This window comes from Engraulis encrasicolus, chromosome 14, assembly GCF_034702125.1.
Source record: "Engraulis encrasicolus isolate BLACKSEA-1 chromosome 14, IST_EnEncr_1.0, whole genome shotgun sequence".
Classification (NCBI taxonomy): Eukaryota; Metazoa; Chordata; class Actinopteri; order Clupeiformes; family Engraulidae; genus Engraulis; species Engraulis encrasicolus.
In genome coordinates, this window is record NC_085870.1 from 30,335,940 (window position 1) to 30,407,546 (window position 71,607).

Below are 71,607 nucleotides of genomic sequence, written 5' to 3' on the forward strand. Positions count from 1 at the left end.
TCAAAGCCATACACCCCTCTCCCTCTCTCCCTCCCTCCACCCCCTTTCTCCCCCTCCCTCCTCACCCCAACTCAACCCAGCACGGCTCTGAGGCGAGGGTGGCTCCCATGTCAGAAGAAGCCTGTCTCCTGCAGACGAATGAACGTTTCATCTCACATCTCATCTGAACAGCTAACAGACCGACTCCATTGTGGCACGAACCTTAATGAGCCGTCTTTGGGGCTTTTCCGTTTTGTTTGTTTCTGTTTTTGCTCGCGAGACTGTTTGCTTGCCTTTCTGCTGTGCATTGCCAAGTCTGACTGTCGCATGGCTCTTCTTCTATGGGTGCGTTTGTTTGTGTGGTGTGGCACATGAAACGGCATATGGCTGTGAGTCTAGAGAGAGGGCTGTCAGAGCGACAGGTTACTGAGGGAAAAGGTGGCATCTTTAAACAAACAGACCATCAGAGAAAAGAATGGGTTGGCTTCCAGTTGACTCTGTCGATTCTGATTTTTGTTTTGCTTATTTACTCTTGGGGTAGTTCTACTTGCAGTGTTGGGCCTAGTTGATGGTGTGAACTGTAAATAGGTGGAAAATAGTGAATACTCTACATTCCAATCCAGGAGGGGACCTGCAAATGCAATGTATAGTGGCTCAGATTTGCGTTGGATATGGAAATGGGTTTTAAAGTTTGTTTTAACCGTATATTCACTGTGTGGACAGACGTTGTTAGTGTAGACCTGAAACCTGCGTTTTGTCTAAATTTATTCACCATTGCTGTGACACTGACCAGCTACATGTAGGCCTACAGAACATTCCGTCCTGGTGTCAGTTTGCATAGGCCCTATGTACCCAAGCATCTTTTCAAGGGCTATTCCCAAGACAGAGGAGTTGAATTGTTTACAACAAACCTAAATATGTTTACTGCATTGTCCATAACCATGACCATTTGTGTGATATTTAAGTGCTATAGAGTGAATTCTTACAATTGTTTTTCCCAGGTTGTTTGCTGAGGTCAGTGAAGACTGGGCGTTTTCTGTCTTTGTCATGATTATTGTTATGGAAAGCATATACAGTAACACTGCCATGGCATTCCCAGTGCCACGTCCATTGTAATCACGAGTCATCCATGAGTATATTTCATCAGTGAGCTTGGTTTTTCGACCCTGTGTCTGTCTGACATTTGGCAAAATGGCAAATGGGAGTTTTCTTCATGACCCAATGGAACAGGGTGTGTCTCTTCTTAGCAAATATGCAGGCTTTTGATTGCATTAGTCCTTTTGTAAATACGATCCAGCTTTGTCAAAAATGTGAATTCTGTTTGCTTTCAACTATGCAACAGAGCAACCCAATTAGACTTACATTGGTTTTCCATTTCTCTGTACAGATTTCTTTTGCTCTTCTCCCCTCTTGTTTCTTCACTCTGTCTACACGTGCTTGTTCTTCCACCTGACTCGCAATTTTATTACTTTGTACAAATCTTTTTTGTGTATTATGTATGTGTGTATGCATGGGTGTATGTGAGTGTATGTATGCGTGTGTATGCGTGTGATGTGCACATATTCGAAATTTATTTACACTTTTTTTGTAAAATATGATCATGTGGAATGCCTTGTCCTTTCTGTCCTGTCAAGACAAATGATAATCAAGCAATTGAAGTAAAGTTATGATATACACAATATATACAAATCTATATGAATATAATAAAGCCATTAGGATTTTAAATACATTGATCTTGGAGTGTTTCCTTTTTTAAAGGTTTGTATCTGTACTGAAATATAATGTAGCAGTTAGATAACCGTGTTGATATATATGTATGAAAAATATGAAATGAATTATTCACAAACTAGGGCCGATCACATCATTTTAAAGTAAAATGCCTCAATCAAAAGGATGAATAATGCGGACGCACTATTTGAAGCTCCAGCGTAGCATATGGCTGCGGTGAAGTGCAGAGACGAGGAGCTGACCACGCTTTATGGCATCTGCATATTCAGTGTGTATCTTCTCCACTGTAGCTCCTGCTGAAGTGAGTGGGCTCATTAGTGTGTCTTCATAATGCTGCATTAACACACCCTAATAAGCATCGCTGACTGGCTTACTCAACATCCTATTATTTCAAATTAGCACATCCTTTGCAAGGGACCAAATTACCCAATAATACAAGACACGGTAAAGTGTATCTTAATTAACTTAATTCACTAAGATGTGCCTAGATATGCATATCATATTTTCAATTGTATCCAGGGGAAAACAAACAGCTGCTCAACATTACCTTCTTGTGGTTGAAAACAAAACTGCAAGATGTTAAGGAATAAGGAGAGAGAGAGAGAGAGAGAGAGAGAGAGAGAGAGAGAGAGAGAGAGAGAGAGAGAGAGAGATGGTTGGCAATATTATATCTTAGTATACACAGTTCATATTGTTAGGAGAAGAAATATTTTCCATTTAAGCAGGGCTGTGTGTAATGGTCTTGGAGCATCAAACTGAAACAGGGCTTCAGTGCCTTGGAGATGCAAGAGTGCCCTACTTTGTACTTTGGTATAAGGTTATTTTATTTAGACCATATGAAAGATGTAGACTATTTATGAGTAGAATATTACAGAAGCAGATGCAACAATATAACTGTTTCGGCTGAGGCAACAGTACAAATGACAATGAAAAGTGCATTTGGCATTCTTATCACACCTTCCAGTATCACTTCACCGTCCCCGAACGAAATCGCAAAAAGTGCAATTAGTCATTACATAACAGGCTTGGGAGCATCTTCTCACCAATGAGTCACTTTTCCATATTCATAAGTCCCCCTCAGGTATTTTTAGCATGCACCCACCCCGCAGGCCCAGGGTTGGTCAATGTCAGTGTTGTATCCAGTGTAGGGCAGCGTGCAGGTCAGACATATAAAAAAGTGGACTGTGTGCCATCTGCTGCCCCTCCCGTACATCTGTGGGTGTACTGCACGAGGTCTCATTCACCAGACCTTGACAGCACCACAGGGTTGATTAATACAGCCGGATTGGCCTGGCTCTACTGAAAGTAGCCTAACACATAGAGGTTTTCTTCAGACTAACAAAATAGTGTGTCCAAAGTCATTTCTGTGGTTCATCAACATGTTTATTGAGGTAAAAGGCACCTCTAAATTCATGTTTAGGGCCTCCATGAACTATAATCATACAAGTGCAGAAATCATACTGGTTCCTCCTGTACTTTCCTGTTGCTTGTGGCTTCATCATGAAGCCAGTCTTGATGCCATTTTATGTTCAAAGTTTTATTCAATATCTCACAAAAGCACACTTTAAACGTCATGATCTCATTTGCAATTAGGATGTTGAATGCATGGGGACAAGCCCACCAAAAGTTGCACTGCCAAGGTTGAGAGACAGCAGAGAAAATTACTTTTACCCTGAGCCACTTCGTAGGACGCACCACCGAAAAATACTTCTGGCAGAACCCTCAGTGCTAGGACAAAAACCTCCACTAGAGGGAGTCTGGCATTGAATTGTGTAAGTGCCAATGATGAATCACCATTTTGACTTGTGGAGCTGAATTACTTTGGCACCATCCTCTCTCAAGTTGTGTACCTAACCGACAATTTCTCAGGGGTTGCATTTTTGTTGTACTCTAGTGCCAAACTGACACCAAAAAAAAGAGTCTATATACATTTACAAAACTGCAGATCTTCCAAACATGCATTTATGCATATGGACAGTTCAGGAACATAAATGTATGCCCCCCCCCTCTTTGAACAACTACATTTACATATTTAATATGTCTATTATTTGGAAATACAGCACTGTTGCCAAGTATATTTGATATCAGTCAACTGTGGAGCATGAAGTAGGCCTGCTGCTGTTACTGAAATAATGAAACATGTCAAGTTTTGTAATGTTTGTTTAGTGACCTTGATTATTTACTGATTGCTGATAATGATTATACCAATTCAAGGGCAAAACAACCAGAGAGAAATAAGTCAAAAGTCTGGGTAACATTTCCTCCTGAACACACAACTTTGAACGCTTTTTAGCAGTGATTCCCAAACTATGGCCAGGGGCTCTGAAGGTATTCCTAACCGGCCATGGAATCATTTTATAAAATGCGAAATAATATTTATTCGTGATTGCGTGTATTGCTGTTGACTATTTATTTGAATTTGTATTGTTCACGGGGTTAGAGGTGGGCTATGGCGCGAACATTTGCGAAAATTTCAAGTGGGGCCCCAAGTTGGAAAGGGTTGGGAACCCCTCCGCTAGAGAAAAAAAAAAAAAACAAGAACAGGACATCAAAATGACATTTGATTTTTACCTCCAGACCCACGCCTTATGGCATTCTCCTCCAGCAACAAATGGAATTGATTGTCATTAATCATAGGTAGCAAGTCAAGCAAACTGTTCAATGCTGGATAATGAGTAATTTGTCACAACACAAACAAACAAACAAACACCATGTCAATGACACTGATGAAGCATGTTAATGCTTAGCTGGTCTGATGTTGTCAAGACACTGAATGGATTAACGGCCATGTTGGCCAAGAGATCTTCAGGGAAGGGGGAGAAAGCACATTACCATTGAAATTTAGTGTGAGCAAATGTCTTATTCAAATATTTAAGTTATACCACACTAATGTTCAGGTGAGAGGTTGGTGTGGAGATACTGTGGCTAATTGCGAAAATGACTGTCCTTTAGGTAGACTAAGGATGCCAGCGCACTGGGCTTTGTCACTGTCTTGGCTACATTCCCAGCCAAACACTGATATAATTAGCTTATTGACTCATTCTCTCACCCTCCGACTCAAGCTGGTGTGTGTGTGTGTGTGTGTGTGTGTGTGTGTGTGTGTGTGTGTGTGTGTGTGTGTGTGTGTGTGTGTGTGTGTGTGTGTGTGTGTGTGTGTGTGTGTGTGTGTGTGCGTGCGTGCCTGCGTGCGTGGCGTGCGTGTGTGTGTGTGTGTGTCTATGTGTGTGTGTGTGTGTGTGTAAGAGAGAGAGAGAGAGAGGCAGAGAGAGAGAGAGAGAGAGAGAGAGAGAGAGAGAGAGAAAGAGAGAGAGAGAGAAAGAGAGAGAGAGCGCACAATGCATGCAGGTGCGTGAGGTGACAAAACCTACCCCAGTATCTACCTTCAGCAGTCTGTAATTCCAGTCCTCTCAAGGTAGTATACTTGGCTGCAGGAAAGTAACAGGTATTACCCTAGAAGCTATTTGTAGGACGAGGAATGAAACTGATGAGGAAAAGTGGGGTGCTCTAAGAATAGAATGATACTTCAGGGGAGATGACTGAACCAGCTGAAGTCTAAACCCTTGCAAACTCTCCAATTCTCAAGACTGAACCAACTAGAATGCATAACATCATAACATGATTTTTGGGTGCTCTGTAATGTTTACTAATGTTAATTGTGGAGCATATGCCCCTGCAAGGAAGAAAAACCACTATGGATTACAAAGAGACGGATTGAAGATAGGGAGAAAGACTGTGTGGATGATGCAGATATAGGACAGGGAGAGAAACAATATTTAGAAATTGTGTTTTTGCTATTCAGCAATATCCAGACATAACAGTCATATATTGACTTTTTTCCTGGTCCAACTTTTTGAAGTGGAAATCTTCAAACATTTCACACTGCAGGATCCACCTATTGTAGGTCAGTGGGCGTGACCTACAACTTTTTTTAGTCCCACCTCTTCTCGTCCTTCTCCCTTTTTCTTGTAGTTTCAGAGAGGAGACTGACACGCTACACAATATCACAATGTTTCAATTTGGGTCGAAGTTATTACTTGTATTTCTGCTGGCATTTCCATGCGGCCTCGTGTCCATTGGTAAGTTTTTGAACGCATTTAGGTTTTTTCGCTCTTTTCCTAGTTGATTAGTGGGAGTGCTTGCAGAGTCCAGTTGTCTGACTGGCGGTAGACTTTATATTGACGTGGCATAAGTTCCAAGTCTTCATTCATTTGTGTCGCATGCCATTTCCAGATGTTATCCTGAAATATCACATCGCGATTGTTTAACCTTGTTCGCTACGATTTTAAACATGTATCTTAACTGAAACTTTACCTTTTAACAGCAACGTGCTTCATCTTCACTCACATACTGTGGTGACGTGTCCTAAACTATGTAGCCGCTATGTATTGCTACTCATAACTTCTGATACTGTTGCACTGTTCGTCGGCAGTTCTGATCTGTCACACAATAGCGCTGAGAGAGCGGGAAACAGTAACATTGTTTTTCATTTCAGTAAACATTTGGCTGTCTATTCAGTATGGTTCTCATTCATGATGGTTGCCTATGAACTTGATTGTGTGCCTGCCAGACCTCTTTTCAGAAGAAGGCCCACCGTAGTTCTTTAAGAAGTAGGCCTACAGTAGAATATTCACAATTTAAATTAAAAACTGTAACATTAGGCTACTCTTTATGACAAAGTTGCCAAAGCCAATTCTGTTGTCTACCTACATGTTGCTGTAGGCCTAACATTTTAGCTTTAGGCTATACTGTTTTGGCAGAATGCGTGCACACTTTGACAGCCTACATCCAGCTCTTCATGTCTGCATATGCTATAGCCTGTAATACCGCCTCTGGAGTATTGACCCCTCCTGTACTCTTCACTTCTAGGCCATGTATCTGCAGAGGATGAGCTAGAGGACGAGGTGATTGCTGATGCTGCAGTTGAAGAAGAGGAAGAGGACGAGGAGGAAGAGGAAGCAGTTGTGGAAGACCCTCAAGCTTCAGATACAGTGAGTGCTCGTATAAATCAGAACAACGCTGTTGGTGTGGTGGTTGCTCCCTCAGATATAGTGCTATTTAACCAGCTATTTTCCGATGTTTTGATGTCTCCAACCTCAACTCAATCTGGAATACCAAAGCTGTTGCATGGAATGGCACACAATAATTGGAGAAAATAAATAAATATTGTGTGTTGGACTGTAAAATATTCTCCTTGATTGCTGTAGGAAACGGAGGATGAATTAGACGAAGACGCCCCAGCTACAGATGTGACCTCGCACCCTGATGCAGACACCACCATCATCTTCGTTACAGGAGAAGGTGAGCCTTTGCTTTTCATTTTAGCTTCATCATTCAAAATAAAAGTCAAAGTGGACTTCATAGTCAGTTGCTCCATGTATCCAACATTACACAGTGCAATCACATATGTTCCCAGACTCAAAAAAGTGCACCATCTTTTTCATAAATGCATTTGCCACACAATCCATATAGCAACACGAAGCACCCAGCAATTAATTTCCTTACCATGTACCTACATGCACACACTAATTCATACTGATGGCAGAAGGCTACTATGCAAGGTGCCACCCACCACACTGGGAGAGGTGTACAGAACAGTTCAGTGTTTAGCTGAAGGACACAAGTACAAGTGCCCAGTTGGAGCTGGAACCAAGCCAGTGACCCCTCCGACTGCTGGTCATTTGCATTCAGTGCAACTGAGGGCCATACTTTACCCTCTTCCTTTATAACATTACATGACACTTAGCTAACACTTTTGCAGGTGTTGCAAGGTATGGTTATTGGTTTCAGTCCCTGGAGCGACATGAGGTTGGGTGTCATAATTAAGGGAACAAGGGCATGGTGCATGGGCATGGTAGGAGGTGTAGGGAGTGGGATTCGAACCTGCAACCATCTGATCCAAAGACCATCTCTGAAGCATTACTCTATGGCCCCCTCTTCTTCCTTTTCTTCTTCCTCCTCCTCCCCAACCTTATTTTCCTTATCCTACATGAAATCGGTTTGAAGTGTCTTCCACTGAACATTCTCTCATAATGTGTCTCTACAGAGTTCCCAGCCAATGAGATTGTGAAGTTCCTGGTGGGTTTCACCAACAAGGGCAGCGCTGATTTCACCGTCAAGTCTCTGGAAGCCTCTTTCCGTTACCCCCAGGACTTCCAGTTCTACATCCAGAATGTAAGTCTGTTGCATATTGAGGCATGTAGGGTTTTCAGTCTACAACATGTCTAATACCCAACAGGATCTCTCCTCGGCTCGCAATGTATCATAGTCTTTCAGTTTTTATTGCAGTCAGGTTCTCTGACTCCGTTTTGGATAGCACTTGAAGTTAAGGTGAAAGTTGGAGTTATTGCAAAATAGCCCAGGGGCAGGTATATTGCTGCTTACAACAGCTTTGCCACACAGAAGCCAATAAACTCTGAAGAAAATAAATTTGACCTGCTTTCTTTTAAGAGTCCTTCAGGGGTGAAAGAATAGTTGAAGAATATGTTAGAATCCCAGGTTCAACATTGTGATGCTGTAGCTGGACAGCGTTGGGCCAGGAAAATGTACAAATTTTGGAATTTAATCTATGCAACGTTCACCAAATGTTAACAGCTTCTTCTGTTGTCTTGCGGAAAACTCCATTAGGTGTGAAAGAATCGATTGAGCTCAATATAAGCGTTTATTTCTGTACAGAGACACTGTTGCAAAAAAGTGTGTGCGTGTCTGTGCATGCATGCGTGTGTGCTTTTGACAGAAAGTCCATGTTCTATAGACTTTCAAAGCATTCCATATTTTTCAAACTGAAGATAAGCATGTAATAATGTGTATGTGTATGTCTTTCTGTGCGCGTGCATGTATGTTTTGTGTGCGTCTTTGCCAGTTCACAGCCTTGTCCCTTAGCACCGTGGTGCCACCGGAGAAGCAGGCCTCTTTCGAGTACTCCTTCATCCCCGCACAGCCCATGGCTGGCCGCCCCTTCGGCCTGGTCATCCTGCTCAACTACCTAGACGGCCAGGTGAGACCATCAGCCTTGTCTTAATTAGTGTTCAGGTCACACTGCAGGCCGTTAGTGTCTCGCTGAAGCATAAACGCTTTTGGATGGTGCTCCGTGTTTATTTGTGATGACTTAATGGTGCGTTTCGCTGTTGCGGCGACAGGGCAATGCTTTCCAGAGTGCCATTTACAACCAGACCGTCACCATCGTAGAGCTGGATGAGGGACTGGATGGAGAGACGTAAGTCCAGCTTAATAGTCTAGCTTTTTTTTAGTACTGTGTTTTTGGTTGTTGTTGAAGTGTTGTTGTGTTTTTTATGTTGTTTAATGGCTCCATTAGGCCAGCACCTGTTATTTGTGCTGACATATGCCTCTTTTCCTCTGCCGTTTTTCTGGTAGGCCTACAGCTTGCCACAGCACGACTCTGCCACCACTTCTTTCTTTTCGATTGAGCTTTGTCGTGCCCAATCGAAAAGCAAAAAGTAGTGGCCGAATTGCGCTGTGTCGAGCTGTAGGCCTATCAGAAACTGAGAGTGGAAAAGAGGCAATAAAGTACCAAATGCTGCACCAAAGGCTTCTAAAATTATCGCTTTTGCATTTGGAAGGAAATGTGTTTTGAACTCCCCTTTCTCTCTAATGCAGAATGTTCATGTACGTCTTCCTCACTGGACTGGTTGTTCTGATGGCCTTCGGATTGTACCAGGTCTTGGAGTCCCGCACGGTAAGAACTTAAGTGACTATTCAACATCATGAAACGATGATGGGGACGTCCAATCTTCAGTAGCCAAAATTCAGTGCCACATACACGTATAACATTTAGTCCACCTATCCATTAAATCAGATTATTTGATTTTTTGCAAATCATCTAGTCAAGTTGCAAAGTGAATTGGGGAAATCCCCTCTGTTAAGCACATGTGCACACATGATGGAACCAGGTGAAATGGAATGCGTGTTGTTGAATTGTGGCTTTTGTACCCAACAGTGCAACATTGATTAGTAGACAAACTGTAGCAGAGATGAAAATCTGTTTTACAGCAGCTGTTGCACGAGTGCATGTACAGCAAAAACAGACCAGTAGTATGACTGAATTATACATGGGGAAGAATTGTAGGCCTACATGGGGATAAATCAATATTGAAGGTAACAAACGGCATTGAATTAACTTAAAACCCCAAATCTGCTTTTGGACTCATGTCCTCCACTGAAACATATGTCCATTTTTTACATAAAATTCTCAAATGGCATGCGATCGTAATATTCTGCATATACCAAAACAAAAAAAAACATTTTCTTGCTTGTAGGAGATTTCTGTGATGCACCGTGGTGAGAGGTTTTCTTCAGCTTGCTGTACCTGTGTTGAATGAGTGGTCATCTTAACACTGGTGTTCTTTGTTGCATTGCAGAGGAAGAGGCTGGCAGTGAAGGTGGAGACGGGTACCGGTGGCATGGATGATGTGGACATCAGCTGGATCCCGCAGGAGACTCTCAACGTCATGACTCAGAGTAAGTAGAGCATTAAAGCAGAGTCCCTGTGCACAACCACTGTCCAAGTGCTGGTGATGTGCTGTAAAAAATAATCCAAAAAGGGAGATTAAATCACTGCACATTGGTCTTCTTTGCTGGTAATTTATTTGGTAAACGACGCACGCGTTTTGCTGTTGATTCATCAGGGGCCTATTAAAGCTGGTTCAGGAGTAAACCAGGTTAAGAGGTAAATCTTCTAATGCCTGGGGCCTCATTTATCATCAGTTCGTAGAATGTCTTCTAAATTGTGTCTTATGAGTGAAATATAGAATGTTCGCAAGTACCAAAAAATCGGGATTAATCAAACGTGCGATCTATGCACACTTCTGCATGATACTGTAAATCTCACACCTTTCAAATCACTGTGCACGCGCGCATTCGGGGTAATTAGCATCCCGAAACGCCTCCAAGTAACCGTATATGGTATTAAAATATATTCAAATGCCATGTTAATTCGAAGGCGCCACCCTGTTCGACACACACGAATACACGCGGACACACGGGGCAGTCGAAGCGCTGGCGGGAAGTGCGGAGATAGAACCATTTCTGTGGCAGAAGTGGAGGTGCTCTCGACAGGAGGAGGACCGTGTTTCAAAATAAGTAAAAGAAGGAGACACACATGAACGAAAACACTGTAAAATAGCACACTGTCATACTCCATTGTCATTCAATGCAAACTGTAGCTTGCACGGTCAATATTATTTGCAATTTCGTGTTTCTTCCACTCACACGCATGGTCTGAGGTGTGAGGCACATTTCTACGTTCAAGTACATGTTCATAAATCCCACACTTTGCTCAGGAATGATCGCACGCACGCTTTACGCACAGATCTGTGCCTAAGAACGCTTGATAAATGAGGCCCCTGGAGTCTTCATTTTCTTACTCTAGGTTCTTCAATTAGATGATTTGCCTCTTAACTTTACCTGGTTTACACCTGAACCAGCTTTGTAGTACAGGCCCCAGGTTCTCTGATGAACAACATGTTGTTCACCAAATAAACTACCAGCAAAGAAGACCAGTTTGCGGTGATTTTATCCTCCCTTTACTCTACGTAGAGCATTACTTGCATGTCCTAACTACAACTGACTTGACCAAATGTGTGCGAGAGAGTCCACTCCATTCCCTTATTTATTCTCTATTGTGGACTGTCCAAACTGAACACGAATAATAGCAAAGCAACAAGTCTCCTCTCTGTGACTCCTAGGTTATTTTGTCTCGCTGTGTGCTTCTTAAAAGTCACTCAGTTGACATTGACAGCCGATGTACTCGTGATTAGCATGCATGGCATAAAAAGGCTAGGCTCTACGGATTGAATGTGGACATCAGCTGTTCAGTGTTGGCCGCCCAGACAGTCGCTTGCAGTTAATACACGGTGTTATAGTGGGGAGATTAACATGTCTTAGCCTGTCGGAGCTCATTCCAGCGCATTGTTTTCCGGTCATTGTCTCCGGTGTGGAATGACGTCTGAATTTCAAGTCGTATGTGAGGATTTTCTAGTTTACAACTAAGCCACTTGACAGACAAACATGGTAGTAAAAGCGACAGCATGAAATGTGCCATCACCGCCTCTCATGAATAAACACACTCATCTTGTGCCATTCCGCTCCCTCTTTTTCTCCCCCTCTCTATTCCTTTCTTTCTGACCCCATCTTTTCTATCCATCTCTCTATCCATCCTTTTTTCTCCCTCATTCTCCATCTTTTCCCCGTTTCTCTCTGTTCCTTTCTCAGGCAAAGCCTCACCGAAAGCCTCTCCAAGGAAGCGCGCCAAGCGAACAGCTGGCACCACAGACCAGTAAACCACTCGCATGTGCCTCATCGTCTTCATCTCCATGTACAAGTGCTCAAGGCCCCACATGCTGTGTACGCTCCATCCTCCCCCTACAACGACACAACTCTCAACAGGACTGTCACTGTCAGACAAATATCAGTCAACCCAACAGCCGCCCATTAACAACCAATCGCACCACCCCTTTCCCGCCCTGTACGCACTCAGGACTTCTCCATCGCAGCCATAGCACCTCTGAGCTAAGAGATGAGGCACGATGCTCATGGGGAGTCGCTCATATATCCACAGAGGAAATTAGAAGTTTTAACAGATCGTGACTGTTGGGACTGAGCCGTTTTAATCAGTGTGTGTGACCGGTGGCACTGGAGGACTGATGTGAGCCGAGGCTGGGTGATTTCGTCGATCCGTTTGCCAAAAACCAAAGACAGAGGAGGTGTTACAATAATGCCAAATGAATAAAAAGGAAAAAAAGAGGAAAAAAATGTTTGGAATGAATAATTACAACAGCACACTACAGTTCATGTGATTGTTTGAAAGGAAGGTTTCCTTGAATGATGTAATGGCCAATGATGTGGTACAGTACATGTACTTTCCGGCAACTTGTTTTTAAGCTGTTTTCTTGACAATCACAGTCTGATGTAATTTCAAAATGTGTTAAGGTAAGCGGACCAAGGAAGACCTGAGCCATTCCCTTTGTTCATTTATGGACTGATTCCACTCTGTCTCAAGTAAACCCAGTCCGGGCTTATTTATAGGGGTATAATTTTGAAATGTGGGACAATGTTTGATAAAATTCTTCTGAGTGTTTTTTATGACTGTGATGCTGGTTGTGTTTTCCTCATAACATCTACAAGCAGTATTTTTTATGCATAAGAATGTGTCGACATGGGAAATAAGTTCCATTGAAATGGGAAATAAAATGTTGCACTTATGCATTTTCACAAGTGGCCCAGCAGTCTCATCTCTTTGCAAGTGGTTGTGTGCACACGTATACCTCTGAAAATATAATCCTTCTCCAGTCAGGCAATATTTATTCACCAAGGGATATTGTTCTGTAGCCATTTCATTTGTCTCTGATGTGGAGATATAGCAGACAAGGTGATACAGTCAGCACTATGATAAACCCACCGTTCCATCTTCCACACCCGGACGGCGGTGATGTACGCCTGAATAAGTGGTCAGCTTTACGATGAAGGACCATTGATAAACGCTTGACCGGGGGACGGCAACGATGTTATTGGTGCATACCGTAATGAATGGAGCATCCTCCTCCTCAGCGGAAGCGCACGACGGGGCAGCTACTGGGGGGTTGGCACTGAAGGTGTGAACTGAAGCCGCGGTGTGTGAAATGGAGCGGTTTGTGGACAAGGAAACTTCGTTTTGCTGACACAGCGTGATCGCGGGAAAAACACTTGTATTATTGACTATAAGGTCTAATCCGAATTAGCACTCGACTTCTCATCTTTCCACTGATGGCTTGTCTTGCCCTGGGTCGGGTTTGATATGGGATTTATGTCTGCTCCGGCTAGATTTAGTGCCGTAGTTGCAGTAGGTAAGACGCTTCTTTACTGTATGTGCATGCAGTCATTGTCTAGCCCATTTGTGCTTCGTATCAGTATGTGTATGAAATATGCTCATTACGCATGCAATGCAATTTTCAAAGAGAGTGTTGAAATATTTTATTTACTCGGGTTTTTTGTTTTCGTCGTTGGTCAAAGTGTTGCTGTTCATAGAGTGAATGTTACAATTCCAATTGATATTTCCAGAGATAGTGAAATCTCTGTTCTCACGAGCAGGAGACTAAAAATAGTTTGGGTGGGACCTGAGATCCAGCGTCTTAGAGGAAGATCAGGAGACGTATTACGCATGCAATTAATATTTTATTCGCATGCCTTCTTACAGTAATTTCTAGCGCGCCGTCAGGGGCACAAAAAAAAGTAAATTCACGCGCCCACGGCTGATCATTTTCTGCGTATCAGCGCAGCATCTTTTGTTTGATGGGTCACTGACTGACTGCAAAGGTATCAAATTACAGCGAGTCCAGTAAGCTCATACAGCCTACCTTCCACGCAGGGTTCTGTGCGCTCGCCGAACACTTATCTATAACTGTACTCCACCTTTGAACCATCCCGGCGTAGAGCTGACGCGCGGGATTTATCGGATCGCAACAGATACCACATCTCAACTAGGGGAGCTGACAGAAGATCGATGGGATGCAGGGACAAAGATGCGGGCTGAAAGAGGAGGAGGGGGGAGTTAAAGCATTTTACTCCAGCACTCGAATCCTCTCAAGCATGCTGATAGAGATGATACCAGTCTTTGGGGGATTCCTCATCAACTGGGAAGTGAATGGAGAGGTTAACACATGGGCACATGAGATGGGGTGATGTCATGAGGTAAAACAATGGGTGTCAGTTTGTCCTAACTGCAGCATCTCTCCAGCAGCAGTAGCAGCAGCATCTGCAACAGCATCCCTACTATCAAGATGGGCGACTGACCTACTTTTGCCATCTTCTCATTTGTCTTTGAACTCCCCATCTCTTAGACATGTCTACCCCCCTTTGTGTACCCACTGAGTTACTCACTCTGCCTCTCTCTCCCTCTCTCCCTCTCACTGTCTGCATCTGCTGCTCTTGCTTCAGTCCTGTTGGCTGTGGCGCAGGTGTCTGCAAATGCCAAGTGTGAGAACATCTACAAGGACTTCTCGGACTGTGTCCTAGAGCTGGGGGACAGCATGGACAACCAGGACGAGAATGTGACCAGTACCAAAGGCGTGGAGGCTGTCTGCAGGTACCTGACAACTGCTACTTTAGTGAGATAGCCCAGAGTGGGAGGTGTTTTCAGGTATACTACAATGTAGGCAGCATGGAGACATGTTTGCAGGTTGGGCACTTGAGTGTGGTAGGATGGAGGCAGCTAGCAGGTGGCATACAACTAGCTACAGCTGGCCAAAAGTGTGGAGACGGTGTGGAGTCGGTTTACTTTAGAAGCTGTTTACACGTATATGGATCTTTTTTGAAAACGCATTGGTTTTGGCCTTCCTTAGTTTTAAAATCCGAATAGGCCTATCAAAAATCCAGATTTAAAAATATTCCATTTAGTGGGCTAAAACGCACCTGTTACAATGGAATTTTAATTTTTATCCACATACATTACGTTTACACCTAAACATGATAAAAAATATCCACATCTTAAAATATCTGAATACGTGTAAACAGCACCTTAGATAGGTTGGAGGTTGTATGCCACAGTTGGCTTTGGTTAGGAGTTTAGGAGGGGGAAAGCTGAGGCCATAGAACAGTGTTTGCCAACCTTTTTGTATTATGTAACCCTTACCCCTTTTTGTCCTACTCATGCTCTTTACTGTATCTCTTCCTGTATCCCAAAGTGATTATGCTCCATACATTTGCAATTATTAAAATTTTCCATACACTGTACCCTTGGTTGGGAATCTCTGTTCTAGAACATTGGAGGTGTTTAGGCCTAATTGTCCCCTTTGCATGCAAATGCATTAAAGAAACAAAAAAAACCCACAAAACATTAAAATGCCAAAAACGAGCTCGGATTGAACTGTAGAAAAAAACATTTATCTATTTTCTTCCATGATAACAAGGCTAAACCTTTTCTATGAGGCAAAACATTGCAACTGAAACACTTGCAGAGGCAAACGGTAGCCTAGTCCAGAAAATGTGCACAGCACATTAGAACCTCTTTGTGAGAAATCACAGCACAGCCATGTTATCTCTGTGAGACACTTTATGTATAAGGGCGTTCTATGGTACTGTACTCTCAGTGCCTGACGTAGAGAAGGAAAAAAATCAATAAGATTATTAAACGCCGGCTTACATCGAAGGGCAGTGGGAACAAAAAGGGTGAGGTTGAGATCTCGCAGGGACATGGCAGAAATGAACCAAGCTGAGACTGAGTCTTCTAACTGAATAATTTATGACTCCAGCGGATACTGCTACAGTAATGAAATTCAGGGGCCATCTTGTTTTTTTTCTCCGTGTCATTGTAACTGAAATCATTCCAGCAGAGCTAGATTGGAAGATTCACTGGCTTGGCTTTCCTTGTACGGTACACAAAGGCATGAGGCCTACCTATACACCCGCTGACATGATAGGCTACTACTCATGCTGATTCAACCTGAACGGATTTTGTCTTATGAAGATGTTTCTGTCTTGCCGTAAGGTAGTACATGCACGATTAATTCTAATAGCTGGAGATCGGCGGGACATGGCCAATAAAACCTCTCCCCGCGGATGAGGAGGCATAAAGATACAGGTTAAAGGATGATAGAAATAGAGGCAAAAAAGACAGGCCGTTAAACTAAAACAAATGGTGAAACCCAATGGACGCCCACAGTGTACATGGTTAATTTACCAGGGAGATGAATTTGACAATGAGAGGGGGAGAGGGATGAATTGATAGAGGAAGGGAGGGTTGGTGGAAGGGGGCAGGGGAGAGAGAGAGAGAGAGAGAGAGAGAGAGAGAGAGAGAGAGAGAGAGAGAGAGAGAGAGAGAGAGAGAGAGAGGGAGAGAGAGAGAAGGATAGAGTGAATGAATAGGGGATGGAGACAGGATGGAAGGTGGGAGGGCAGGAATAGAGTGAAGAAAGGAGGGATGGAATGAGGGAAGGAGGGAGGGGAGAACGGGAGGAATGGATTGAACAAACGAGGGAGGGGAGTGAAGAAATAATAGGAGGAATAGAGTAAGGGAGGGAGGGAATGAAGGAAGGAAAGGAGAGCCAACAAGGCTCTCGTGCTGTGTAGTAAACTGCTGCTGCTCTGTCCCCAGCCACTGGGAGGCCTTCCACTCCTGCGCGCTTACCGCCCTGTCAGAGTGCCAGGAGGAGGTGGGGCCCATATGGGAGACGTTACGGGCGGACTCCAGGAAGCTCCGCTTCCAAGGCAGCCTGTTCGACCTGTGCAGCCCCAACGCCGCTGCACCCAGCCTGGGCTTGGCCGGGCTCCGCGTGCCCCTGCTGCTACTGCTGCTTCCCCTGGTGGTCCAACTGCTGTCAGGGCTGGGGCCCTGCTCCATCTGGCTGCCCCTATAGACACACACACACACACACACACACACACACACACACACACACACACACACACACACACACACACACACACACACACACACACACACACACACACACACACACACCCAAGCCTACGCCCACACCCATGCCCACACACCCTCGGCATATAGACATACTGCTCTCCTCCGCACCCACGCCATCCATGCACGCTCTATCTATCTATCTATCTATCTATCTATCTATCTATCTATCTATCTATCTATCTATCTATCTATCTATCTATCTATCTATCTATCTATCTATCTATCTATCTATCTATCTATCTATCTATCTATCCCGCCCACCCACCGGGGTGCTTGCTCTCCTCAGCATGGTTTATACATGAGGATGATCTACGCTGGATGAGACACAAGGCGTCGACTATAACTCACAGGAGAAGGAATACTGCGTGAGCAAATTTGTCTTGGGAGCCGTGCCTCGATGTTAAGGATATACAGTATATAAAAAAGAAACAAAATGAAACAAAAAATTGGAGTCGAATGCCTTGGCATTTTTCTGCGTGTTTTTAAAGCTGACGACGAAAAGGTGTTTTAGAGAATGACCCTGTACTGTGACAATCAATGAGTTCTCCCGGTCAAGCACAGCCCCTATTTTCCTCTGAAAGCACACTGATGATGGGATTGGAGTACTTTTAGCTGCTATGACAAGACACCAAAAAGAATTATTTGCATTGTAGAGTTGTATTGTTATATCTATATATAGTGCTAGTATTACCATCCCATGCACTTGAGTAATAACACTTGATGCATTACATCACATGATGACAAAAAACACATTGTTTCCCATTGCATAATATAATTACAAATCAATAAGATAAGTACAAAACATATGCAATTAATACCCTTACAAAAAAAAAATATTAATGTACAGCCTACAATACTTTGTCTCAAGATGACATTCAGCTGCACTCACTGACGTTGAACGTAAAGATCTATACACTCAGCAATATGCAAATTCAGTCTATAATTGAAAGCAAACATTTTGGCAAAGGACATTATGGGGTCACGAGGGACTCTTCGAATTCTACTGAGCATGTGTGCTTTTCACTGTGTGCACAAGTTTTTAATTTCGTGTGATATCCAGATATTGTAGAATCAAAGTCAACCTTTTTAATGCTGTTAGTTGTGGCATGTCCAGCAGTAACTTTACCTGCACCTACTGTACTTGTATCTGACGAAAGCCTGACATTTTAGAAGAAAAAAAAAGTGTGGATGTGTGGGTGCAGGTAAATGGAGTCATTGTTTGAGGAATGCAAAAATTGTGTTATGTTTCTTTGTTTGTTCATCTATGGATTTGTTGTCAGTTAAAAGATCGAGCTACTCTCAGTGTATCTGATGTAAAGGTATCTAGTGACCAAATGTCTTAATTACATTGTATGAATTTAAATGTCTAAATTTGAACTCAAGTGCTTTATCATCAGATAAAATCTGTAAAGAACCATGCTATTAATTTGACTGTTCTTAAAAAAAAATGAAACAGTGACCAACAGTTTAAGGCACGTTGATACATATAGACATTAAAAAAAAGAGATTTATATATTTAAGTGTATTTTATGCTTGTCAAAATAAAGATTGTATGTGCCCAAAGGTTTGTCGTCTATGCGTAACGTTTATCCAGAACTGGGACAATGTAAAGGAAGTCTGCGACACAGCGTGGCTGTCATGTTTGTACACGGGAGTGAGGCGCTCATGTGTGACAGCTGGTGGATCTCAGTGTGACTAAGTGTATGCGTGTTGGTGCTTGCTCTCTAGAATCCATCTTTCAGGCTGTTCAGCGACGGTATTGGGTTTGCTGACAGAAATGCCTGCACAGCAGGGCCAGCTGGTACATAGGTCCTCCTGCAATACTGCCATTGCACATTATTAATTTATATTTTAATTCAGGTCTAAATCTGTATCGACCCCAGCTGAGCCGTTGCAGAAATGATATTATTACTGCAGTTGCTTGTGCACCGTAGTGCAAGGATGAAATTGTCCACCCATTTCATCCTGGTGTTTTTGCTGTAGCAAGTGCAATCTCAGCTGTGTCCAGGGGGTTACTTTAGTAGGAGAATGTGATATTACTCCTATTTGTTTAGGTTGGGAGGCGAGGTGCGAAAACAACCTGACCTACTGCATAATAACCTTCAGGCTTCAACCTTATTGTGATGATGAGAATGTTCTGCTGAAGGAGTTATGTTCTTGTTTCAATGGCAATGCTGCTGTAATGTTGCAGAGACAGATACGGAATGGAATAGAATGTAATTTGAGGAACGATTGAACAAGAACAGGAAGCAACAGATCAGCAAAGACAGGGAGCAACAGAAAATGACTGTAGGCCTATTTTCAGTACAGCGCAGGCAGCACCCATACCAGAGACGGTCTATTATGAATTCAAATAATCTTTGCCCATACCTTACATCTTAGGCTACCTACAGTGAGTGTACATGGGGTCCAAAAAGCGGATATTAGGCAAAGTAGCTCTCTCTCATTGCTATGGGATCCCATTGCACTGCTGCATTTTGAAATGGGGGTGGGTAGTCAGAAACGCACATTTTCATTAATCACATCCACACCCCCCACCCACCTCTCTAGACGGGGTTGGGGTGGGGCGCTAGCTAGCCTCAGGTGCACACAGGGAGTACAAGGCGGCAGTAAATGGCAGACTCCCTGATTCCCTTAATTAGGATTTCATACTGTGTGAAACAGCTGCCCATCAGTCTTTAATTAAAGCGCTTCCATCTGCTGAAAGGCTGTTCATTATAGTGGGGTTGGTGGCGGTGTGGAGCGCGTGCGTTCCTCTTCAGAGGGGGTAAAAGGGGAAGGTTGTAGTCAGAGCAATACCCTTTAGAGGCAATCAAATATTCATGCTTCTATACTGGAGGCCTGTGTCGCTTTCCCCACCACCACTACCCCCATGGCTGCCATCTTCTTGGGTAAATATTAAATAAGGATGCTGGATCTCAAATGGTGCACTTCAGTGTTCATGTTTTAGTGCGTATGGCGTATTACTTACGCACTGAAACATAGTGCCCGAAGTGCACAAGCACACCATTTGAGATCCAGCAGGAGACTCATCCAGCCGGGTGCGTAGGTTATGTGTGGAGGCACCACTTTACCCCTCCTCTCTTAGCAGGGCCGCTGCTAAGGTTCATAATTAAATAATAATAATACATTTTTAGTCAATCTCAGTTTAGCAGGCCCCGATTTTGGGGGCTAAGCGGTTGAGGCCCTAAGCGCTCTTCTTACTTTGCCTATACCTAGCGGCGACCCTGTCTCCTAGCTGAGTCCAGCCAAGTGACTATGATCAGAGGGTGTAGGCTACGGCTCTTCTCCTTCTGCCAGCTCTTGCACTGGATGTGGCTCCCAGAGCAGCGGGGGCAGGCACATCACATCTCTGCTCCTCTGCACTGGAGCACTCAGGACGGCATGAGACCCAGATCCGTGGCAGATCATTACTGTACACGCATGCGTACTGTACAGACAAGCACCAGACACATGGCACACACGCAGCTCTCTAACGAGACAGGGATTAAATTAAGCACTGTTCTTGTCAGTTGAGGGAAAGGATACATGTCCGTGTAACCAATGCAAAGGATGGGTAATTAAATGAACTGCCTGGAGTCATGGTAGGAGAAACATATGGCAAGTGGACACAATACAGTTTGATTCCGGCATATGTGAATAATTTGTAGAATTAGATGCATGCTCCTTGATGAGTTTGTGGCTACCATTGGGATGCACTTTATGCTTTCTAAAAATAGTCCTCAGTGTCTAAAATGGTACCATAAAAATACCCTTTAAAAGAATTTAAAACAGCTGAGCTGATCATCTATACCTCTAAAATATGTCTATACATTTGTTCCATATAATACATTTGCTAGGTCAAACTGGTACACTTTGCATTAATGTTAAGCAATTATACACAAAATAGACATTTAACCCATTCACAAAACTGCACATATGAATTAATTTTATTTACAAAATTGAGGTCACCCAAGTATTTATGACTTTCTGCTCAATTAAATACTTTTCTTACCTATCAAAACAATTCACAAAGGATGGAGAATCAAACAGCCACAAAACTGTGTACCAGGTGAACAACCAAATGCTCTCAGTTTACAATCCCCTTGCAGGTATTCAGCCGAGGCTGTGAGCTCGGCTTGACCGATAGCATCCAATACTTTTCAGTTGTATCCTTTTGTGGCCAAAACGTAAGCTCTCAATTCTTTATGTTTGACATTGTAACCACTCATTATAGCAAATGAAGCACACTCATAAAGAAGTATGAATGATGAGGCAAACAAAATAAATGTAAAAGTCAGGGTCAAGCATCCTTGCCTACAACTTGGTTACTTAATAGGGTTCAACACAAACAGCAGAACCTGGTCCAAGAATAACCGTGTTGGTGTGAAACTCATAGAGCCTCGAAATGATACAAGCTTAAAGAAAACTTTGAATGAAAGCACAGATCCCTCAAACATGACAGTTTTGTTCTAATTGAAGTCAAAATTAGGGGGGGGGGGGATCCATAACCGTCACATTACACAACGTTAACATTTCAGCCACCTCATAATGTGAGTGAAAAATAAATAAAACACAACAGAATCCATAAATCACTGATTTCGTGTGCATTCTTTGCTCTCTGACGTAACGTTTCAATCTGACAGAACAGAAGGGACCTTTGCTCCAGGTCCATCCCAGTCAATTCAGTCAAGTGCAGTCCATGATAGTGCAGCAACAGACAAGACTGATAACTGCAACCGGCTCCCAGCTCCCAGCTCCCCCTCCAGTCCAAGCAGAGAATGCAGCTAATGATTCCCTCAGAGGTTTGACTTGGGACCTGTGTTAACGGGAATAGCCCGCATCTCAGTCCGCATGCACAGGTATTCCCCAATGACGGCCATTAGGGCCATGCAGGCCACGTTGACCAGCCACCAGGCCAGAGAGGCAGGCAGGTGAGCGTTGTACACCCAACAGCCAATCATGTGGAAGAAATGGACAGTCACGGTGAAGTCCAGACACTGCTTGCCGCGCCGAATGAAGAACCAAAGGCCGAGAGCGCTACAGAGGGAAGACACAACACCATGGTTTATTGAAAATGTATTTAAGGCAGCCGATGTTAGATGTAAGCTCATATAAGCCATAAATTGAAGGTTACATTGCCTTCCCAGCAAGACATTCATTTAAGCTATAATAATTTGTTTCAACCATAAAGTAATGTTTGCAAAATCGTTAGTTTAATAGTTTTTAAGAATTGCAGCATGGCACCCAATTAAAAGGGTGCAAAGGAAATTTTCACTTAAGAGAAAGCAAAAGGCTATTGCATGACAAATTGTTTTAAATATTATATGATATGACATGGCCTTCAAAAGGTGCCATCTAAAGGAAATAGATAAAAATGCAATATTGACACCAAATCCTAAAACTCGCGCAACATAGCTCACTCCAAAATGCCAAGGGACATCACAATTTCCAAACCCAGCATTGGATAAGGCCAGATTCAGACTAAAGCGTGGCAGAACGGCAGCGAGACGACTTTCACACAAACAGCATTGGTATGCACGGCCAGTCCTGTTCAAAATCCTCTCACAGCCAAAGCTAGTTCGCTACTTTGCCATTCATTTGAATGGGACACCGCTGGTCGCTGCCATCCAAAATCCAATCGAGTTCTATTTTCCAAATGCAGCTCGGAGCGGAGCCGGCTCCTGTGCCGGTACTGCCCAACTACTGCCAGTTGGTGTGGAGGGACAGATCTGTTTCCATGTATTTTCGCCACCACCGATAAAAATCGCTTCCGTCCCACCCGGCGTCACCGCTCTGGTGTGAATTAGGCCTAAACAATAATGTTTCATTCACTCGACAGAAAGCCTAACAAACACCTAACAACAAACTTTGAATGAATGCATGAATAAATGAAACCTTGGCTCAAAAGAGAATGTGTCTAGTGTTTAGGAGCCATAGACCAAACTACACCTGTAGTGTTCACAGCACCGCAGCAGGACATTTTTTCCCGCACAGTTGGACAACTGAAGACCGTTTGATGTTGTTTTATTGGGGTTGTAGATGTAGATGCTTTTGCTGGTGCAGAGTTATGGTGAAGTAATACATCACTGCAAAAGGACCCAGAACTGACTCTAAATGGCAAACCTTTAGCTGGTATGAATGAAAGGCAACTATCAGTGCTCATCTCAGTTTAGCACAGCCTTGTGGTTTATGAGAACAGCTTTAGCTGAAGCAATGTCACTTCAAGGAGCACCTTTTCTATAAAAACTGGACAAGAGCACCCATGGCATTCAACAATACTAACATGACCACATAAAAACAATGTACACTGCCAGTCAAGTTTTAGAGCACCCTATTTTTTCTATTTATGTATTTGAATTCAAGTTGTGTATGTCAAATGAATAGCTTGAAATGGTACAAACGTTCAGTAGGGTCATTCTATTCATGTGGGGGTAACCCTCTTCCATTTGCCTGATTTTTCATGTACATGTACAGTACCCTTTCAAGTCAACTGCAAGAGTCCCAAGATTTAGCTTCCAGCAGCCCCTAACAGTTTTAGAGATTGGGGCCTCCAAAGTTTTCGTATCACGCCCACCTGTGGGGGATTCTGGACAGCTTCTCACCCAGAAATTAAATTAATGTAGAACCGACATTGAGTATTGTTATGACAAAGGTGGCTACGCTTTGATTTCTCAAAAAGTTTAGAATATATTTTGGTCTACTCTATACACAGCTTTCGTTGACATACAGTATTCTGCTATGTAATGCAATGAAACAGAAGTGAAAACCCAAATGTGAAACTCCAACTTCCAATGTCATTGTGACACAGCACTCCACAGCACATAAGTGCACACAGCGAAATTTAATTTATGCTTCACCCGTGCAAGGGGGCAGCCTCCAATGGCGCCCCAAGGGAGCAGTGCGGCGGGACGGTGCCATGCTCAGGGTACCTCAGTCATGGAGGAGGATGGGGGTGAGCACTGGTTAATTACTCCCCCCCCCCCATCAACCTGGCGGGTCGGGAGTCGAAGCGACAACCTTTTGGCTACTACAATTCTGACGCCCTAACTGCTTACCCATGACTGCCCATTTGGATACACTTTATAAACTTTCACTCTATTTGTTGTATGCGTTCATTCCAGAGTGCAATGCCAGACCTCATTTCAAACTAAAACTGAAATTGAAGCCGAATATGCTGAAACCTCAGTTGAAAGTGTGGTGAGGTCAAGTGGTGTTCTAAAACTTTTGACTGGTAGGTGTATAGGAATTGAAGATCCAAAAATGACTTACCATGTCAGTGAATTTAAGAGGAATGCCATCATTGACAGTCTGCCTTGAGGAGTAGAAAACCCAACAACCTGAAGAAAGAATCGATAGTGTCATAAAAATACTCATAAAAGCAAACACTGTTTTCCCCCGCTGGCTTGCAACAGGCAGACAGAGCCTTACCTCATAGCTGAATATTTGGTCGAGAGATCTGTTTGTCTGCACGAGGCTGTCAACACCCGCGAGCCACAGGCCAAGGAAACTATAATAGATGCACTGCATCAATACAATTTGAGAGACTATGAGGACAGGGTCCCAGATGTAGCTGCGAAAGTGGCTGGCCATCCCGACGACTTCAAAAGGCGAAACAAGATGAAAGAAGACAACGGTTGGCTTCTAGGCTTGTTTATCCAACAGGTATCTGTGGAAAACACAAGGTGAACACATTGAAGAGTATGACTCACAACACGTAAGCAGCCTAGTAGGTTACTAGCCTACACTGCAGTATGCTGCCAGATAACAAAGTCAGCGACTGACAGTTGGTAAAATGTGGTTAAATGTTATTGGCGACAGCCCCAGTTCCAAACTAAAACAGACTGCATTAACTAGTACTCTAGCCTACATCTGAGAGTCTATCTGAAAGTAAACTAGGCGGCGTCACTCACATTAGCTATGACAACATCAGACAGCTAAAGCTTTCACGTCATACAAAGCTAATACAATAATGTAGGCATAGTGTCATTTACTGGAATTTGATAATTATACTGTTATAAAGGCTTATACACGTCAGTGGGCTTCATAGTTTGAGTTTGGATTCACAGACGTCTACGTAGCTCTTACATCTCGGCCTTTTCATAGACAACCCAGACCAACCCACCTAATTCGTAATCAATGTTATACTACCCTGCAGCACAGTACGTTTTTATCGCTGCTGTTTATCGATAATTGAATTACTACACAGTCAAGTCAGCGATCTTATCCTTCAAACGCGAATTTAGTGATGAACTGCGTGATGTTTGCTAAATGATAACTAGCAACACTTGTAAGATTAGCTTACCCTTTGCGTCGTTTTCATCTGATGCTACTTTCGTAGAACAATCTTGAAACTGTCTAATCAAAATCAGATGATGGCATCTTCGCGGTAGGTATGCGTATGGTTCACAATTTCTGACATTAGAAGTTGTTGTTGGTTTTGAAAATAGTAGCTTCCTGATGCGAAGTGCTAGCTCATGCTTGTCCAACTCCCGTGAAGATTACAAAGCCAGCCAATAGGAAAAGGGAACGTCACTGGTACGGTATCATTCCTGCCCTACGATTGGATGACAGGTAACCTATGACCTAGTGTTATGTTTCTTTTCCTTTTTTCACACTTTCTTTTGCTGGCAGTGGAACTTTTTTTTGTCTTTTTCAGTAGACTATTTTGTTAAAGTAGGCCTACTAGACTTTTTGTGCATTTGTCTGCTATTTCTTAATGTTTTTTGTTTGTTTGTTTGTTTGTTTTTTTAATATCTTTATGGTGATGATGGTGATGACAATGCGTGCTTTAGATCAGATCTTGAAAAATACCTGCTATAATAATAATAATAATAATAGTAATAATAATAATAATAATAATAATAATAATAATAATAATAATAATTATTATTATTATTATAGCAGCCTCAGCAGAAGCCCCATGAGTCATGGTCTAATAGCCTATGTTCACTAATGTAGGATGGATTAGTATCATTTGGTGAAAAATCCGGTATTATTCAACTGGCTTCCCAGTAGGCCTATAGGATAACACAGGGCCTTTAGTAATGCACTACAACTCGATCATTGCCATTCTGGTAACAACAAATTAATAACGAGTTAAAACGATTTATGTCTCACAGAACAAAAAGAAGCAATCAAAACTGAATTTGTGTACAAAATTTAAGATTGTATTAGATGTGTGTGTTTGCTTTGCTCATGTATTTAACCCCTGGTGTATAGTTTTTGTATTTGTTTTGTGTTGTAAGTTTGTTTCTGTACTTGTCTGTTTTCCACACAAAAAAGCCTTTTCTGTCTGGCGTTGCAGGGTTTTCCGATCCTCTACAGGGGGCGGCAAACACTCATGCATACAGTATTTGGCCCACACACACACACACACAGACCAGATGTCACTACAACTCTCCACTTTTTTAATTGTTAGGCCCATGGTCCACAGATGTGCAAATATTTTATGAATATCCATCTGCTTACTCCTTGGTGTTGCATGTAAAATATGAAAAGCAGAAGGTATAACTAAGAATAAATAAGGGGGGCGCAGTGACGCAGTGCGCTAAGCCCCCCACATTTGGGCTTGCATGCCCACCCACGGGGACCCCGGTTTGAGTCCGGCGGGGGTCATTTCCCGATCCTCCCCTGTCTCTCTGTGTCATTCACTTCCTGTCACCATCTTCGACTGTCCTGTCAAATAAAGGCATAAAACCCCTTAAAAGTATTTTAAAAGAATACATAAGAATAAGAATAAATAAAATAAAATAAAATGTGTCATAAAAGAGACCACAGTTGTCAGAAAAGACATGAGTTACACCCCTTCATGGTACACTTAATTTATTTTTTATTATTCTATAATTGCCCACCAAAACAAATGATCAATGAAACCATATATACAAATTATCGCTAAGATGATTGTGTATTGGACACATGCAAATCCAGAAGACCATACCACTTAATTACACACAGGCTATATTTCAACTGACACTTACCAAAAACATAAAGAACAATACAAGAAATATACATCAAAAAGTTTTTTTGCTTTATCTGAAATAATCCATCATATGTAAAAGCCTGTCTTGTAAAATTGACAGGGTCCATTGTCTTCACAAAATGAATTTGACAGTCCATTGGTGATGCAAACTCTTTTGAAATTGGTTTACAGATATGTATTCAAACAATTTAACATGGATCCGTTTATCCTACGATCAAGTGATTGTCTTCCATTTTCTTTGACTGGTCTCTTTGTGACTTTTCTGTATAAATATAGCAATGTATTCATCTTAATTCAGTGTCAGATTTTAGGCAATGGATTGCATATTTACTGTTGTCTGTGCAGTGCGCTGTTGACCATTTTTGACTGTCTGGTAACCAGCAGATTGTTAAACATAATTCAATTTAAATACATTAAAATGGCTACTCTATATACATCCCTTTATTTTACTGATTTACACTGAGAGTATAAAATCTCAAAGGCTATAGATATCCAAATCCCTCCCACCCTTCAGTTTTCTATGTTAGGTTATTGGCATCCAAGACTTCTTTTTTCCCCTAATAAAGAAATTCACTATGTATTCATGTAACATTTCTACCAAATCATGTACTCTATAACAGGGCCCAATAATATAAACAACAGCTTACGGTCGATTTCTTGGTTGTTTTCACAATCTGCTTATTCTCTCCTCCAATTTTATTAGAAAAGACAACAAACATGGTCATGTGACACTCTAACCGCCAACCATGAACTGAAGGATCTGAGAAGGGCTTTTATTTTCAGTGCAATGCGCTGCAGTGTAAAAAAAAAAAAAGAACGGGAAAAAAAAGCAAGTAGAAGGGAGAAGGGAAAAAAGGGAACGTCTATGGCGAGAGGGAAGGGGGTATTTTTCTTGGACCGAACTGAAACAAATACATTTCCAGTAATATTGCAACTCCCTGCTGAGATAGAGATTGGTCCCATATTCTTGGTTTTGGATGGTGATTGATGTTGCCTGGCTGCATCCATGTTGGTCCACTCACTGCAAGTTCAGAGGGATATGGGATAGGCTGAGGGTGTCTGCCTCTTAGCGCCCCCTAGAGGTAGTCCAGCTCCAGTGCATGACTCAAGGCCTCCAGGTCTGCTCGACATGTCACCCTCCAGAAGGGCATATTCTTCTGCAAGACAAACACACACGCACACACACAGAGAGGAGCTTATTACTATTACCCACAAGGGGGAGCTATACAATCAGTTTGTTTTGTCTACCAGTGTGTGCAGTCTATGGTGTGTGCTCACACTATGTCCCAGTGCATTGATACTTTATACCCATGTCCTGTTTGTGTGCCGTTGGCATATATTTACACTCTGTGTTGGGTGTTTTAGTGCTCCTTTAGTATCAGCTTACCTTCTTTGCCACAGTCTCCTCCTCCACCCCATCGCCAACCACCACATACACGGCACGCCGACCAAACCGCTGGCTGATGCGCTCAAAACAGCTCTCTTTGCCTGTCACAAGTCACAAACACCATTGTAAAATGTTCTTTCTGGGGTAATTGTTTATTAATACACCAAGGACGATGTAGATGACACTTTTTTAAATGGACATGGATGTCGCGCATAAAGGTACAAAATGTCTTACCTGTTTTGGTAGCACTGTAGATGTTTTCTATTGGAAAAGCGGAACCCAGGCCATATAGAAGAACCTTGGATAAGGCAGGGATGAGTTGTGTGGTGGTGACCAATACGTTTACACAGTTTGGCCTGAAAGAGAATATAAATACATATAACTATGTTGATAACTACAGAGTGCACAGTGTACAAATTAATGGAAGCTTACTTACATAGCAATCAAAAATATGGAGTTTAAATTACTAATTTACTACAGAACTGTAATACTAATGTATGCCATGTTAATAAAATATTACTGTTATTGGAAAATAAGACAGAGATCTACGTAGACTATGTAGACATTATTCTTTTGAATTCTTTTGTAGACATTGTGGGAATTTTTACAACTTTTACCACTTAATCAACGAGTGATACTGGTTCTTTGAGAGAGCTGTATTTTACTTTTACTTTTCCCCAAGTTCAGTGTGTTTACCTGGAATTGATTAGGGCAAGTGCCTTCAAGGCCTGGGTGAGCCACAGGTCGGTTAGAACCTCCATCTCTCGTCGTAGCTGTAGCCATTCTTCCCGTTTGGGACTTCCCATTAACCCTACAATAAACACAAAAAACAATCACAAACCATTTAGCCAAGAGGGCAAATCAATCAGAACACCTCTGATAATATGGCTCTATTATTACTTCTTACATAAGTAATATTACCTTCATGAAAACAGTAATTGGAAAGTAATTACAATGTACTCATACATCAGACATTGTGCAACAATTGCCACGAGTTGACACGTTGGTGACACATTTAGGTCGTGCCACTGGCACCATAAATCATGCTTGATGTCACCTTTGTTTCCTCATTCTGTTAAGGCACAGACTACAGGGGAAACTCGCGAAACTAGCTTGACTTTTGAGTGGCTGACTGAATGGCACGCTCAGTTGCTGTTAGTGTGTGTTTTTTTTCATCCTCTCACCTCCCACATTGTTCTTGTAGGTGTTGTAGATCTCCTTGACCCGGCGGTAGCGGAAGGCCAGCTTCCTCATCCAGTCGACTCCGCCGTGAACACCTGAGCCCAGACACAGCGTCCCCCCACCCGTGGGAGTCTGGAAACCATCCGTCCCAAAGTTGTACGTGCTGCTCAAAAAACAACAACAACAGCAAAAAAGAGGGACAGAATTGAGTTCATGTATTCTAGGACTCTGGAATCCATGCTGCTCCAAATAAAAGGGCAATAATTGAGTTCATAATTGAGTTTCAGATTCTTTAAACCATCTGTGCCAAAGTTGAACATGTTGCTAAACAACAGCAGCAGCAACAACAACAACAACAACAACAACAACAACAACAACAACAGCAAAAAGAGGGCCAGAATTAAGTTCATGTATACTAAGATTCTTGAAACCATCTGTGCCGAATTGCTCCCCCAACAAAAGAGGGTCAGAATTGAGCTCATATACTAGTATGGATATGAACAGTATGCCTTGACTATGACAGCAGCACGGATAGAATGTCTGCAGATTTATGTCACATGATAAAGTGTACCACATGACAAATGAGCCTGATAAACTCTCCTTCAAAATGACTACTTAACATTTCATTCTAAGACAGTAAGGCAGGACGCATTCAATTTTTTTACCCTTTCTTTCATGAAACTCCAATGCATTATTACATACCAAGTTTTTTCTTTCAGCCGAAAAAAAAGGATATGTGATGAATTCACTGCTGTTATTTCTGGAGGCTACCGTGAGCCCAGACACAAGTGAAGGGAAAAAAACAAGCTTAAGGTAGCCGCTGTAACACAGTTATGTTTTTTTTTTCTCCTCCTCCTTACCTGAGATCCTGCCCATTGTCGTCTGAAGCCACATCGTCGATATGAACCTGGTCACATTCCTAGGAAATGAAAAGAAACCAAATCTATTGGAATGGGAGCTCTATTTCAGGCCAAGGTAAGAGATGTGCCATGCAGAGACAGGTTCCCCTGCGCTGTGCTAGCCTGGGGCAGCAGTGGGATGAGCAAAATATTAAGAAAGGAAAAAAAAGGGATATGACAACGAGAAGGAATAAATAGGCAGTGAAGGCACAAGACATCCAGGCGCCATTAGCACAGAAAAAAACAGTGAGGAAAAGAAAGAAAAAAAAATGGCCCAATACTGTCTCAATATGACACCCCAGCACTCCATACACGCCCACGCACGAGAGAAAAACAATAGCAAGGCGCTCCAGACTTTAATGTGGCCAGTATTAACTCACGACATGTCACATTGCAAAAAGTAACCACAAAGTCTGTTTTGGCATGTCACTGCTGAGTGATTTTGTCCCTTCTCACTGCATTAATACATGCCGTGGAGTTTCAATTTTTCTGCTAGTGTGGGTAGAGCAAAATGTAATAACAAAATAGAATAGCAATTTTGCCACCATCAACAAGACAGATTTTTTTTCTAAGCCACTCCGCAGTTCACACCTTAACTTCCGAACTGGTTTGATTACTAAAGATTATTCTTTCACTCTTTCGCTCTCTCTCTCTTTCTCTCTCTCTCTGTCTCTGTCTCTCTCTTCAGATGGCGCAAGCCCGACCGATCATATTTCAGGCTGCCTGAGACAGAGGAAGACGCTACCTCATACAGCACTCACATCTGCGGGTAAGGGCCCCCAATCCCATTCCCAGTCCTTCAACAACCCCCCCAACACACACACAAACACACACACACACACACGCACGCACGCACGCACGCACGCACGCACGCACGCACGCACGCACACACAAGTATATGCAAGATCAACTCTCCACGGTGCTTTGGGCCACTAGGTCCTGTTTATACAACCTACCAAGCTGACGCTTCCGTCACACTTTCTTGAGCTCCTGACCGACATTACAATTTGGCTCAGCGTTATCAGTAGGAGCTCTAGTCAGCAAATCATGTCTAATGATGGCATGTGTTCCTGAGCCCTGTGTGAGGCTCTTTTAAAAAAGAAAACACATGCACTTCATGCTGTTTATCTATCAGATGTCGTTAAAAGGCAGCGTCACGCCTTCTGATTGCCGTCTTTTTCCTTCCTGCAAAAGGACCCATCCGTCAAATGAGGAAAAGGTCCTATTTTCTTAAAACCCTTAACCCGCCATAACCTTGAAGTTATTTTGCCTCTGGCAACATACTCTCTTAGCTGACATGTTGCGGAGGGGATTAGATCAATCACCCTTAGCATTTGTGCACTGACGGATGGCGGTGACTAAATGAGGGGAAAAAGGCTAAAAGGGGGAAAGTACTTAAAAATCCATGGCTAAAACAGGTTACATTTGTCTGAACCTCCAACTCGATTTGTGTTTTCTTTAATGCTCTATGAGTATTATTTCCAACATTTCTGTATTTTGTACTCCTTTTGTGTATTTGTTATGTAGTGATTATATATGACCAAATTAACGTTTCTGTTTTTCTCTAATATTCCATCTTTGAAAACACTCCCTTTAGCCAGCAAACCAAGACCATGCTATAACTCAATATTACATGCAGGAAAATGACCACAGTGTAACAAGGATTTAAAAACGAGACCCAGTTATTATGACTTGTGGGGAGAAATTTCGAAATCTACAAAAACACACACATGATACTGCTCATTTGCATACATTTCCATTCAAGGCGTAAGAGGGATGTGTGAAGAATTGGTTGAAGAGGTCATGGCACTCACCTCTAGGTCGTTAAAGAAGAGTCGTGAGTCAGCCAGGTTAAAGATCATCTCCTCCATCCACAGGCCCAAGGACACAGCCTTGGCCGAGTCCTGTAATGGCACATAGACACAGACACAGAGGCCATATATTTCAGTCGTCTGACAGCAACACTGATCATACATTCATAAGCCCGGCCAGCACGCACTCCTATTGAATGCTTTTTTTGTATTCTCCCTCGGAGTGCACAGCAACACAGTATATAGACCATATAGACCATAACATCTCTGTTACGTGGTTGACCACAAAGACTGACATGTTCGTTGTTTTTGATTTACACACGCCACACAGCCGCTGACAAAGGGCTGCTTTATTCTTCTTCTAACACCAGACAAATGGGAGGCAGAAATCTGGGCGACAATGAGCACGTTAAGTCTGCGCACATTGCAGGTGTCTGTCACACGGTACAGCACAGCAGTGAGCAATTAGGTTTGGCAGTGCAGTAGTACTGGTGCCCTTGCCTTGCCTTGACGGGGCAGGTAACTTCCCCTGGCTCTAGTGCTGGCAGCCTGTCAGGGGTGGGGAGGCGATGTCAGCCAGAGGTGACTGTCAGATTAGTGTTGGAAATGCGACAAGGGGGGGGTTGAAGGGTGGTGGGTTGCTGCCACACCCACCCAACACTTCACCTCATCCACCCGCCCACACCAGAACAGCACATCTGAAGATTAGTTTTGCAAATGCAGTAGGGGAATGGGTGAAGGGAGGGGTGGGGGCTGCAGTTACAACAACACCCACCCAGAGACGGTCTATTGGGAGAACTAAGAACATCTCATGACCACCTTCACCTCATTCACCCACCTTCACCCCAACACAGCTCAGCACATCTGAAGATTAGTGTTGGAAATGTGAAAGGGGCTGGAGTTGGGGGGGTGCTACCACCCCTTCACCTCATCCACCCACCCACATCCACACCCTAACACACCTACCCACATCTGGGGACAAAGGACACGGACAAGGGACAAAGGACATGGCAGGAAAATAGGGGAGTAGTGAGGGGGTGGGGAAAGCTGGAGGAGGGGACTCAGAGATGTAATTATGTTAATTGTGGTGATTACAATCTCTGCTTGGATGGGTTTTTTATATTGTTAAATGGAGAGGGTGGCGCATGCCTCATTGCCATCTGAAGTGAGTAATTACAGAGTATTACAAACCAAGAATGAGACGGCCAAGTCCTGCTCACAATGACTGAGCAATCCCCGTTTTCAGGAGAAAAATTCTCCTCTCAAAAGCCGGCCTACTAGAATCGAGAGACAAATATGACCCTAGGGGTGGGGGTAACACTCGCGGTGAGGGTTCGAAAATTCTGCGAGACGTTCAAGTAGTGTGCCTCTGCTTTCGTAGAGAGGCTCAAAACAAAATCTTTTCAGCACGTTGAGTGTTTTCTTTTTCTCTCTATCACCATTCCTCACGCGGTCTCCCTTTCATCATCTTTTGCTCTCTCTCTCTCTCTCTCTCTCTCTCTCTCTCTCTCTCTCTCTCTCTCTCTCTCTCTCTCTCTCTCTCTCTCTCTCTCTCTCTCTCTCTCTCTCTATCATTCCCTATGTGAGTCTGGACTTGTCTCTTCACCAGCCAAACATTTGTTTACCATGGACCCATTCACGAGTCACGGCTGACTGCTCGTGGCATGAGGTTAGAGGAGCTCTTTTCAACTGAGACATTTTGCCGAACGCATGAATATAAAAAGGCCCAAATTATTAAAGATAAATGTTGAAACCAAAACCAGTGTAAACAATTCCTCGTGTCTGACCGTACAGCACAAAGTCGGCCCCTGAAATCAGGCATGTACAGGCACGTCAAAAACAATTTGGAGGCCTTGAATAAACAAGCGCCAAAAATTTTTACTTTTGGTGGAGCCGCTGCTTTCAGTGTTTGATATTCCCACACCGTTTGCTTTACACTGTGTGGGATCCGGCTTGCGAAAGCCGCTCGGGTCCCGTGGTACTGTAGATGCACAGCACCTTGCTGGTTGAATTCTCCAGAGGAGCTGAAGAAGGACCACATTTTGACCCTTTCCCCCCCAAAACAATCGGGCCAAAGAAAAGCAAATGAAAGAAAATATAATATGAAGGTAGGTTTCTCTCTCTCTCTCACTTTTAACCCTCCCTTTCTTTTTGTCTGCACAATCTGTTCTGGCCCCCCTTTTGCACCGCATCAAACCACCAAGGAATCGTGGGAATTCCAAACATCAGTCCAGCCAAGAAAAAGAAACACGAACATCGCTCCCCCCCATCAGCTGCCCAGCAATTACGTAAAGGTCCAAACCCTGTCAGTCAAGCAGCGGGAGACAGACTTGCCAAACAACTTGCCCTCCTCCACGACGGACAAAAAAGGGGAAGGGCGCAAGCAAGATTTCGATAAACCGATTTTTATCTAGTTCTGGTCTGCGGCCCCCTCCTAACTCCTAGACATCTGTGGGTGAATTTCTCAGCATCACAACATTTCAGTCGTGTTGTTTTATTAAAACTGGAACAACTTTTGGAAAAAGTGCTAGCGCACCATGCAATCTTCCGATCATTTTTTCGCACAAAGATTAAGACAAACACCACAAAAAATTGTCCCGGAATATTCCAGGGCATCCAAGTTTCTGGGGTTACGCTTATTAAAAAAAATTACACACATTATGAATTCACTCCATGAAACACACACACGCACGCACGCACACGCACACGCACACGCACACACTCAGTGTGTCGGGGGTGCACTCTGTGTTGGAAAGAAGTGTTGCGTGACACTAAGTGGGCATGAGAAAGGCGTTGTGCTGTACAGTACCTTGCCAAATCGTGTGGAGAACGTCCCAGTGAGTAAAGAGTGGAAAATGATGATGGTCTCATCTAGATCCCAGATAAACACCCTCTGTGGATCAAATCATGAGGGTTTTTTAGAAAGACAGAAATAAACAGCAAATTACAAATATCACCTGTCTCTTACCTGACAGTGTAATTACAGTAAATTACAACATGTAATGGAACACTTTTGTAAAGGGGACAGATCATCTTCAGAATATGGCAGATAAACAGACACGCAGTACTACAACTTTTTTGTTGTCTTGACACTTATTTTGGCACATTTTTCTTGGCATGGATCTCAAACATGTCTTCGAAGAACAGAGTTATATGATAATAAGTATTGATTAAAAAAAAAAAAGTGTGCCAAAAAAGAGTGCAGAGGAGCAGAACAGAATGGGGTTTGGTGGGAGCTGGCTGGTGGGGTAGCATGTCAGCGCGCTTTGTGAAAATGTAGAATGTGTATGAAGGCAAAAACACAGTGATATGGGCCTGGGGAATAGCGGTCAAAGTTGTGCGGCTGTACCTCGATATCTGAGTCGAGGGGGGGCGCGGGGTCACTGGCCCGCTTTCTGCCCCGCAGTTTCCCGTCTGAATTCCGTCTGGCAGGAACCCCCTCGTGATCCTTCACTGGGGTGGGGGGGCTGGGTGGGGGATGGTACTCCCCTGAAAAAAAGGCACACACAAAACCACACACACGCACGCGCACGCACACACACACACACACACACACACACACACACACACACACACACACACACACACACACACACACACACACACACACACACACACACACACACACACACACACACACACACACACACACACACACACACACACATCATATCTTCAGAAGCAGTGAAAGTCCTGAGTGTTACATTGAAAAAAATCTAACTCAAAATTCCACAGCAGTATTGTATGAATGCATAATACATCTAGCAACAGTGAACATTGAAATTAAAGTTCCACAAAAGTATTGCATGAATGACTACTCATAATTCTCACCTGTGTGTGACTCCGGACTGTGATTGGTGGCCATGACTGGGTGCTCTGGATGCTGATAGGGTAAGGCTGTGGCGAGGGCTGAGGGGCTGATGTTACTGGCTGTGATGTAGGGGCTGTTGTAGTGTGTGTTGTAGTAAGGCGAGTACTGGCTTTGGCTGTATGTGCTGTATGCGGAGAAGTCCTGAAAACAGACAGACCAACACAGTTCAAGTCACACATGCAGCATTTTTAGGGGTTTTTATGCCTAAATGAGTCATAAGCAGGGCCACACTAATACTAGACTTAAAAAGTTGAAGGGTCATTGCATAGGTGTTGTAGAAATTTGTTTCACTGTTATGTTGAATAATTTTGTCACCATGCTGAATTCTAAATACTGATATACTCAGTGGTCGAGCTGTAAAAACCAAACCAGGGGGGAATGGTCAGAGATAGATTGTGATGATTGGGGGTTCGGGGGTTTCTCCCCTGTGAACATTTTGAATATGTAGTTGTTGAAAGTCCAGTTTTGGCACATAAGAAGGGAGGCCTGTTTTAGAGGGGGATGATTTTTGACCATTTTCATCGAGGGGGATGATTTTAGATCATTTTCATTGGTCCCTCCATCCCCCTACAACTCGAATCCTGGGTATATTGTGGCTTACAGAAAGCAGTGCTAATCTTTGTCTTGATTTAGTTGTGAGCCACGTAATGTACTGTAAATTCTTGTGTCTCATTTGGTGGTTGTCTGTCTCCTTACCTGCTGGGTTGGACTGAACGGCGTTGAACCTGTGATTGCATTGGCTCCCTGGAAAATTCCAGACGAAATACTGCTTCCTGGAAAAAAAAGCAAGACAGACACACAACCACCCATTTAGTGTGTGTGAAGGCTTCGCGAGCTGACTGTGGCAAATCTTTGGCTTCAAAACAGACTGCGGGTCGACCACTTCTCCTCCAACCAAAACACGGCGCCCGGGGAATGCCACAGGCGAGCGCCACGCCGGTGCCTGTGTGAGCGGATTGGTTAAAAAACGTACGGCCTCCCTTTTTGGAAGTGCTGCTGTGAGCGAGGCCTGGAGGCCCTGGGAGAGGTGGATTGATTTATGGATGAAAAAACAATACAGGTGGGAAAGCGTGGTGTGGAGCTGGGAGCAGATCCATCACTGTTATCGGACAAGCAGCAGGAATGCCGCGCCGTGTTTCAGTCTCTCTCCCTTTCTCTCTCTTTCTCTTCCTCTCTCTCTCTCTCCCCCTCTCTCTCTACCATTCTCTCTCTCTCTCTCTCTTTCTCTCTCTCTCTCTCTCTCTCTCTCTCTCTCTCTCCCTCTACCGTTCTCTCTCTCTCTCTCTCTTTCTCTCTCCCTCTCTCCCTCTCTCTCTCCTTTTCTCTCTTGATCTCCCTCTCTCTCTCTCTCTCTCTCTCGGTGTTTATCTCAACCTCCCCCCACCTCTCCCTCGATCTCCCTCGCTCTCCCTCCTCCCCTACCCCTCTCTTCCCCTGCTCTCACCTCTCACTCCTTCAGATCATTTGTTACAAAGTTACAAAGCAATTCATCTCCGAGCTCCACCAGATAAATGACCATGCCAAAGCACCGAAACTCTCAGAGGGGAACAACAAGAAAGGGCTTAAAAAATAACAAACACAAAGTGAAAGGAGAAAGGGGAAATGGATCAAGAGAAGAAGCAGGGCGATACGTTACTGATGTACTCCGCCGTGCTGAAAAGTGGACACCAGCACGCTGGGGCTTATTTATCTAAAGCCAGAGTTGGTTTTGAGTACTGTAAGGAGTCGGAGAGATCTATATTTCTCTACACAGATCTCCAACAGCAATGCAAGACCCGAGCAGCTTGAAGATTCAAAGCTTCAAGTTCTGTGTAATGGCTCATAACATACCTTGAAAAATCATCCATCAATCAAATCCCTGTACGTGCCATGGATGACGTCGAGTGTAATTGACATGCTTTCTCTATGGATGATCATTTAGTCTCAACAGAGATTTCTGCTCTTGTTGTTTCCCCCCTATTCTCTGCATCTCAATATGCGCAAGTCACAAAGGCGCGCGTACAGCGGCGTGTCATGCTGAGAAAACTCTCACGTGAAATCGGAAACATGATTTAGCTTGATCTCGACACGGCTCTCCTCCTCCTCCTCCTCCTCCTCCTGCTCCATCCTCCCATGGCCCTGTCCCCATGCCCACTACACTCATGCTGTCTGTCTCCGCTCCCAAACACCCCTTGACCTCTCACCCCCGGCAGAGAAGAGGTCAATTTCATGGGGCTTTGGAGGCCATAAAGATGACTGGGTGAGACTGGGACAGGGCGCCACAGGACCGGGGGAATGTGCAGAGTTTTTCTGGGGGTGTAATTCTGCGTCTCGGCCCCCTTACATGCATACATGCAACACACACGCACACGCACACGCACACGCACACACACACACCCACCCACGCACGCACAAACACACAAAATATAGGGAAACGTGCGCATGCATACACAACACACACACACACACACACACACACAAATAAACACCCATGCATACACACCAGCATACAAACACACACATGGGGCCACAGAAACACACTGGGCCCAATGGGCAGCCCCACTGTGGCGGAGCGGAGGGGAGCGAAAGAGAGGAGAGGAGAGGCGAGGAGAAGTGAGGAGAGGCGAGGAGAGGCGAGGCGAGGGCTGACCCCCGGGAGAAGGGAGGGAGCAGGCTGACGCCAGGACCCCAGACCGCGGCTAATGGGGAACAGGTGTGGGCCGTGTGGACCGGCTGGGAGGGTGGAGGCTGGAGGGGGGCGGCACTGACGGAGAACAAGCAGAGGGGATCTAAACAGCACCTGGAAATGTGCACGCCGTGCCGAGGAGCCAAACGACCATGGAAGCATCCTCAATTTTTATCACGGTGCCGAGATAAAGAGATCACAGAGCCGGTGACAGATACTGCTGTGCTGCTGCTGTTGCGTACGGTGTGCGCTGTGTCTGTGTCTGTGTCTGTGTGTGTGTATGTTTGTGTGTGTGTGTGTGTGTGTGTGTGTGTGTGTGTGTGTGTGTGTGTGTGTGTGTGTGTGTGTGTGTGTGTGTTGTGTGTGTGCTGTGCTGTGCTGCTGCTATGTGTTTGTGTGCGTGTGCGTGTGCGTGTGTGTGTATGCATTAAAAAGGGGGGGTGGGTTGATAAAAACAAAGCCACACAGGTAGAGACAGGGTAGTGTGAGTAAAATAGAATGGGCAGGAATGGGAATAGCAAGTCACACTTTGACTTTCAATGAGTGCTGCCCGGACACAATGGCTAGCTGAATCCATTACTGTGACATGTTGTGGCCATGCTAGAGGTAAAATGCAGCATTGCCTACACAGAAAGCTTACACAGTAACAACATTACATAACAACAGAGTGATTTCATCACTTAGAGAGTTGATTGAACATCTTCTAGATTGTACTTGGTCTCATAGCACTCCCGGAGTGTCGTACTAACACTGCATTTTATTGTACAGTTGTAAGGAACTGAGATTGTTCTTGGATTGCTCTTGAAAGACATCACGCTCCTCATCCAAGCAGCACTAGTGGATTTACTTTTCTACACAGTAAAACGCGGATATCAATTTAACTCTTGAAGATTTGGAATCAACACCATTTCAGATGACATTTGGTACCACTCAAAAATAGAGTACATATTACTCAATGAGCAGTGTCACATTGTCAGACTCAATTCTACTCAGCGTAGTGTCAACACCAACACTGTAGAGTGGGTAATCATCTTGCTGTAGAGTTTCATTGACACTGGTCACCTGCAGCTAGTTGACACTGACTTTTGACTCCACTGTTGGAGTGAGTTGACTCCCCAGTCCACACTGTCTGCAGGACACACTCTACCTGGAGTTCTATAAGGTTAATCTTTTTGACACTGCATTTTTTATTTTTTTACTGTGCAGACCCCTGAGATAGAACGAATCGTCTTTCAAGTTGTCAAGTTGCTTACACCTAACCATTTTGTATGACACGACCTGAATGGATGAGGATCTTCACACAGACAAACAGCGGGGCTTCTTACCGTGCGTGGAGTAGCTGTACAGTGCCTGACTTGGGGGAGTGTTGCTGAAGTTGGACGTGTAGCCGAGCAGACTGCTCTGTGCCGGAGAGTGGCTTAGGCCATCTTCTGTTTTAATGTCTGAGCACCAAGAAAAAAGAGAGGAAAAACATAACGGAACTTTTATCTAGGATATCGCAACAAGACATAGACATCAGATTAAATCTCAAACACATGGAGAGTTATGAGAGTCATTTTATGTTCTTGTGACTTTAAGGTGCCGGATGTACCAATTACCAAAACAAATTGAAGTCGTAAAAAAAGAGCGTGAAGTGAATGCATACCGTACGTTTATGCTACGGAGACCTCCTATGCTCAAAGTCATGTTAAAGTAATCTCTTCACGAGCCTAAGATTTAATGGATTGACTTGTTTGGAGTACAGCCAGGACTGTAAACAAACCGGCATGTAGCTGCTCATGTGAACACACTGTTTTAAGCACCTTATTCATCGTCAGTCTTCCATGCTATAGAGCTGTGTTGTAAGGTGCTTGGTGATGTTGCGTAATGTTTGGGGTTGAGATATTGGGCATCTAGAGATCCAAAAAACACAGCTTACAAGTTTTGCCCCCAGCTGTCAGTGCCAAATCTATGTTAAACAAGACCTACGGTTTGAGCTAAAATCTACTGCTGTTTGCAAGCTGGCTATGCAATAATACCTCCAGAGTTCCTCAAAAAATACATATGGTGGCAGCATGCCTTAGCCCATACAGAGTTCACACTTCACAAAAGCAGGATCTCCGTACATTTTATACATCTCATGGATAAAAAGTAACAGTTACAAGACCTTATAGTCTTATACTTTATAGTCTCAGTCATACTCACTGTAGGAAGGCATGCCATAGCCTTGAGTGTGATGCGTGTACGCCGAGTATGGCCCAGCTGGTTGGAGCGCGGGACTGTACTGCGTCTGTCCATAGGCTGCCATGACTGCTGAGGACAGCTGCTGAGACAAAAGAACATCAAGTAGTCACCTTTTACATAATTGTCCTGCCAGTGCACTCTGCGTTAATGCGTTCCGTACTTTACTGCATGTTAGCAATGCATTACATGGCTTAAAGTTTGTCATCAGTTATTACCAGGGCTCTAAATTAACATCTGCCAACCAGCCAAATGCTGGTGAAATTTCAGTTTGGCAGGTAGAAAAGAGCCACTTACTAGCCACTTTGATCCATTAGTGAGTATGTGTTTGGTTAGTGAGATCAACATCTACTAGCCCTTTTGGCTGGTGATGAAAAGAGTTAATGTAGGGCCCTGTTTATTACATCGATGGGGATTTATTACTGTGTGAATAGCACAGAGACAAAAACATGTGATGTGCAAACACCTATTGGAACGCAAAGCAATCAAAGAAAAGTATATTTGAGAAATCATAACCACACTTACTGTTAAAACTCAGGCTAATCTGAGAGTGTCTTTAAGACGCTGATGAGATGTTTGCTTTCTTAGTTTTTTTTTTCCTTCTGTGTGTTTCTTGAGCAATCACAGCTCCTTGCTGTCAGCTTTCCTGTGTAAACAAGAGGGAGGTGTCATTAAGGAGATGCAATTGACTTCTCTTGGGCCATGAATCATGACTGTTACGAAACACACAGCGCATTGCATTGGAGATGACAACAGGAAGAATAGGTATGGAGATTTGTACAAGATGAATGAAGTTTGATATTAGTGAGAAAAAAATGATGAGGCTTTTCCCATTCCTCAGGTAGTGCCTGCGGTTTATTGAGGGCTGTGGAATTCAAAAACAGGTTTACCAGAGTGAGGCCTCTGTTTGCTGTAACCAGCCAGGTGACATGTTTTTTTTTTTTTTTTTTTTTAACAAAACAATGTCGTTGCCTGCTTCTTGTTGGCCTGGCAGGAAGTATTCTGCAAATAAAAAAAGCTGCATTTTACTACTACGCTACAAGAAGTTACAGTGTAAGTTACAAGAAACAAATATATGTAAAATGACCAACTGACAAACAAGTAGCTGAAACAACACAATGTATGCAGAGTGGACACAGGTGTACTTCAGATACATACATTTGTACACATAGAGATGTACTGATACTCACTAAACCTTGATCAAAAGTAAGGTTAACAACTGTATTTCGGTAAAACTGTGGATATCAAATTCAAAAGTTCACTACTGCTGTGGAGCATCAAAGTGAGTTTGACTTCACGATCTTCCCATGTGCCTTTTCTCCACAAAGGGCTAAGCTGGAAACAATGAGGAGCCAGCCTTTCTGTTCTCTTTGTCTCCTCTCAGACAACATTGCTCCAGGCTAATGACCAAGGCGCTAATGTTCATTACCATCTAAAGACCTCAAAAAAGGGAAGACCTGTTGTGCCATACCACTCCACACCGCATCTATTACAAAAGTTGACAGGGGGGGACAAAGGGGTGAGTTGTGCCGAGCCCAAGAATTGGGTGTCATTGTATGTATCAAGTGGGAGGGGGGCCTTTCAGATGACTTTGTCTTGGACCTTTCCAAAGCTGTCAGCTGCCCTGCCCTCAAACAACCCCACTCCACCAGCCCAAATCCCCTTCTCCAACCCGGCTCTCACTGCTGCCCTCTCTCCCCTCCTGGGGGCTTCTATATGGCCACGGCAAACAGGCCCTCTTGAACTGTGACCCCCAGGCTGACAGAGGAGTGACAGAGACAGAGGGAGCTAATGAGAGATGGGGGCCTACGGGGGCTAGCTGCTGCAGTGCTTATGGGATGGGAAAAGGACAATGATATGAGGGCAACGCGGAGCAGAGCAGGGGGAGAAGACTGTGTGCTGCTGACAGCCGCAAAAGGCTTTAGGCCCAAATGGTGTGTGTGTGTGTGTGTGTGTGTGTGTGTGTGTGTGTGTGTGTGTGTGTGTGTGTGTGTGTGTGTGTGTGTGTGTGTGTGTGTGTGTGTGTGTGTGTGTGTGTGTGTGCATGTGTGTGTGGTGTGTGTGCATGTGTGTGTGGTGTGTGTGTGTGTGTGAGTGTGTGTGTGAGTGTGTGTGTGGTGTGTGTGTCTGTGTGTGTGTGTGTGTGTGTGTGTGTGTGTGTGTGTGTGTGTGTGTGTGGTGTGTGTGTGTGTGTGTGTGTGTGTGTGTGTGTGTGTGTGTGTGTGTGTGTGTGTCAGGGCTTGACACTGGCACCTGCCAACCAGCCAAACGCTGGTAAAACTTGACTGTGGCTAGTAAACTATTTCAGTGTCACTAGCCAGTTTGGCAGGTATTTTACTCTTGGTCATGACACACAATAGACTACTGTATATTTGCTGCGCATCATACAATTGGCTAGTATTTGTCTGATTTACATTTTATATCAGAAACTATGATAGCCCCTTAATGCACACCGTACCTCCTGTGGCACGCTGTAATAGACATTGAAAGTTAACTACTATAGTACTACACTACTATGAGTGCACGGGGCCTTTAGTAATACATTACGACTTGGTCATTGCCATTCTGGTAACAGCTAATTTATAAAACTGTGTCTTAAGGGTTAAGGGTTTCTTCTTACAATAGCATTTCTTCTGAGCTAAAACATAGGTAGGATAAAAAAGGATAAAAGAGTGGCGAGTGGAAGGATTGAATAGCCAGTGACTCTGCAAAACCACTAGCTAGCCATGTTGACCGGTGAGCGAAAAAAAAAAAAGTCAAGCCCTGTTGTGTGTGTGTTTGCAAAATGCATACTGGAAGAGTGTGTGTGAGAGAAATAGAGCAGAGAAATATGACAAACGACGATAATGGTGGTTAGATGCAAAGGAACGCCTTTTTTAATCGTACACCTACCAACTGTCCAACAGTGCACAAATCCTGCTAGTTCAAAGCTGTCGTGTCCCCTGGCGTGTGTGCACCCTCCCCCTGTTGTTCTTTTGAGTGTTTGCTGAGTAATTGAGAGATTTACTTTAAGCTGTGATGTTTTCACTATGCAAACACATGGAGCATTTGGGGCAAATAAAACACTCATGGCTGCAGGAAGTTAATGCGCTACTAACAGCAACTACGGCACGAACACTGGTCATCCTACCCTAGACATACACGGATCTCCTAACCTCGCAAACAACCCACACAGGTATAACCCAGGCATCCAAATGAGGCTTGTTGTTTAATTCCGTTAGATACCTTAGCCTGTCCAAATATGTGTTGTCTGTACAGAGTTTCTGTTTCCGTACTGAGTTACATTGAGCACGTTAAGATGCCCTTCATTTTTTGTTTGTGGTTATCCTATCTGTTATAAGGTGGGTATGTTTGTTGATATAGAATTGCAGTCAAACAGAAAAAAAGCTCGGTGAAGGACGTCTCATTAGCTTGCTTGATAGGACATCCTTGTCCAACTTCCTTTTATCTACCTACTATGTAATCCAACATTAATATCAAATGTTACTGGAACACAGAGATTCGAACAGGCTACACTATATTACTGTGCGCAATATTTAATTAATGGGCAAGGACCAGGCATATATATTTTTCCTGTGATATATTGCATATCAACATTTCTTCATGTTGGGCATTTGGACATACTGTACTTTATTCATCCTTAATGTCCTTTTATTCATATCGTCTTATTCGTCGATTTGGCACAATTAACTATTTTAAACTAACTTGTAAATATTGAATATACAATATACAACATATCTGCAATGTATAAGGAGCTTCTTTAATATAAATGTAATTGTTTAATATGACGGTAAGAGGGTTTGGCTTCTATCGAGTTTCTGTGGGAAGATGTTTGACATAGAGTATTGCTAAGTGAGAGAAACGCATAGAAAAGGAGAGAGATAGATAGAGAGACAGAAAATGATGCCGTATAGGAGGAAGAGGAAGCTGGAGGGAAGCCAGGCAGGGACGGTTAGGCGGTAGTACTACATGGGCATGGGGCCCTTTCAGGACAATGTTCTTATTATTTTTTAATTAATAACAATATACACACCCCAAATTGTTTGATAATACTCAAGAGCACCCCTGGGAGAAGAGAAAAAGAGAGAGGGGGATTGTGTAATAGATAGACACTGTAGATTGATAGATGAAGAGAAAGGAAGAGAGAGAGAGAGAGAGAGAGAGAGAGAGAGAGAGAGAGAGAGAGAGAGAGAGAGAGAGAGAGAGAGAGAGAGAGAGAGAGAGAGAGAGAGAGAGAGAGAGAGAAAGAGGGGAGGGGTGGCAGGGGAACGATGAGAAAGTGAGCTATGACAGCCACAATCCGGGCCTGGCTGACTTCCTGTGTGTGCGTGTGTGTCTGTGTGTGTGTGTGTGTGTGTGTGTGTGTCTGTGTGTGTGTGTGTGTGTGTGTGTGTGCATGAGTGCGTGCGTGCGTCTGTGTGTGTGCATGCGTGTGTGCATCTGCGTGGTTGCACTGATGCTCCGTGCGGCTTCCTGGTCTAAGGGCCGACACGGAGCAGAGAGGAGCGGAGCGGAACCCAAGGGCATGGGAAAGAGCGGCCACTCGGCCCCTGGCTCGGCTGGAAAGCTGAGCTAAAACAAACCCAGTCAGGGGCCACGTCCAGTCAAGCACACGCTCGCCTCTTCACCTGCATGGGCTTTCACTTTTGCAAGAGTGGGACATTTTCTCTCTCTCTCTCTCTCTCTCTCTCTCTCTCTCTCTCTCTCTCTCTCTCTCTTTCTCTCTCTCTCGCTCTCTCAGTCTCTTTTTTTCCCTTTTCATGGGTATCATATTCCCAACCCTACCAGCCCTCTTTGTGTCACGCGCAGCAGAGGAAAGTACCCTCAAAGATCACTTCAAAAATAATATAATAAAAATATATATATACAAAATGATTAACCCATTAATACATTAATATTAATAACTCTACAGTTCCATTCACTGGAAAATATACAGAGTACAGAGTAACCCTCGGCAGACGAGTCTGCCATGACCACCATACTACACTACGTCCCCGTCACGTTGTGGGCTGTGATGGGAACAGACTGCTCAGACGAGACCGGCAAGCCCCTGGGCAAAACACATCTCTGCCGGACGGCCAGGCAGGAACATAATGGCCCTGGTGTCACAGAGCAGATGAGAGGTGGCCTGCCAGGATGCGGAGGGAGAGGTGACCGAGAGGAGAGGAGAGGAGAGCCCCCCTCCGAGAGGTTGGACGGCACCATATGGAGGCCCTCTTGACTTGAACACACACATACACACACACACACACACACACACACACACACACACACACACACACACACACACACACACACACACACACACACACACACACACACACACACACACACACACACACCATCCAGAGCCCTGTGCTTTGGTGCCATCGTGCCCAAGGGGGAAATTACAGTATCAGGGCCCCGAAGGCCCCCCCCCCCAACTCCCCTTCAAACGGCTGCTTGGCTGGCCACCTACCCCTCTCGCTCTCCCCCATCCCACCATTCCACTTCAGACGTCCCCTGACAAAGCCCTTACTATCCCTTCACATCACATGTCTATACAGGCTACACACACACACACGCGTGCGCGCGCGCACACACACACACACACACACACACACACACACACACACACACACACACACACACACACACACACACACACACACACACACACACACACACACACACACACACAAACCCAAAGTGCCATCTGCCAGTTCATTTCCTCTCCGACCCGCGCAGGCGGTGGAGCAGGGAACGTGAGACCCCGTCTGCTTTTTAAAACAATTGAATTTTCGGAGGGCTACTGAGCTCTTGGCTGCTGCTTTCCACCCCCCAAATACCTTCTGTGCTGCCTTTATCTTGTCATCGTTTCACACAATTACAGATAGATCGTCTCCAACACATATGGTGGACTTGTATTAAAAGGGACCGCAGAAAGCCAAACAATCCGAGAAGTCTTGTTTGAGACCATTTTGAGAGTTCAGATGTTTTGAACGTATTATTACTTGTGTGAGAGGGTTTGTAACAACCATGACCAGAGCATTTTAAGTTTAAAAAAATGCTTTCAATACCCACAGAAACTTTAATGCGGAATACTTGTGAATATTTTCAGCATTTTCATTGCATTTCAGCGATCGGTAACCATTTCAGTAGATTGTGTATATTCAGTACATTAAGTCATTTTCTGTATCAGTGCATAAAATATGGCTTTTTATTTCTTAACATGATGTAGTCTAGTCTGTCTTAACCTTAATTTTCTGTTAATAGTTTGGTTGAGAAGATTTTCTCATGATCAAAGTCAAGATCAAGTTCAAGATCAAACAGCTACTGTACATTACAGGGATACGTTACTGTACGTCTTACTGTATGAGGACAAAAGCAGAATAAGTAAATAACTTGAGAAACCTTAGTATTTGCATTGCTATAAAACACTCTGTCCACAAGAGAAGTATTCGTTGAGTTTTACAGGAAGCGCTGCCTAAATGCAGTTAAACTCCCATTCCCCATCGCTGCAGACATGCACACAAACACACGCGCACACACACACACATGCACGCACCCATAGCGCCTCAAGGCATAAGTCTGGCTGAGGCCTTTGAACCTGGAGTGTCATAAATTAGCTTTCGGAGGGCCACAGTCTGCCCCATATAGAATAATAGCAGCAGATGTGTGTGTGTGTGTGTGTGTGTGTGTGTGTGTGTGTGTGTGTGTGTGTGTGTGTGTGTGTGTGTGTGTGTGTGTGTGTGTGTGTGTGTGTGTGTGTGTGTGTGTGTGTGTGTGTGTGTGTGTGTGTGTGTGTGTGGGTGATTAGGGCAGTGAAATGGCTTTGTGAGATGACATTCTCGGTGTGATTACCTCACTGCCTGAGGATGTCTTGACCACAGGCCGAGAGGAGCTTAGAATAATATTCCTTATTTTTGTGACTCATATGTCACTAAGAGAGTACAAATGATGAAGTGGTATTAGGTGGTATTTTTGTCCCAAAAAACCTAAATCAAATATCAACTCGATACAGTTCCTACATATGCAAGAATTTCTGAATCGAACTGAAAACAATTTTCGTTTTTTTTGTGCACTGCATGGGCCACAGCTTACTGGACGGTGGCATTAAATGAACTACAAACAGAATTTCAACATTGCCCCTTTTTCAACACTCATACACCAGGGACTTTAACTGTTTTTTTTCTCCTTTCAATAAAAAAGCGCAGCAGTGCTCAGTGCCTCAGTCTGAGACCTGTTGCCATCTCACACGGCAGGCTGTAACACTAGCTGCCTGTCATGGTGGGCTTTTCTTTTTCCACATGACAGCCTCCGAGCATCAAGCCGGCGCTCATGCCAGCTGTATGGCAGCCTTGCTGTAACCGACTCTTTTCTTTCAATCATGCGACCACCACACCACACACCACCCCACCACCATACCCACACCTCCCCCCTTCATCTCCCATCCCCATCATGCTCCAAAAGCATTTACTCCTCCCAACCCCCTCGCCTCCTCCTCCACCCCCATTATCCCCATCAAGACTTTACCCCTAAACCCCCCTCTCACTTCTCCCTCCACCTCCCATCCACATCAAGCTCCAATCCTTTACTCCCAACCCCCTCACCTCCACCTCCACCTCTACCTCCATCCCCAGCTCCACCAGCCCCCATCTCTCCCTCTGCCCACCACCCCTCCCCAAATCAGCGCCCTGGGACATGGGTCAGTGAGAGGGACAGCTGGCAGACCTCCCCTGGAGCTACCCCCTTCAATGAGAGCGGGCCGAAGTGGCTCACAGGGTGGGGGTGACCTGTGTCAGATGGTGGTCTATCGCTCTCAGGTAAAACATCTGGTCCGCCCTAATGGAGGTTGGGGACCTCTGCGGAGGGCAGAGCCCTGCACTGTGAGACACACAGCACTCCATCAAACAACACAGTGTCCTCCTGGTGAGATGCAATGAGGAGCGCTTAGAGACTGAAACATGTCTGCCATGGACATGGTGTAAATAGATTGTGAGAGTAAGCTTTTGGGTGTGTTACATAATTTTTTACATAATTTTTTTCCTCGAAATAGTTTTACATTGCAAGTTGAGTGTGCCTACTCCCTTTCAACTCGTGGTTAGGGGGAGCCTGATAGTGCATGGTCTGGATGAGAAGATATAGCCTTAGTCGGCACGGAGATGAGGCGAGGATTACACTGCCTACCTGGGTCTTATTCCTGGGGTCTTTTTTCACTACAAATCAGACACAAAAGGGGTGTTCTATTACTGCGGAGAAATTCAGCCTATTTTGTCATCTCTGCTGATGGGGTAAAATCTAGGTCACACCTCCGTTGCTGGAGGGCACAGGCAATTTAAGGTCAACGTTTTCATGTTACCTGACGAACAATGAAGAGGGTTTTTTTTCCGTTGATGTGAAGCGTAATACAACTTCATCCCTCGGCTATTTGCTTAGTGTTCTGTTTTATTTGCAGAGACTTTATTTTGTCTGATGGCTTCAGACGACAGCACTCATTTTTCAAAAATGTCCACAGAACAAATGAATGTATAGTATATGCACTGAACTGAAAAAACTGTTTGCACGCGTAAACTCACAGAGGTATCATTTCATGGAAATATAATGAGCCTGCCGTGAGGTGCTGACGATATTAAGACGACTCCCTGGCACACCTTGGCCTCAGTGACATGGCTGTCTGGGCCAATTATCTGTTGCGTTCGTGTTGTCCTGTCAGTAATGAGTTTACTCTCCTCTCGAGTGTCTTATTTGGCAACACAGGTGCTCTTGGTCTCGGACTGCGTGTCTCTCTCTCTGTCTGTCTGTCAGCCTCTCTCTCTTTCTCTCTCATTCAGTTTGCGTGTGTGTGTGTGTGTGTGTGTGTGTGTGTGTGTGTGTGTGTGTGTGTGTGTGTGTGTGTGTGTGTGTGTGTGTGTTTGTGTGTGTGTGTGTGCATGTGTGTGTGTGTGTGTGTGCGTGCGTGCCTGTGCGTGTGTGTTGGTGCATGTGAGTCTGTGTGATTGTGTCTGCTGTCTCTCCCTTTCTCTCTCTGAAAATCAAGTCTGCTTGATGGATGGCCGTGTTTTATAATCACAGTTCATCTCCGAGAAAAAGCAGTGTGTCAATGTCAGGTGTCGACACAGGCACAGCGTATCCCATTACAGCCACATTGTATTGTTCTGCATTGTATCTTAGCGTTGTATCAGGTAGTTTTTTCCTGTTGTCACCGTTGATTTTGAAAGGTAGATATTGCAACTACTACTAAATAAAAATGTGATTCCGAAAAGGCTGTATGTGAAAATAGGAGGAAACCAACGCCTTGTGTGTACTGTGAGAACCGGCTGACTGTGCAGAGAATGAGACAGAGGCAGTGTCTGAGTGTTCCAACACATGTGCATGCGTGCATGTGTGGGTGTATGTCTAAGTGTGTGCATTTGAGTATGCCTGTATGCATGCGTGTGTGCGTGTTTCCAAGTGTGTGTGCGGAGCCACGACCGCCGCACGTGTGTAAGTGTCTGTGAGTGATAAGGAGGGTGGCGAAGGCCAAAGACGCAGCTGTTGCTTGTTGACAGAGCAAGGCTTTAGCGAAGGGTGGGCGTTGAGGAGTTAGCGGAGGGATTGAGGAGAGGTGCGGAGGGAGGGGTGGGGTAGGGGTAGGGGTAGGGGTGCCTGAATCACTGGAGGCCCCCCAGCGTGCAACTTCTTGGGAGTGTGGTCAAGCAGAGGATTGGAGACAACGTGGACGAAGGCCTCGGGGTCTTGCACACGCACTATATTATGTAGTCGTCAACTTAAACTCCGCACAAGCTCCCACATTTGTGAATGAAGGCAAACTAAGTGAAAATGTACAATGTATTGTACAAGGTTTTGGTCATGTTTCAAATGACTTTCAAACACACATACGCAAAATGGATTCTGACCAACTCCATGAACTAAAAAAAATCTGTTCTGTTATATCTGTTAATTACAAAAGAGGTGGCCTGTCACTGATAATGAGAAAAGTGCTGGTCTGGAGATTGAGGTTAATTTCTATTGGTGTGTCCTGGTCCTTAAACAAATATTCCTGATGACAATTTCTGCCTCTTTCCCCAAGCATAATTTCACTGAAAGACCATACCAGGTGACTTCATGTGCCTAGTGCTACATATTAGTATTATGCAGGGCTTGACATTAACTTTTTCACCCAACAGCCATTGTGGCTAGTGGTTTTCCCGAGTCACTAGCCATTCAGGTATTCCACTAGCCACAGATTTTATATAGTCTTTTTTTTCTTACTCATGATGGTGCACGTCTAACCTCAGAAGATGAGGTGCTAAAGCAAGATGCTGTAAAGCTTTCTACATGGAAGTATATCAAACAAATAGAAACTGAGGTACTGAGCTTTTTCTTCACATTAAATACGAACAATTGATACACAAGAGGCAAACAACAGAAAATAGGCTACTATGAAGTGTACGTCATACCGCAGAAAAAGCTGATGGCCAAATTGGCTAGTGACATTGGAAATGTTACTAGCCACAGCCAAGTTTTACCAGCATTTGGCCGGTTTGCAGGTGCCAGTGTCAAGCCCTGGTATTATGGCTAGAAATCTAACCAGACATCCAAAATACAATCAATCTGACCATACACTAACAAACACAGCATGTGACTGACATATATCATTAAAAAAATAATTCTACATATTTAATGCTTTCTGCTTTCTGAGCGTTCTTCAGTTTGATTCTCTGTGCAGTACCTCAGACTTGAAAATGAGGAAATAGTTTCAGGTGTGACTAGACTGGTGCTAAATGTGATTAGAGCAGCACACCATGGTGCACTGAGGGAAAATGTTTGCCTTCCACATCTGACTCCCTTGGACACAAATCCCCGAAAGGCCAGGGAGGACGCTTCGCCGGGTGCACCACCAATATTTCACTCATTACTCGGAGGTTATCAGCAATCTTCCAGGATGCAAGCAGCAGATCGGTTGACCAGCGAAAGCTAAAGTCTCGAGTTCAGGGACGCCCTCCTCCCCCCCCTCCCCAGAAAAATCCGCTCTGAGCCGAAAGGGGTTAAGGCCAGCCGTGAAATAATGAAATTGGTGGAGATAAAGTCAGGAAGAACACTGCTTCCTATGAAAATATTTATCATTCCAGGAACCTTTGGCTACAGAGGACTTTAGGAATTAATTTGTGTTTTCTTTAGAGGGGGCTGCCTCTGCGTTCAGGATGGAGAATTCTCCACACTTGCTGGTCTCCCGAATCCAGCGGCCTGACCTGAGCAACTTATTCACAATGTATTTAGTACCCGTAATAGGAACCACATAGAAAGCTCCACGACGAAGGAAAACAGAGAGAGCTGTGCAAAATAAAGCATTGAGATTTGAAGACCAAAAACAGCGTTAAGTCTAACTCAGCCTAGTGCATGTACTTGTATCTTGGTTACATTTTCAGCTACTGGAGTGGAGTTTAATACTAAATCTGTTAAGGTTTTCAATCACATTTATACTGAAGAGTTGTGGTGCACATAAAAAGAATGTTGTTTTCTCATAGGATGATGGGGTATTCACAAATTCTGTCGAAAGGTTAAACTAAGAAAGTAAAAATAGAAAGTTTAAATTCTCTAATGCAAAATTACCAAGTTCAAATATCTATACAGAAGGGTACACATAATGCTCTATTTTTTCAACAACAAGTAAAACAACAGACTTAAAAAAGAAATTAGGGCTATATCATATCTTTCCTCAATTCCTGAGTGTGGCAACTAAGCCATGAGCATGGCAGCAACATTTGAGACATGTTCAGCTAAATAAATAAACTTTGTTCATCTCATATCAGAGAGGTAGTCCAACATGTAGGCCATTAATTTGGCTGCAGCAGAGTTCATTAATTGGATACAATGTACATCTCACTGTCTGTCGTCCCTCACTTACATAAGGTGTTTGTGTTTGTGATTCAGTAATAGTGTAGGCCTAGGCAATAGTACCATTTCATTTAAATAAGAGTATGGATGTGGAAATAAGCAATGAAAAGTTGAATAACTTGTTAAATATGAAAAGATTGATTAAAGGAGTAAAAAGAGCAATGGTGCCTAATTAATGAAGGTCATGCATGCCTCGGCCTACCCCTTTTTTCGAACACAACCAACATTTGGTATTAAAAATGTAGATTGTTAAAGGTTGTCAGCTGTTTGACATAATCTTTCCATGTATTTTCCTCCAGGTTTAGAACTTTTCAGTTTCATGTTTTCATGGAACGGCTGTATTTCAGTATACTCACATCAGACAAACTTCTCAACCCCCACAAATGTTTTATACAGGTAGGCCATATATAATTCAGATGAGCTTTTAATGTGAGCATACTAAAATCAGTTGACACAGCTTTCAATATGTTCTCTTGCATTTAGCAAGAATTAGAGAGAAATTTAGAGACAAAACACCCCCCAGGCCTACATTAAGTGAGTGCTTACGGAAGCTGGTAATTTCTTAAAAGAATGAATAAACTGTTTCGATGCAACATTAACAAACACTTTAAAAGTATTTTGCTCGTAACTACTATGGGCCTCTTTTTCTCTCTGTTTTGGGTATGTGTGCTAAACTTTAGTATACAGATCTGTCTTGCAAATAGGAAGAGGCCTCAACACAACATGGTACCTATAACTTAATAACTAAAATGTAATGCAGACAAAACATTAATGTCAACATTTTTTCAAACATTATTTGTTTCTCACTGCCTTCTGATGTGCCAACATGGAAAAGGATAGACTATATATCCAGTAGCCTACAGTCCAACACCATCACGTTCTTCAAGCCTACGTGTGGGCCTATTCAAATAAGTAACCTACCCTACAAATGAGGTCTATGACTCAAGTTTCGATAACTATTATTAAGCGATATTTTAAGCAGGGTACTCAATACCAAGGAAATACGTGAGCGCGACTCAATAACCTGCGTTGAAATGAGTTTTAATGTGCGCTGTCATTACACTGATTTAGTTTGAAAGCGGTCAGTCAAATGTAGCCTACAGGATCAATTGCAGGCCTACGATTTTATGTTTTGAACACTTAATTTCTGTAACATGTGGCTAAACTTCCACACTTTAGTCTACAACTCCTTCAATAAAGAGAGACTAAAACACTGCCGAGTTAAATACGTTTTGGTCCTGTAACAATTTACGCAGTTTGCACATCCAACTCGTCTTTCACGTAAGAACAAAAAATGCAGGCAAATCTTACCATAATTTATAGACAGCACCGTTGAAGATTGCGCAGGGAATTCAAAGGAGTAGCTTGTCCATTGTGCGCGGTGCTTCAACCGAAGAAGTCCAATGATATGGCAGCAAGTCAGGCAGTAGGTCGGGGGTTCTTGGAGACGGCGACTGGCTCCGCTACAAAGGCATGCATTCACTGATCTCTTTCAAAAGAACTGCTTCGAGGCCGACCCGGTTATTCGTTGCAGTTAAAATGAGGGTGAGACATGACAGTTCGGAAAGTTGTCTTTGCAGTAGAGCGCACGACTTCAGCGACCACTACTCGTCTAGTTTTGAGCCAATGTGTGTAACACCTCCCGCGTTCCTCACTAAACTCGTGCACTGAAGAAGCTCCGCGCGAGCTGGAGATGTTAAATAAATGATCCAGCCGTGGTTCCTCCTCCGAGGGGTGTCCTTCCTCTTCGTGTACGGCAGAGAGAGAGAGAGAGAGAGAGAGAGAGAGAGAGAGAGAGAGAGAGAGAGAGAGAGAGAGAGAGAGAATGCACTCACCTTTTCATACCACAAACTTTTTTTTGTGATAGTGGTTAGCTTGATTAAATGCAGCTATAAATCAATTAAGTGAATCTTCTATAAAGCACCAACATTGTTGTGGAACATTAATTAGTCTGCTTGTGTTTTACTTATCTACTTGCATTCAGTTATAGGCCTAACAGTCACATTCTAAATCCCTGATAACAGTTGCCAACATGTTCCAATTTGTGTGAAATTTGCATATAAGGAATACTGTGCCCTACACTGTATTTCTGCAGGCGTTTGCATGTATCCATGTTTGAAAAGTGAAGTTATGGCAATCACTGACCATATCCACTTGTATGTATGTATGTAGGCTATATATGTATGTAGGCCTATGCAGCTATAGGCCTACTTTATGTAGTCCTACTGTAAGCTATAGGCTATGTAGGCCTAATGCATGTGCAAAACCCTAAGCTAATCAACATAACAAAAGTATCAAAGCAAAATCAAACAAACAAACAAACAAACAAACAAACAAACAAACAAACAAACAAACAAACAAACAAACAAAACAAATACATTCCAGAAGGAGAGTTGGAGGGAAAATCAAAACAAAACTGAACACCAACAATTGTAGGCTTACTGAGATAAATGAGTCGACTATTTTTTCATTTTCACAATAATTAAATTTAAACTAATTTGGGCTCCACAAGAGGCTGTGTTTTAAATGTGTCTGCTGGCCTACAATCTGCTCCTGCACTTGAGTCTGTACATGCAGTCTATTATACCTATGAAGTTTGATACTGTGGAAATCAGAATCTCAATTTATTTTGAACACTTGCAAACAAACTAGAGGCGTTTCAAAAAATATTTTGGGCTGTGGATGTTATTGTGCGTGTGTGTGTGTGTGTGTGTGTGTGTGTGTGTGTGTGTGTGTGTGTGTGTGTGTGTGTGTGTGTGTGTGTGTGTGTGTGTGTGTGTGTGTGTGTGTGTGTGTGTGTGTGTGTGTGTGTGTGAGAGAGAGAGAGAGAGAGAGAGAGAGAGAGAGAGAGAGAGAGAGAGATGCGTAGATGTGTAAACTAAGTATTGCAGTGGTGTACATAACAGTGTTGTCAACAGAACAGGAGAAGTTATACTGAATTTGCATATATTGTGTTGTGTTTGTCAAATAAACACGTACAGACATGAATGTATACACACACAAACACACACACACACACACACACACACACACACACACACACACACACACACACACACACACACACACACACACACACACACACACACACACACACACACACACACACACACACACAATCAAACACACACATGCATGCACACGCACATGCACATGCACACACACACACGCGCGCGCACTCGCACACACACACGCACAGACACACACACAAAGAAAAACTGTCAGACACCTCACTGTCACAATACTTGTGTCAAAGCCGTCTATAGAAGCACATTATATGTTGTGACTGATGCCCCATGGATTGACACAGCTATGTGATATACTGGTCATTCTACCCATGCTCGTTGAGCACATGATGATGCAAGATGTTTAAGTGGAATTAAAGGTTACATGACAGAGGAACGCGTTTGTTCAGAATTAAAAGAGGAATCAACTTTATTCAGTTTAAAGTTTAATTCAGAATAAACTTAATTCCAATTCGGAAAGTGTTAACATGATGTTTTTAAAGCGGGATTACGTTTTGTTGTTAAATGGAGTTAATTCGGAATTAAATGTCCCATGTAACCAAGGTCATGGCCAGAGTAGGCGTTACAACTACGCTGTTTATTGCAACTGTGCTGCCCCAAATTTGATCTTTTCATTAATATTTACAGAGTTATAAACAACTTACTCATATGACCAAAGTACAGTAAGTTTTGCTGATAAAAATGCCAATTATACAGAAAATTGCAAATTGCCGACAGGGAGAATATTTGATATGTGAAGATCCACCTTTTCGTGTATGACAAGTGTCATTTTCCCAGTCACATTGAATACTTCGAATTTGATGGTGTGGTAGGGCTAACATTTGTGAATGAGCAGCATAAATTCTGGAAATTAACTGCTATAAACATTACTGAAGCCTTAACGTTTTCTGAAGAAGCTTAAAGTTTTCAGAAGAAACCCAATGTTCCCTAGAGAGACACTTTAGGCATAATTAATGATTCGTTAATGAACCTTTGGATTTTAAGGTTCTCTAAAAAAAGAAAAACCCTGAAGATAACCACTGGGTTTTTCAAAGAACCAATATGTCACTCCTTGGAAAACATGGAAAGTTTCTCAGAAGAACTTTTTGGGGTTCCTACACAGTGGCAATCTGAGGGTTTCTTTGGAGATTTGTGCCAACGACAATTGCAGAAGATGTGAGGGAAGACTCTGATTGATCGAGATCATCTTAGTCAGCTGACTTTAATTGTCAACTGTTGTCAACCTCCAATAATGAAGTCCAGAAGTTGCCTACAAGTAAACTCCTTTGACCACTGCCGGTGAATTCTGGAAAAACAGACCTGTAACCATACCTTACGCCACGCCACGCCATGACTCGGCTGCAGTAATGCGACCCAGACATGAGCTTGTCTGCTTCTGATTCATTTGTGTTGCAGGGTAGGCAAGTTCCTTTGGAGAGAGTGAGAGAGCAAGGGAACGAGGGAGGGAGGGAGAGAGGGAGAGAGAGATCGAGGGAAGGAGAGAAGGAGGAATGTGTGGCTAGAGAAAGAAATAAAAGCAGCCATTGTCTCCGGGCTTCCTCCTGGAAGCTGGCGTTGCCTGCCCCTCATGTGCCCGTGCCAGACAGGCCCTGAAATACACACTCACTGTGCCACTCTGCTCGCATGTCTACCAGCAAGGCTCTCAGCAAAATATGAAGAGCAGACATACTGTACATGCACAAGTCCGCACATATGTAGGCCTACAGTACACACACACACACACACACACACACACACGCACACACGCACACACGCACGCACACGCGTACACACACACACAAACACACACACAGACACACACACACACAATCACACGCAATCACAGACACACACACACAATCACACACACAGAGGTGAAGGTGGTGGTGGTGGAAGGGAGAGAGAGAGAGAGAGAGAGAGAGAGAGAGAGAGAGAGAGAGAGAGAGAGAGAGAGAGAGAGAGAGAGAGAGAGAGAGAGAGTGTGCACTTGTGTGTGTGTGTGAACTTGTGTGTGTGTGCAATGCATACATGTGCTTGTGTGTTTGTGAAGGCCTATGTGGGCACATGCAAGTATGTGTGCAGAGAAAAAAATCATTAAAAGGAAGGAGACGAGTGAACTGAACTTTTAACTCCGCTATGAGAAAAAAATGGAAGAAATACAATACTCAGCAGCATGTTAATCCTCAGTGGGAAAAGTTTGTAGAGGCCTTCGCTCCAAACCATGCTGTTCACCAATACAGTATGTGTACATAGCCTACACTGGACATTTCAATTGGACAATGAAATTGCTCCTGATTGGAATGATTTTGGACCGCCAGTTTCTCCCTTACATACTAAACGCAGGGGATCGACTTCTCTTAGCCCTTTGGGTGTCTGAAAATAAAGAAGTTCAAATGTGTGTAGAATTCTAACTTTATTTCATTCCAACTGACCATGCTGCATACTCTTCGAGCAAATAAGGAAGAGGGTTTTTTTTTACATTTTAGTCAAGCCTACATCAAACACTAGCCTCTTCAAATGTGGAAACGTGCCAATTTAAGCTTCTCCTTGTATGTTTTTTTTTCATGAGCTTTCTCCACACAGTGGTTTGATGTACGGTAAATGAATGCACCCGCAGTGGAAGATGTTCCTCCGTCAAGGGATACATGTAGCTGCAGCGAGTTTAAAATGCCAAAGACCAGCATTGTTTTGCTAGACAAGCATAGCAACCTGTCATCATGTTTCAAAATACCCATATTTCAAAATACAAATTTCATTTCAACCCTGGATTGTTCCCAAAAGCTGTTCTATAAAACTGTTGGCTGGTTCCTTGCAAGCAGACTTCTTCCTGCTAGGTCCCATAAGAGATCGTTATTGTCCCCAAAATGGTAATAACCAGGTCTTAATCCATTACTTGTCATATCAGTGCTGTTACGTGTATGACACACTTATACATGAACAAGTGTAGAGTTTTGTAGCAAAATGAGGTAAGCATCATTTTTGACTTTCGCATTTTGTTATTGGAAATGACTGTTCAGACATCCCATCGCCATCTATGTGTGAATTCTTGCCAATCAACTACTTTGAGAACATACTTTTTAAACCTATATAAAATGCATTTGTCAATGTAATGCAAAGCAATGCAATGCCCTAATCCCAAAATGTTCCAAAATGGATACGTAATTTTGCTACAAACGCTTCAAGTACACATGTATAAGTGTTTCCAGCAAATAGTGAATACTAAATAGGCCCGTCAACGGGACATCTGGAGCAGTGCCAATCAGTAAGTCTGTAGGTGGCTAAATCATTTACAACTCCTGTGCTAATTGGCCAAAGTTGTCAGTGGCCCTGATATGAACATGACCAGCACCCTTCCTCATGCTTCACTCTTCCTCTGTGTGCCTCCTCTCCCATTCCTTCTTGCACCCTCCTCTTTCCTCTCCTCCTCATCTCACCTCCTTAGTTTTCCATGTTCTTCTCATTTCATCATCTTCTTCTCCTCTGTGAGTTTATTTTGTCTTTCGCAACATTAGAAAAACAGTGACATCCAGTAGAGCAGCTTCGTCATGTTGTAAGAACTGGCGACATGGTGGGAATCACCACAATGAGACTCATTCTTTTCTTGAAAACACATGAATGAACAATCGTGCAGACTCAGACCCAAAGGAACTTTTCCACGTCAGTCATACAATGCTCGCCATAACCTGTTCCTCTATTCACCATCCTCTCTGTCAGCCTGCCAGCCGACCTGTCTGTATGTCTCACTCCTCTCTCCGAATCATCCTTCTCATTATCTCTGTCTCTCTGTCTCTCTCTCTCTCTGTCTCTCTCTCTCTCTCTCTCTCTCTCTCTCTCTCTCTCTCTCTCTCTCTCTCTCTCTCTCTCAATGGGTTTCTTCTTCTTTGTAAACAGGACATGCTCACTGCTGTCTCCTTTTATTACAGCAACATTTTAACATTGTCATATGGGAGTAATCCATTTGGATTAGTTTGCTGTCCTATCCAATACGCCGTAACAAGTCAAAGTGAACAAACTACTCACTGAATGATGTAAGCTGATGATGCCCTGCAGTCAGGCACCACTGTAAACATTCTGGATGTTCTCCTGTTTCCTGCTGCTCTACTGTGCAAGTGTATTTCTGTGGTAATCCCATCGCGACATTGTCAAAACACACCAACAGTCATGTACACATGGAAAGAACCTAAAGCAAACACCAAGCATCTACCCAGCAACTCCTCAATATGGTACGGTCAATGTATTATCTGTTTCAACACTTTTGAGTAATGCTTTAAAAAGTTGTTAAAGTTGTCGTTTTAAACCATATGGTGACCTGAAAATACATGTCTGTACTGGCAGTGGCATTGCTGTAATAACAGAAGATTTTTAGTAAGATAGGACATTTTGGGGCACAGATTAACAGACAGTCATGATTAAGTTAGCAAGTTGTTCTGTAGGTCTAATAGGCTAGCAGGTGTGTATAGTTGGCTGGCTATGAGCCAAACTTCACTCATGGGCTGAAGCCTCTTACTGTAGATGGGGTCGCCAGTGGGCCTATTCATTATGTGTTGAAAATACTCAACTACATCATAACAACATTGCTATGACAGTCAGAGAGCCATAAGTAACAGATTAAGACATATTTTGGTGACCGTAAGCTCTGCGCTAAGGGGATAAAGAACTCTGTTTTCTGAGGAACCCTAAATATTCTTTAGAGAACATGTTCTATAGAGAATCTTTGTGAAGAGGGAGAACTGCATGATCTGTCAAAAGCTGAACATTTTTCGATGCAGCGGAGCGACAATTCAGTGTGGCAGCAAGTGATGTCATCCAATTCAAAGTGAATGCAAACATCAGACTCCGGCTGACAGATGTAAGCTGACAGAAGCATGTGCATTGGTTTTGTTTAACTAGACTTGTTTCAACAATTGTGACACATTCATCACAGATTGTTCTCATGAGTTCCTGACAGTGAAAAATCCCAGGTGGAAGACTAAGTACCGGTATGTTAAGAAAGGAATGGTAGAACAGACACATCTACGACTAATGGTATAATCTAAGGTACTTCAGTTGTCCTGACACACTGTCAAAAATATTTTTTGGTCTTTTATTATTTTTTAGACATGGTAGCGGGAGGGAGACAGGGCACAAGCTGAGAGAGAGAGACGAAGAAGGATTGGGAAATGGCCTGGGCCGAAATGAAACCCGGATTGCCGGCAAAACAATCTAGTGCCCAGCCACCGGATTTTTGCATTTAACCCTTAAATTCAGCAGTCTCTCCAACATGGAACCTGATATTCATATTGGCGTTCAACTTGCCAAAATCCTCACCCCAGAAGGTAGCTATCCAGGTCAGAAAATTACAAATTTGTAAATTTGGGAATAGTTAAATCCTAAATGGTTTGGATGATTGCACTTCTGATATGTGGATAAAACCAAATAAATCCAAAATTCCCAGCACTATTAGCACAGATAAAACACAGATTATGTTAGCCATTACTAAACTAAAACTGAACATACCCCTAATGTCCAGCTATATTAGCTTATTAGTGCTATTGGAAAGCTCAAGTAAGGTTAGTGTACTACAGTTACTAGGCTAGTGCTGGTTCTTGGTGGGCTCTCACAGGCCCGTGGTGCTTAAGCTCGGGCCCCTCCCAGCTTCCCTGGTGGCAGAGGCGGCAAAAGTCCAATAAACCTGCTGCAGTCATTTCCACATTCCCCGCTGTGCCTGACCGTAGCAGCTCTTAAACACCATTGTGCCGGCCCCCAGGCCCCCAGTACGCCAGCATGCACTGCGGCACGGTGAACTCCCCACCGACCAGGCAGAGGTGAACAACACAGTCAGGCAAGTCCGCTGTCGTGACGATATGAGCTACCTACCTGTCAGGTAGAGCTACCAGGGGTGCATTTCTTGAAACCATAGTTGCTAACAACATTAGCTACTGTGTTGTTTGTAATGCGATGTCCTATTGGCAACTACCCAAGTTGCTAACTGGCTAACAACTATGCTTTCGAGAAATGCACCCCAGGCCAGTTCAATCTACTATAATGGTAATGGCACCTCTAAGGGGTTACAGTTAGGAATAGGGTTTGGATTTACGCCCACTGGTAGCTCATTCTGACGAAGCAGCCCATATCGACAGAACACGGGCACAGTGTGGGTTGGCGTTTTTGTTAGTGTTTCCTCATCCAGCGAACACACAGAGACAGAGGAGATGTTCCCTGAATCCAGAGTTCTGATACTGCTGAAAACGCTCCCTGTGGCTTGCGTACCAGTGTGAAGCAGAGGTATATAAAATACTGTCGAACATTAGTACATAGGCTACATGACCTTACATAATGTATACAACAGTTTATTTCACTGAAGCTGAACCTTAATATACTTGAATACCTTAATACCTGAATACCTGAACATTTCTAGTTTTACTTTATACACCTATGGCGTGAAGATTATGTGTGTGTTGTGTGGTGGTGTGTGTGTGTGTGTGTGTGTGTGTGTGTGGGGTGGTGGGGGGGGGCTTTGAAGAGGCCAGGTAACTCAAGGTCCTTGCAATCGTGGTGTTGTGATGGTGAGGCACTGGTGGCCCCATAACAGCCTGTGATGTCTGCACAAGTCCCTGTGTGTTCCCTGTGGGGCCTCGTGCTGTGCCTCCAACACTGTTTCTCTTGTCCGGCGAATGTGGAAATGATTTTCTCTTAATTTTATAAAGTGGAGGGCTCCCTTTGCTTCCATTTTCACCAGCACCCATAAAAGGGCAGCAGTTGTAAGCGCCATGCCAACATCTGTTTTTTCCATCGCCTATAGCTTTAATGATCAGGCACTAAAAGTTCAATTTGACAGAAATTACAACAGATGTTTCTGGCCATAAACATCCCATAGAGCCAATTCTTTTCCTGGGCAAACACTGACCCTCGAGGGCCACCGTCCTCACAAATAGCAAGGTGATGTCTGCGACTTATTTCATGGCATTTGACTCGTTTTCTGCGGAAATTGAAATTGACAGGCAGAATTAGAGAAGCCTCCGGGTTATGTCTTGCTTAATTCAACCACAGTACAGTACAGTGTATTTGGGAGGGAAAACATTGATATAGTGTGGAGAAATCCCAGCACGATCTTCAGCGTTTAGTAGTACTTTTGAAAAGCTGCCCCAAGGCCAATCACTCATTCACACACTTATGGCCATGACAGGTGTGTACTGAATGTTTCTTTTTTTTGCTTTTTTTCTCCACCCTCAACCCACATCATTGCAATTATGACTCATCATCACTCTGCAGATTTAATTGCTCCACAGAGCATGGAGGAGCAGGCAATGTCAAAACACTCAAACAACCTCGGGGCAGAGGAATCGACATTTTCTCACGCGTGAAGTGAGAGATTAGTGTCTTTGCTATCAACGTCTGGTCCGGCCTCAGACGGTAAAATGTGGTATGTGGTACATGTCTGGTTAACGGTGTCGATCTGTGGGCTTGAGAAAATTTGTCAATGAACCAGTTAATAAAACAATACACATACCAAACAAAAACATTCGCTTAGTTACTAACAAATAATATATCCAGCACACTCAGACTGTGGTATGTGGTGTGTCTGATTACAGGAGGCATCCTGTGGGTTGGAGAAATGTGTGAATGAATGACCTCGTAAATCAAGTGAAAACGTTGAGCTAACTGAGTTTTAAAAAGTAAACAAGATAAATAAAGAAAACAACAGACGGAAGACACGCCCCAAAACAAGGCATGTGTTTGTTGACTTATGGAGGCCTCCCCAGCTGTGCGGTGATGGTGGTAGCACAGTCACAACTCTACAGGGGTGCATTTCTCGAAAGCGTAATTGTTAGCAGTTAGCAACTTGGGTAGTTGCCAATGGGAAATTGCACTGCAACCAACAAAGTAGCTACCATATTAGCAACTACGCTTCCGAGAAATGCACCCCAGCTCTCACAGCTCTTCCTGCTGTCTTGCCTGATTGACACATTTTCTGGCTCTCCGCAGGATTCATAGCCCCCAGACCAACACTAATAAAGCAGCAGCCTCTGCACACCAGTATATGCGCCCACCCCCGTCTCTCTCTCTCTCTCTCTCTCTCTCTCTCTCTCTCTCTCTCTCTCTCTCTCTCTCTCTCTCTCTCTCTCTCTCTCCCCCACACACACGCACTTTAATTCCTCTCCCTTTCTATTTCTTGTCTTTCTCTTTCGCTCTCTGCCACTCTATTTGTCTCTCTCCTCCGCACTCTGCATCTCTCTATCTCTCTATCTCTCCTTCTCTCTCTACCCCTCTCTCTCTCTCTCTCTCTCTCTCTCTCTCTCGTCCCCACTCTGCATGTCTCTCTTGCCCTCTCTGTCTGTGTTCATCTTTCTCTTAATGATGGATGTACCTTGGAGAAGGAATTCACCTTAGACCATCCGCTCCACCATATTCTCCTCTCATCTCCTCGCTTGCCCAGTCTCCCCCTCCACCCTCGGATATCCACCCCCGTATTTCCTGCGCTCACTCAGGCCTAGGTGAGACAGATGAGTTCACACATATAGCTTTTGCAGTTCCCACGGCAGTCAAATACGCATCAGGCTGCGGGGCCTGTACATGTACAAGTTTTTTTTTCTTTTTTTACGCCTGCCTCCTCCTCCTTTCTCCTCTCCTCTTTTCAGGACTAGGCGTGTCGAGTATATGTTTCTGCCATGTCTCTCTCTCTCTCTCTCTCTCTCTCTCTCTCTCTGGGCTAACGGCACATAGTCTGAAGTGGTTTCACCTAGCGTGTGAGGTGAAGTCCCTTCCTTTTGAGTTTGACGCTGCACTATGTTCATCCAGGGACTTGGGTGGGTTTGTCACTCGCCTGCGTGATGATGCTGATGTCCCCGGTGCCCCTCTTGGGGATTACACCGCTTGCTCCAGGCAAAAAGACACCTGCTTTTCTTTCGCTCTGTTTGTGAAAGGAAAAGCAGAGCATTGTGTCACATGGGGCTGAGCTGTGTTTGTGGTTGTGCCCCTGTGTCAGAATGCTGGCCTGGACTGCAATCTGGAATTACAGGGCATTTTCCTGGTGGGCTGACAGTCCTCAGAGGCAGATGATGGTTGTTTTTGATTGTTTGTGTATTTGTTAAAAAATCTGCCTCTTTGCACAGACAAGCCTGCCGGCGGGTGCATTCCCTCGTTGCTGAAAAGACTCCACTACATCATAAAAACATTGCTATGACATTACCGAGAGGCTTAAGTAACTTGGTCATTGCAGTTTTGGGGACAGTTCAGTTATAACATACAATAGGCTCTGTTAAAAGGCATCAGAGCAGTCCTCAACTTAGATGGGATGGCACATTGGTCTATCTTTAATATAGATAGTGTAATGAGCTAATCATAAGATCATAGATGAGCAAAAATGCCTAGTCATTTTTCCCCCTCCAGTCCCGCCGTGGGAGAGACTGTGTACTGCAGGATGGAGGATGTGGATTTGTCTCTCTCTCTCTGCTCTCATTGCCAGAGGGAACCAAAACACACACATTGTCTGGCAGAACAAGCAACACAACACACCCAAGACGGGGATTAGGACATCTACATATGAGTAACTGCAACACAACAGCTGCCATACCCAAGAAGACATGAGCAGGGTGTTGACTAGTTTTGGGGTTAAAGGTTTCGGACCCTGTGGCCTCCAATGCCAGGGACATTTGGTCAGCAGAGCATTAGTGTATACAATTAGATCTGTGATGATACAGTATGTCTGATTAAGAGTTAGTTTCATTCTCCCACAGACTCAAAGGGCCTGCCTTGCACCCCACGAGTAGGAAACATCATTTTTCTGCTTGTATAAAGATTTTATATACCATGAAGTGCATTTTATTTAACATCGTCATGGCATGATAGTAGCCTATCAAATGTTAGTAGAAGAAACATCCCTGATGATTTGCAAGCATAGGCGCATGCAACCTCAAGACAGCTGGAGTTCAAATATGCTATCAGTTGAAATAGAAAAGACCACACTCTCTAGAACCCACTTTTCTTCACTGCTATGTTTACAGCAGCATGCTCAAAACACAGATGCGTTTCAACTAAAGAGCTGAACTTTTACAGCTAGAACGTGAAACATAGGGGCTGTGGTGGTTACGGCTATAAGTAACTCGTCAACATTTACAGTAATATGCTGATATCAATTCATGCAAATGTTGAGTGAAATTTGTTATTCATATCATAAACAAACAAACAAAGGTGTGTAAGGCTGAGCAGAGAAAAGAACATGGAAAATGATCATTTGGTTATGACTCATTTTCATCCCAACATATAACTACATGAAAATGTCTTCCAAAGAAGAACTCCATGTGTACGTCATAAGATCAAATGGGTCAGTATTTGCAGTATAAGCCACAAACAGATAGGGTTCGTGCCTAAGGAACTAGTATGATCTCTATGGTCTATTTCACCCCTTTGCACAGAGCCTAAGCCATAACCTTACTGTTAGCAAAATTATTACATATGGTTCTCGGTAATGTCGTAGCAAGGTTGTTATGATGTAGTTGAGTCTTTTCAGCAATGAGTAAACGGGCCTGCCGCCCGGCGGGGCCATCGGCACAGAGGCTACAACATTTTATGTCTTTCATTGCGCTGAATGTATTTACCAAAGTCATAGTTTACCCACCTTTTATTTGACCAATATCTCATTCTTGCAGTCAGGTCAGACAGAGGAAATACATAAACATTGCACTGGTATCAGAGGAGCAAAATTGTCTCTGTGTCAGAGCTGACCTCAGACTGCAGTGAACATCTAAAACATGTATCTTCAATACAGCATATATGAGAAGCTTCTTAGTCAGGCAGGCTCCCTGGCTGACTGTCTGTTTTTATTTGGCTTTTCTGTCAGGACAAAACAGCTGCCAGTTGTCTGATGCAAGTTATGAAAAAAATAACCTCAACCCAGCCCGAGCCAGCCTCTCCTCTCACCTGCTGGAGGGCTGACAGGCACGCTCTTCAGAAGAGACGGAGGAAGACGGGCAGACAAACAAGCTCAGGCAAACTCTGATGGGAACCCTTTCTCCAAATCCAACCTCCTCTTCTCTCTGTGTCTATGCAACCTCTCTTCCTCTCTCTCTCTCTCTCTCTCTCTCTCTCTCTCTCTCTCTCTCTCTCTCTCTCTCTCTCTCTCTCTCTCTCTCTCTCTCTCTCTCTCTCTCTCTCTCTCTGTCCATCTGCCGGCGTGTCTATCTCTGAACCTATCTCTCTGTGCTTCTCTCTCTCTCTCTCTCTCTCTCTCTCTCTCTCTCTCTCTCTCTCTCTCTCTCTCTCTCTCTCTCTCTCCCTCTCTCTCTCTCTCTCTCTCTCTCTCCCCCTCTCTGCCTATCTGTCTGTCTGTCTGTCTGTTTGTCTGTCTCTCTCTCTCTGTGTCCATTTGCCACCCTGTCTATCTCTGTACCTCTCTCTCTCTCTCTCTCTCTCTCTCTCTCTCTCTCTCCCCCTCTCTGCCTATCTGTCTGTCTGTCTGTCTGTCTCTCTCTCTCTGTGTCTTTCTGGTGCCAACCTCTTTATCTACCTCCCTCTCTCTCTCTCTCTCTCTCTCTCTCTCTCTCTCTCTCTCTCTCTCTCTCTCTTCTCTTTAAACCTGCATGCTGACACCACATACACATGCACACTTAATCTTCTTCCCTGCTACAGTTACAGAGTTACTGTCATAGGCCGACGTTTGCGAAAAGTTCCTTTTTTTATTTCTTCCTGGTGGAGAACAATGTCTGGTACGTGTGCTTAGATCCTATAAAGTTCAGCATCCCGCAGAGTTCTGCACTCACGCAATACGAAACAGATTTGAGGAGCTTGGAGTGGCCATGGTTGGGGTGGCGAGGAGCTGAGTTGGTGGGGGGTGTACACTATAGAGAGGGAAGAAGGAGAGAGCTTGGCTTGGCACCTCGTCTTTGAGGTCACCGCGTGGAGGGGTCGTAGGTGAGAAAAAAAGAAAAGAGATATCTGCCAAAACACAAGGTCACGCTAGAACAATAACAACAGCCCTATCCAAAACACGCGACCCATGATGGGACCTTGCTATCGAGCCCTCAGAACAGCACCAGGCAGCCCCACCGCAGGACCTCATGGCTGCACATCTCAGCTGTGCTCGTGGCTGACAGTTATGTGTTTAGTGTGGTGAATAAAGTATATTATTTTCTTTAGGAATATCCATAAAGGTCAGGCGCGGGCAAAAAAAAGAAAAGATCCTCATGGAAAATATTAGAGTTATTTTTCCAATTTCATTAGGTCGTCGCTGTGGTTGAGGGGTTATTCCACGCTCAAATGTGTGATAACTAATAAAAACTTTACAACTTTTCTTTAGTGGTCGTGCTTGATTAAATTCATATTGTAGTGGAGCGGAGTGAGTGGCTGTTTTGAAATATCAAAATATCTTTTCTTTTGTAGGGGATATGATTCAGTCTGTGTAATGTGGAGCCAACACAGGACACTCCCTACGAGTCAACTACAGAGGAACACAGATTAAATAACCAGCACTTATCCCACACACAAACCCATCTACCCTCCCTCTCTATCCCCCTCTCTATGTCTCTGGCCCCCTGATTCTCTCTCTCTCTCTCTCTCTCTCTCTCTCTCTCTCTCTCTCTCTCTCTCTCTCTCTCTCTCTCTCTCTCTCTCTCGCACGCACGCACGCACACGCGCACGCGCACGCGCACGCGCACGCGCACGCGCACCATGAGGTCATACACATGAATGGGATAAACATGCCAGTTTTCCTCATTTATGTCAACTTTAGGATTACATCTTTTGGATAGTATCTCATAATTGTAAACATGTGCCAGAGTGTAAATTCAGTTTTCCTATGCATATGCCTAAATTACACATTATCAGCTAATAATGCATTGAGCTTACCTGGTGAAATAACTTACCGCTGTAAATAGAACAAAAAAGTGTTGTAATGCTGTGTTATTAAGTGTATAAAGACACTGTGGTACATAGGCCTATACAGTAGGATACAGAGTTACAATACCCCAACATGGTTCTAATTCCTTGTGTGCATGGGAATGATGTTTCCACCCTCCATGGAATAGTTAAAGTAGCTCTGGGTGTTGGGAGACATAGGAGTAATCCATAAACAATATGTGTCGATATTTAGCTGCATGATGTAGAAATGCATTTATGGATTGGGGACTTTGGGGCCTATGGAGGCCTAGGGGGAATAGCTTGATGGCATCTTGGTGTCATGTTATTTTTGTGTCCTCTCCATTTGTGTGGTGGTCGAAACTGGCCTTGTACATGTTTGGAGGAAGGGAGAAAGAGAGAGAGAGAGAGAGAGAGAGAGAGAGAGAGAGAGAGACCCCCACACAGCCAACTTCTTTTGTGTGGCTTGCTGTTTTTGTTCCTCCACACTACTATAAACATAATGCCTTCTTCAGCACATCCTTTTTGAACCAGGGTTTTGGCAATACAAAAAAAATTAGTCCAATGCAAATGGTTGAAGGTCTATCCGCGCACAGTGTACCATGCACTGATGATGGCTTAGCCGAAACGCGTCTGCTTGTGGACATGGTGGTAATGAATAAATAATGAGACGTAGCTTGTGAGTGCAGATTTTTCTTCTTCAAGTTGATACCTTTTATCGCGCACCAACAGTCATTCATTTTTTTTCCCAGAAGTTGAGCGCGTCCTCTGACAAACTTGAAGGTCTAACCAGTCATGTAGTGCAAAGATATTAAATCTCATTTTTAAAAAGTATTAAAAGTTGCTTTTGAAAGTGTCATCCTGAGGACACAGAAGTCTGACAGAGGCCAGCCAGGCACCTGTTTAGCACGGCGTGGGAGGTTCTCTGGCCCCAGGCAATCTGAAAACCCCTAATATCCTTTTTTTCTCTCCCTCCACCTCTCTCCTTTTCTTTTTCTCTCACTCTCTTTCTCCCTCTTGGCAGAGTGGAGGGTGTGGCAGGTTAGATGAGGGGGGTTGGAGTGTGTGTGCGTGCGGGGGGGGTTGCGGTAAGTGACCTTTGGGTTGCACCTTCATGCCCCAGGTGACGAGAGAGGTGTAAGAGGGTGAGAAAATAGAGAGAGAGAGCGAGAAATGAGGCAATGCGTTCATTTCCTCTCCCATTCGCCAAACTGGCTCTAGGCTGTGCATTTTCTCCTGCCTTACCCCCCCTCCTTCCCTCTTCCTCGTGTGCAGGTATTGTCTTGTCACTGTGTGAAAGTGTGTGAAAACTCCTCCCCTCCAAGAGCCTCTGAGAAGAGAGGTGAGGCCTCAGTCAGCTAGTGAGACGGAGACCGAGACGTGGGACATGAGAGTGCTGGAGCTCTGCACCCAGTCATGGGAAACATGAATGGGGCTTTCCTTCACTCCTCCACCCATCCTCCCATCCTCCCTCCCTCTCTCTCTCAATCCCTTCCCTCCCCCTCCCCCTCTTGCACCTGTACACAACCACAGCACTTCTACCTCGACTTCATCCATCACTGTTGATCAGGGGTGCATTTCTCAAAAGCATAGTTGTTAGCAGTTAGCAACTTGGGTTGTTGCCAATGGGAAATTGCATGGCAAACAACAAAGTACAAAGTTTCGAGAAATGCACCCCAGACTTTTTTTTTTAAAAGTCGCGTGCAGCGTTTCTATACACCACTATGTCCGTTTGGTCCATCCGTTGGTCCGTCCGTAGGAAACCGGATCACCTTCAGGTCTGTTGACCTTGCCTAATGAAGAATTGGCAGCTAGTTCAACACACAACCGCTCCTGTTGGTGGGCGACATTTACATATCGTTTGATGCAAAACCACAACAGAAAGCTATAACGCCCCTCTAGGTAAAGTGAGTCCACAAGTCAGTTACAAGTTGTAAAATGTTTATTAGTCTACATTTTCAGGTTTTTTTATCACCAGTGAAAAATGCATTGCCAATTCAACCGTTATAGAGTACTCTGGGATACTCTGTAGAACATGAAGAGAGAGGGTCCGAGGCACTCTAAAGTCCGTTCAAATTCCTTTGTTTAGATATGGACATCAAGCCATGAGCACCTAAAGAGTTTTATTACCCCACATACGCAACTTATTTTCTCTCTCTCTCTTTACACTCTAGAAGATGTTACATCCACTCTATTAGTGTTGCATTTTTAATGTGATGAGGGCATTAATGTGTGAAGAATAGAGTTATAGTGAGATTGCAATGAAATGTCATATTAAATTTACTTAGCAAATGTCCTCAGGGACTTAACTTGGATTATGGTACAGAGTTGCCTAAGCCAAATATGGCATTGCTCTCCAGCAAATTGTTCCATTTATCATAGCAGAAAATGGCTCTCTGTGTGTGTGTGTGTGTGTGTGTGTGTGTGTGTGTGTGTGTGTGTGTGTGTGTGTGTGTGTGTGTGTGTGTGTGTGTGTGTGTGTGTGTGTGTGTGTGTGTGTGTGTGTGTGTGTGTGTGTGTGTGTTGAATGAGTGTTGAATGTGTGTGTGATCCTTGGGGGTTTGGTGTTTGTAGGTTATTTCAAAGGCTCAACTGGGCACAGGCACAGGCTGAAGCGCACAAACACACGCACACGCACACACACACACACACACACACACACACACACACACACAAGCACACACGCACACACACACACACGCGCAAGTGCACATACACACACACACACACACGCACATACACACACGTACGCACGCACACGCACATTCAAGCACACACACACACACACACACACACACACACA

General features: G+C 43.9%; 4 protein-coding genes across 4 annotated transcripts; 2 read left to right on the forward strand and 2 right to left on the reverse strand.

Moving 5' to 3' along the window:
* Positions 1-5,656: 5,656 nt before the first annotated feature.
* Positions 5,657-12,936, forward strand: LOC134462386 (translocon-associated protein subunit alpha-like). Its single transcript, XM_063215391.1, has 9 exons — positions 5,657-5,783; positions 6,574-6,695; positions 6,912-7,005; positions 7,751-7,878; positions 8,567-8,701; positions 8,844-8,920; positions 9,322-9,400; positions 10,083-10,182; positions 11,935-12,936. Exons 1-9 carry the CDS (start codon positions 5,714-5,716, stop codon positions 12,000-12,002), a joined length of 873 nt encoding a protein of 290 aa, XP_063071461.1. The 5' UTR covers positions 5,657-5,713; the 3' UTR covers positions 12,003-12,936.
* Positions 12,937-13,495: 559 nt separating this feature from the next.
* On the forward strand, positions 13,496-17,051 carry LOC134463451 (neuritin-like). Its single transcript, XM_063216648.1, has 3 exons — positions 13,496-13,544; positions 14,635-14,782; positions 16,790-17,051. Exons 1-3 carry the CDS (start codon positions 13,496-13,498, stop codon positions 17,049-17,051), a joined length of 459 nt encoding a protein of 152 aa, XP_063072718.1.
* A 3,973-nt stretch (positions 17,052-21,024) lies between these two features.
* Positions 21,025-25,599, reverse strand: sys1 (SYS1 golgi trafficking protein). The gene is made up of 4 exons (XM_063216459.1): positions 25,398-25,599; positions 24,524-24,761; positions 24,365-24,432; positions 21,025-22,132 (listed from the first exon to the last, which is right to left on the reverse strand). Exons 2-4 carry the CDS (start codon positions 24,683-24,685, stop codon positions 21,892-21,894), a joined length of 471 nt encoding a protein of 156 aa, XP_063072529.1. The 5' UTR covers positions 24,686-24,761; positions 25,398-25,599; the 3' UTR covers positions 21,025-21,891.
* A 1,312-nt stretch (positions 25,600-26,911) lies between these two features.
* On the reverse strand, positions 26,912-54,640 carry eya2 (EYA transcriptional coactivator and phosphatase 2). Its single transcript, XM_063216460.1, has 15 exons — positions 54,280-54,640; positions 41,635-41,755; positions 41,074-41,191; positions 40,215-40,331; positions 36,921-36,997; positions 36,185-36,365; positions 35,703-35,842; positions 35,163-35,246; positions 32,357-32,446; positions 30,504-30,562; positions 29,646-29,806; positions 29,158-29,272; positions 28,696-28,817; positions 28,462-28,562; positions 26,912-28,231 (listed from the first exon to the last, which is right to left on the reverse strand). Exons 3-15 carry the CDS (start codon positions 41,174-41,176, stop codon positions 28,151-28,153), a joined length of 1,431 nt encoding a protein of 476 aa, XP_063072530.1. The 5' UTR covers positions 41,177-41,191; positions 41,635-41,755; positions 54,280-54,640; the 3' UTR covers positions 26,912-28,150.
* Positions 54,641-71,607: the final 16,967 nt, after the last annotated feature.

Bases quoted from the DNA above. Each gene is read 5' to 3' on its own strand.
- LOC134462386 (XM_063215391.1), top strand. From the start codon at position 5,714: ATGTTTCAATTTGGGTCGAAGTTATTACTTGTATTTCTGCTGGCATTT. The intron at 8,702-8,843 runs GTGAGACCATCA...TTGCGGCGACAG, and splicing joins TCAACTACCTAGACGGCCAG to GGCAATGCTTTCCAGAGTGC. The intron at 10,183-11,934 runs GTAAGTAGAGCA...TTCCTTTCTCAG, and splicing joins TCTCAACGTCATGACTCAGA to GCAAAGCCTCACCGAAAGCC.
- LOC134463451 (XM_063216648.1), top strand. From the start codon at position 13,496: ATGGGATTTATGTCTGCTCCGGCTAGATTTAGTGCCGTAGTTGCAGTA. The intron at 13,545-14,634 runs GTAAGACGCTTC...CTCTTGCTTCAG, and splicing joins TAGTGCCGTAGTTGCAGTAG to TCCTGTTGGCTGTGGCGCAG. The intron at 14,783-16,789 runs GTACCTGACAAC...CTCTGTCCCCAG, and splicing joins GGCGTGGAGGCTGTCTGCAG to CCACTGGGAGGCCTTCCACT.
- sys1 (XM_063216459.1), bottom strand. From the start codon at position 24,685: ATGGCCAGCCACTTTCGCAGCTACATCTGGGACCCTGTCCTCATAGTC. The intron at 24,433-24,523 runs GTAAGGCTCTGT...TTCTTTCTTCAG, and splicing joins ACCAAATATTCAGCTATGAG to GTTGTTGGGTTTTCTACTCC. The intron at 22,133-24,364 runs GTAAGTCATTTT...TTCCCTCTGTAG, and splicing joins CTCTTAAATTCACTGACATG to CGCTCTCGGCCTTTGGTTCT.
- eya2 (XM_063216460.1), bottom strand. From the start codon at position 41,176: ATGGCAGCCTATGGACAGACGCAGTACAGTCCCGCGCTCCAACCAGCT. The intron at 35,247-35,702 runs GTACAGCCGCAC...TTTGATCCACAG, and splicing joins CCCTCGACTCAGATATCGAG to AGGGTGTTTATCTGGGATCT. The intron at 29,273-29,645 runs GTGAGAGGATGA...TGTTTATTGTAG, and splicing joins CTACAAGAACAATGTGGGAG to GGTTAATGGGAAGTCCCAAA.